Source organism: Benincasa hispida, chromosome 9 (genome assembly GCF_027475165.1).
Source record: "Benincasa hispida cultivar pf3 chromosome 9, pf3_genome.v1.1, whole genome shotgun sequence".
In the NCBI taxonomy this organism is placed as follows: Eukaryota; Viridiplantae; Streptophyta; class Magnoliopsida; order Cucurbitales; family Cucurbitaceae; genus Benincasa; species Benincasa hispida.
This window is the reverse complement of record NC_143486.1, coordinates 74,450,821-74,522,909: the sequence shown is the minus strand read 5'-3', so window position 1 is coordinate 74,522,909 and position 72,089 is coordinate 74,450,821. Positions and strand designations below refer to the sequence as shown.

Below are 72,089 nucleotides of genomic sequence, written 5' to 3'. Positions count from 1 at the left end.
GTTGAGATAGACCCAAGATCACGATTCTAATATGATTAGCAACCTTAGGCTTTAATCTTTTAATTAGTTTAATAGGATTAAATTGACTAATAAAAGGTTACAATGTAGTAAATCTATCTATAAGGGACATTTTGTCTGAGGCGGGTTCTGTCTAGGTTGTGGTATTTAAGGTGACGGAAACGGAACATTCCTACCTGGGAAGGTGAATTAGATAGATTTGATGCATGCATGCAAATTTGAGGACAGTCCATTAAATAGTTTAATGTGACTACTTGAACTTGCTTAATTTCAAAGACAAAAGTTGTTTTTGGGCAAATTAAATTGACTTAGATTAAAACCAAGAGTCGGATTGTCTAAATTAATGAACCCCTAGGTAGAACATTAAGTGGGAGGTACTTGGGGCATCTGATGCTTCATTTAAACCTCTCGAGTTTCTCTCTTTATTGTCCACACAGTGAGAACTATCCTTGGCCTCATGGTAGCTTGGGAGTGTCCTCCTAAAGGATGGTGTTTGGGTAGGTCAATATCAAGATGAATGGAGAGAATTTTCATAGCAAGTGGGAACGGGACGTGCAACAGCATATCCCACGGTCTCTCTTGTTAGGTTGGATAAAGTTTCTGTGCATCGCCTCGAAGCACCCTGGGAGTGTCCCCTATAGGATGACAGTTTTGTACGTTTCTTTATATGATATCTTGTATAGGATAAGGTTACTTATCTCTTGTCCTAATCTACTTTTTCTCTATAGTGGGCACATTAGGGCTGAACTCTGGGGTCGAAAATGAGGGGTTACACTTACGTGGAATTGTTAAGGGTTAACAATTCTGAACTGAACAAATGGTGACTGTTAGCTACAGTTCCAAGAGTTGGTTCTGCCTAATGGTTGAGAGTGTCTCATCCTAGTGAAGAGGCATCTGATCAACCCACCAGTGACGTTTGTCCTGCCTTGTTAGGGCATCATTGTGAAACAGAAGTCTTTATCACTTAGGGTACTTACCCTAGTCAGGTAGGAGTGAATTCCGTTTTGCACCCTATGTCCCCAAAATGATAAGCTTATTGAGTAGAGGTAGTTGGTCTACTCTCACCATTTGCATATCAAAGGATAATCTCGAACAAATAAGAGTTCATAATTAGCTCAGAATTAAGGTCAAGTTACCTAGGTCATCATTTTGAAATAGTCACTCTTAAACAGTAAACAACATTATAAAGTAAGAGTGACTGGTTTCGTGGTCTAATCTTGTACAAAACTTATTTGCACAGAACACCCCCACTTCTCATGTCCCAACATGAACGAATTAGGATCACTTCATTTGTAGCCCTTTACAACTTTTTGTAAAACCTACAAAGTAGGCCGCATCCAATAGTGTTACCAGAATAAGGCACCCAACCTCATTCATATACTATAGATTATTTTGACTATTTACTCAAACCTGATCCACTTTTATGTCTCCACATAAAGTTCAAGTACTCATGTAATAGTAAAGGGACTTTGGTTTATTAGATTTCTAAAAAAACCAATATATTCAATAACAACTTGATACCTCAGTATAGTAGACTACTGTGATCTTCATAACATCCTCATCATTTTCAAACTTCAACTCCTTGTATTTTTCTTCAAGTCGATGAAGATGTAAGGTGTCCTTCATCACTCGATTACCAAAATACTTGATTGCAAGTTCATACGAGGACTGTTGGTTCTGATCAACTCGTGTTAGGGATTACCACAAACCAGTCATCAACAAAAAATCATCCTTCGAAAAAGTGATAACCTTTCCACAAACAGAGAAAGATATTGAGTCTGATCTTGTCCTGTTCACTTCTCTCAGCAACATGTAATGGATAATTGGGTTGTTAAACACCATGTCAACATCTACAAATCGTCCAAAAACGGTTCTCTTGAACATGTCTAACTGCCTTGGCGTAAGCTTCTCCCTCACAATCTTGTTTGCATTAGCAATGTGGGCCAAGCTCGTTACTTGACTGGAAAATCGATCGCTAATGGGTATTCTAAAACGTGTTGCCATCTTAAATCACTCCTGCATGAAATAAAGATTCAATTAGTAAACTCCTTAAAAAAAAAAAAATTGTAAAACAACATTCTGTTTAAATCTTGCTGGATTCGATTTCGCCAGTATCACTCTCTCTGGTGTCGCTCTCTTTGGTATCACTCTCTCCAGTATCGCTCTCTCCGGTATCACTCTCTCTGGTGTTTCTCTCTCCATTATCCCTCTCTCCGGTGTCGCTTTCTTCGGTATCGCTCTCTCTGTGTCGCTCTCTTCGGTATCGCTTTCTCCAGTGTTGCTCTTTCTAGTAACTCTCACTTATCTCGCTCACATTCTCTCTTTTTACTCATCTTCAACAACATAACACATCGAAAAATAGAAAAACAAACAAAAAACCCATAGGTTCACAGTATTTCTAAACCCCAGAACAACCCACCCTTTCTGGTGTCGCTCTTTCTATTATCGCTCTACCGATTTCACTCTCACTTATCTCACTCACAAAATCTTTCTACTCGTCTTCAACCACAGAACACATCAAAAACAAAAAAAAAAAACCATATGTTCACAGTATTTCTAAACCCAGAACGACCCACAAAGCCCCATTACCGATCAGTGTAAGACATTTTTAGGCACAGATTGAAAGATTTACCGATCATATTCGATTTGTCAGCGGCAGTAGAATCGTTTGCAAGCCAAAATGATGGATTCTAAAGAGTTTTTAGTTTATGAACAATACAAAGCTGTTAGCCTTGGGAAATTTGAATGAAGAATTTTTAGTTTTGGTGGGTTTTCAATAAAAAGGTAAGAAAACGAAGAAGTAAGGGAAATTTACATAATTTGGTATGGCGATGATGTCAATAGAGGGTCAGTTGACATAATTTTTAAAAAATGGGTCATTTGACATTTTGGACCTAAAAATTGGGTCATCCGTATAAATTTCCCCAGAATAAGGCACCCAACTTTATTCATATACTATAGATCATTTTGACTATTTACTCGAACCTGATCCACTTGTATATCTCCACATAAAGTTCAAATACTCATGTAATAGTCAAGGGACTTCGGTTTGTTAGATTTATAAAAAAAACAATATATTCAATAACAACTTTATTTAATTTTCAGAATAAGTTCTACTGTTTAAAAACCACGAGTTTTAGGACATAAAACCCAACACAGAGCGTCGACTCAAACCTACCATTTTGGGGATTCGTCTTATTTGGGAGCTGGGAGCTCAACTTCACAAGATGGAATTCACTTCTTCCTCGAAGCAAGGGTAAGTAGATAGATTGCTCCCTTAAGAGCTGATCCCAGGGTTTGAATGATGTGGCGCCACACACCTTCTCATGGCCCGAGAGGTGTTCAGACATAGTAGGACTATGTTGTATTGTTCATTAGAGGGATTAGTGGTACTTAAAGAGTAAGATGTAACTATAGGGGGAAAACGGTAAATTGGCCCAGCTGTACTTACGAGTATCTGTTAAGGGTCATCGTACTGATGATTGGTTATATCCAATGGACATAGAAATATATCTATGGTAAGAAGAATTCAGCTGTCGGTCTTTAGTGGAATGCTGGCAGTTAACGGATGGTGGATATCGTGGCTAAAGAGTTTAGTTAGTTATTCATGTACCGTTGGAGCTTCGAGCCATAGGTCCATAAGGTCCCCTTGGTAGCTTGGATACAAGTTGAGAATAAGTTTTGGGTCAGTTTGAAATGTTCAAATTGACAAAAGCGAGTTCGATTATATATGATATAACTGAACTAGTTAATTATATATGATATAATTAACTTTATGTATGAGATACATTATTATAGAGGAAATTGGATATAAATATGATTTTTATCTAGTGGAGGAAGAATACTATGGTTAATATATGATACTAATCCATAGGTTATGAATATAATGTGATTATATTTATTATCTGTTAATTGGGCGACATCTCTTCTGTTTTCATAACGGATGAGTAAGATGAAGAATCACTTTGAGACGCTTAAATAGCTCACGGTGTGTTAATCATTTGATTGGCAGAGTGTGTTATCGCTTAAGTGTGTCATCGCTTAGTAAAATCAGAGCCCATACGATAGTGTTGAACGATTGCTTACTTATACGATAGTACTGAACGATTGCTTAACGCTTACACCCACGTCCGCTATTTATTATACGATCGCTTACCTTTTACTAAATGATCGTTTTGTTAGAGTTGATGCCCTAAAGTCTCGTGTCCTGTAGTTTGTAAATAATATGTATGAACACACCTTCTCTTAGCCCGAGAGGTGTTCACACAGGACTATGTTGTATTGTTCATTAGAGGAATCAGTGGTACTTAAAGAGTGAGATATAACTTCAGGGGTAAAACGGTAAATTGGCCCAACTATACTTACGAGTATCTGTGAAGCGTCATCGTACTCATGATTGGTTATATCTAATGGACATAGAAATATATTTGTGGTAAGAATAGTTCAGCTATTGGTCTTTAGTGAAATCACTGACAGTTAACAGATGGTGGATCTCGTGGCTAAAGAGTTTAGTCAGCTATTCACGTACCATTAGAGCTTCGAGTCACAGGTCCATTAGGTCCCCTGGGTAGCTCAGATAAAGTCGAGAACCAGTGTTTGGGTTAATTTGAAATGTTCAAATTGACAAGAAGAAGTTCAATTATATATGATATAATTGGACTAGTTAATTATATATGATATAATTGGCTAAATATATGAGATACACTATTTTGGAGGAAATCAGATATAAATATGATTTATATCAAGTAGAGGAAAAAAATACTATAGTAGATATGTAATATCAAACTATAAGATATAAATATAATATGATTATATTTATTAATTAATTGATTGATTGATTATATAATAATTAATCCATTTTTTCCACGTTGGGACGTGGGTAGTGGGCAACGTTGGTTATGGTAACTGACGGGTTAAAAATGAAAAGATTTTTTCATTTTGGATAGCGCATTCAATATTTCTTCGACCGCTCAAAATAATTCGTGAAACGATCGCCCGAGAGCCTATACGATAGTTGATTCTCTGTCTAAATGATTGTCCACCTCACAATTTATCTAAACGATCATATACGTTTTTTCTAAACGATCGTTCAGCTTTTCCTATACGATCATGTAGGTCCTCTATGCGATAAGCATTCCTGCTATACGATAGCACCGTTATATCTCCCACTTACTTATCGTCTACACGAATCGTTGTTCTCCGTCCTCTACCAAATTCACCAAAGCCCATCCTTTAGGTTTTCACTCTGAGAATACCTGGGGTTCATTAGTGGTGGTGTCGTCCCCGATGCATTATTCGAATTCGCGTTGATCGTGTTGTTACAGTCGACGTTCCCGCAGGGTGTTGGTAGATCTGTTGGAGGGATCCGCTGCGTTGGGGTTCAGAAGTTCGAAGAGAGTCTTCAACTGGTATGGAACCCTTTCTCTGTTATTTATCATGTTCTGAGCATGCCAATAATTAGATTTATGTGTATAACTGTATGTGTTGAATGTATATCATTTGTATTTTGGTCACTGTGAAATTGGAGTGATCTGAACACGCTCATGGAACTCTCGGTATGAGATCCTTCAATTGGTATCAGAGACAGGTTCTAATACTTCGATTTCATCTGTTGCAACGAAATGAAATATACATTCATGGTGGGTGCATTTCTACGCTGTTTTAATTGTTAAATCTGTCGTGGATGTGTCGGATTAATGGATCTTTTCGGCATGATTAGCCTCGGTTTGTTTAAATCCTTTTACATTTGCGGTTGTTTGTAAAGGCCCCTGCATTTTTTGGCATTAATGATCGTTATCGAGTCTGTATTCAAAGTTTGTTTGAAGTTTTGAGCCGTTCGTCGAAGTTCTGGGCAAGCGTTGCGGCTCTTCGAGGAAGGAGGCGATCTAGGGTTGATCGCATCGTGCAAAAGAAGTTCTACTTGATCGTTGTCCATCGCATTGTAAAGATGAAGAAGTAGGCGATCACGGTTGAACGCATCGATTAAACGATGAGGAATGCGATCAAGTGTTAGTCGCATCGGGTTGACGATTGGGTACGCGATCACTGAGTATCGTTTAATGCGTGGGCGAGCTAGACGATCGTTTAGGTCAGCAAGCTTCATTGCTTAGTAACTGACTAAACGATTACTTAGCATCGCAAGGTAAATTGTTTGCCAATTTGCATGATTCGGTTAGACGATGAGACACTCGTGTATCGTTTAAAACACGTGCGCTAGACAATCATTTAAGTCAACAAGCTTCATCGCTTAGTAACTGACTAAATGATCGCTTAGTAACTCAAGGTAAATCGTTTACCTGTCGTCGCGCTACACGATCGCATGGACGGTCAGGCTTCGCAGCCTTGTCGTCGTCTACGCGATCGTTTTCTTATGCTCTTATCATCTAGTGTGTGTTGAACGATCGTCTACCTGCTGGAGTTTGCTACACGATGAAGATCTCCTGGCGGTTCAAGACCTGGTTCGCCTGTGAACCGGTTTGTTCGATGAAAAATGTAATAGATAAGGTTTTTCATTCCCTTTTTTTGTGTATAAAAGCTCATCCCGGTCCATTAATCCTTTTGTTTATTACATGCGATGTGTATTTATTATATGTCATATGGTATGCACATATAGTAAATGCCACCTTAGGTTATGCAATGATCATGCATCATCTCTTTATTGTAATTGTTATAATTTAGAGAAGCATGATTTTAATTATGTAAGAGCATGCTCGTGCATCATATAATATAAGAGTTATATTTATGCATGCATAAAAAGCATTGACATACATCATCTTTATATTATAATTATTATAGTATAAGAGTGAATGATAGCATGTTTGCTTGGTTATTATGCATTATATAAAAGTTATATATATAGTAATGACCAGACACTACATGAAGCATGACACATAGGTTATTTTATGAATGTTATAAATGCCTCGTTGTGCACGATGGTTTTAGTTGTTTCTTTTTAAAAGTTAAAGAGAAATTAGAACCAAAAGAAATAAGAAAGACATGCATGCTCACTTAGGTTTAATTCATGGTCTTAAAGTGTTTAAAACTTGGATCACATAGACCTAAGATCACGGTTCTAATATGATTAGAAACCCTAAGGCTTTAATCTTTTAATCAGTTTAATAGGATTAAATTGACTAATAAAAGGTTAAAGTGTAGCAAATCTATCTATAAGGGACCCTTTGTCTAAGGCGGGTTCTGTCTAGGCTAGGGTATTTAAGTTGACGGAAACATAACACCCCTACCTGGGAACTTACCTGGAAAAGTGAATTAGATAGATTTTATGCATGCATGCAAGTTAAGGACAGTCCATTAAAGTGTTTAAATGTGACTACTTGAACTTGCTCATATTTCATAGACAAACGTTGTTTATGAGTAGAGTTTAAGAAGACGACTTAGACTAAAATCAGTAGCCGGATTGTCTAGGTTAATGAATCCCTAGGTAGAACATTCAGTGGGAGGTACTTGGGGCATAAGATGCTTCACTTAAACCTTTCACTTTTCTCCTAAATAGTCCACACTGTGAGATCTATCCTCGGCCTTGTGGCACCTTTGGCGTGTCCCCCCAATGGATGGTGTTTGGGTAGGTCAATATCAAGATGGATGGAGAGAATATTCATAGTAAGTGGGAGCGAGAAGTGCAACAGCATATCCCTCGGTCTCCCTCGTTATGTTGAATAAAGTTACTGTGCATCGCCTCGAGGCACCTTGGGAGTGTCCCCCCTAAAGGATGGCAGTTTTGCTTGTTTCTTTATTTGATCTCCTGTAAGAGGATAAGGTAACTTAGTCTCTTGTCTTAATCTATTTTTTCCCTATGCTAAGCGCATTAGGGCGGGACTCTGGCACCGAAAGCAAGCGGTTACACTTACGCGGAATAGTTAAAGGTTAACGATTTTGGACCAAAAAAATGGTGGTTGTTAGGTTCAGTTTCAAGAGTTGATTCTGCCTAATGGTTGAGAATGTCTCATCCCAGCGAAGGGGCAACTGATCACCCCACCAGTGGCATTTATCCTGACTCATTGGGGCATCATTGCAAAATAGAAGTCTATACCTTAGGGTACTTGAAACTGTTTTGCAGAACTGAATGGTTTAAAAGTGGTTTAGCAAAATCTAATAAAGTTTTGTTCGTATTTTCAGCAACATTTTCAAATAGCAACAACCACCTTATCGTTGTTAAGCGTCAAAAAACTAACTGGCGATAATTTTTCAACATGGAAACACATGATCACGACGATCCTAATAATCGAGGATCTCATGTTCGCTCTCATGGAGGCTTGTCCTCTTATTCCAGCTCCAAATGTCACTTGAAATGTTTGGGAGGCATACGAGCGATGGATAAGGGTAATGAGAAGGCCCGAGCCTACATCTTGGCAAGTCTTTCTGAAGTCTTGGCCAAGAAACATGAGCCTATGGTCTCAGTGCGTGAAATCATGAAGTCTCTGCGGGGGATGTTTGGACAACCGTCTGAACAACTTATGCATGAGGCTCTTAAATACATTTTCAACTCCAAAATGCAAGAAGGCACCTCTATTCATGAACATGTGCTAAACATGATGGTCCACTTCAATGTGGCGGAGTTGAATGGATCTACCATCGATTAGGGCAACCAGGTTAGCATAATCCTGCATTCTTTGCTGGAGAGCTTCATGCACTTTGTTAGTAATGTAATTCTTAACAAAGTGAAGTATAACCTTATAACTCTCCCCAACGAGTTGCAGACATACCAATCTTTACTGAAAAGTAAAGAGAGGGGGAAGGGTGAGGAAAATGTTGCTTCATCCTTTAGGACGTTCCATAGAGGTTCGACCTCAGGAACGAAGTCTGCACCTTCCACTTCTAACTCTGCAAAGAGAAAAAAGAAAAAGGGTGGTAAAGAAAAAGGGAAGACACCTGCTAACCCACCGCTTGTCGCCCCGATGAGGCGTCCACAAGTTGCTAAGGGAAAGTGTTTCCATTATAACCAAGTTAGACATTAGAAGAGGAACTGTCCTCGATATCTGAAAGAGAAGAAAGCAGCCAAGGCCGATAAAGGTTAATGTGATTTACTTGTGCTTGAAACTTGTTTAGTGGAGAATGATGATTTTGCCTGGATAATTGATTCAGGCGCCACTAACTATGTTTGTTCTTTTTTTCAGGGGATTAGATCTTGGCGACTACTGGAGGCTGGTGAGATGACGATGTGAGTAGGCACCAGGCACGTCGTCTCAGCTGTGGCAGTGGGAGGACTTCAGTTAGCTTTACAGAATAGGTTTCTTATCTTGAATGATGTATATATTGTTTCTTAACTAAAAAGGAACCTTATTTCTGTAAAGTATTTATTGCAATGTAAATACACTATTTCTTTTGATTTGAATAAAGCGTTTATTCATAAAGATGGTGTTTTTATTTGCACAACAAATCTGGAATCGAATTTATATGTGCTAAGGCCGTTAGCCATTAATTCCCTCCATATTACTGAAATGTTCAGAACAACTCAATCAAAACGTCGATGAATTTCTCCAAAAGAAAATGCCCATCTTTGGCATCTACATTTAGGATACATTAATCTCAATAGGATTGAGAGATTGGTGAAAAATGGACTTTTAAGTGAGTTAGAAGAAAATTATTTACCTGTGTGCGAATCTTGCCTTGAGGGTAAGATGACTAAATGACCTTTTACTGGAAAAGGTTCTAGAGCCAAGGAGCCTCTTGAGTTAGTACATTATGACCTTTGTGGTTCTATGAATGTGCGAGCCCAAGGTGGCTATGAGTATTTTATCAGTTTTATTGATGATTACTCTAGGTACGGGTATGTTTATCTTATGCAACGGAAGTCTGAATCCTTTGAAAATTTCAAAGAGTTCAAGCCTGAAGTTGAAAACGTATTAGATAGACGGATTAAAACACTTTGATCGGATCGAGGTGGAAAGTTTTTGGACTCGGAATTCCAGGACTATTTAATAGAACATGGAATCGTTTCTCAACTCTCAGCGTCGGGTACACCTCAGTAGAATGGTGTAGCGGAGAGGAGAAATAGGACCCTGTTAGACATGGTTCGCTCGATGATGAGTTATGCTTCCTTACCGGACTCGTTTTGGCTTTCGCAGTGGAGACTGCGGTGTATATAATCAACTGTGTTCCCTCCAAGAGTGTTGCAAGAACACCTCTGGAGTTGTGGAACGGGTGTAAAGCTAGTTTACGTCACTTCTGCATTTGGGGTTGCCCTGCACATGTGCTTGAGGCTAATCCCAAGAAGTTAGAACCACGGTCGAGATTGTGCCTCTTTGTAGGCTACCCTAAAGGTACAAGAGGGGGTTATTTTTATGATCCGACGAAAAATAGGGTGTTTGTTTCAAAAAATGCTACTTTCCTAGAGGAGGATCATATAAGGGAGCACAGTCCACGAAGTAAAGTCATGTTGCGTGAGCTTTCAAATGAAACTACTGAAACTTCAACGAGAGTTGTTAAAGAGTCTACTACATCAACAAGAGTTGTTGATGGGAGTTCATCCAGTAGTCGGTTCCACCTCAAAAGTTGAGGTAACCTAGACGTAGTGGGAGGGTTGTGAACCCACCCGTTCGCTATTTGGGTTTCACGAAAATCTTGCTATGGTAGTAGATGGCGACGTTGAGGATTCGTTGTCTTATAAGAAGGCAATGGAGGATGTTGACCGGGATGAATGGGTCAAGGCCATGGATCTTGAGATAGAGTCGATGTACTTCAACTTAGTATGAGATCTTGTAGATCAGACTGATGGGGTTCACCCTATAGGTTGTAAATGGATCTACAAGCGCAAACGGGGTGTTGATGGGAAGGTACAGACCTTCAAGGCTCGACTTGTGGCAAAGGGTTATACCCAGGTAGAGGGAGTCGACTATGAGGAGACTTTCTCGCCTGTTGCCATGTTAAAGTCGATCCGCATCCTCCTGTCCATTGCAGCATATTATAATTATGAGCTTTGGCAAATGGACGTCAAAACGGCCTTTCTAAATGGAAATCTTGAGGAGACCATTTATATCGTACAGCCCGTGGGATTCATAGCCCAAGGTCACGAGCAAAAGGTTTACAAACTGAATCAGTCCATTTATTGTTTGAAATAGGCATCTCGATCTTGGAACATACGGTTTGATACTGTGATTAAGTCGTATGGCTTTGACCAAAATGTTGATGAACCTTTTGTCTACAAGAAGATCATCAATGCTTTAGTAGTCTTCTTAGTGTTGTATGTAAACGATATCCTACTAATTGGGAATGATGTAGGTCTACTGACTACAGTTAAGAACTGGCTAGCGACCCAATTCCAAATGAAAGATTTTGGAGAGGCTCGGTTTATTCTAGGTATACAGATCTTTCGGGATTGTAAGAACAAGTGCTAACACTGTCTTAGGCATCGTACATTGACAAGATGTTGCTCAAGTACTCGATGCAGCACTCAAAGAGGGGCCTACTGCCGTTCAGGCATAGAGTCACTTTGTCTAAGGAAATGTCTCCTAAGACGCCTCAAGAGGTTGAGGAGATGAGACGGGTTCTATATGCGTCTGTCGTTGGCAGTTTGATGTGTGTGATGCTCTATACTCGTCCAGACATCTGCTACGTTGTGGGCATAGTCAGTAGGTATCAATCTAACCTAGGCCAGGGTCACTAGACCACAGTGTCCTCAAGTATCTTCGAAGAATAAGGGACTACATGCTCGTGTATGGTTCAAGGGATTTGATCCTTACAGGATACACAGATTCTGACTTTCAGACTGATAAGGACTCTCACAAGTCCACATTAAGGCCAGTCTTTACTCTTAACGGAGGAGCTATAGTGTGGCGAAGCACTAAGTAGGGGTGCATCACCGACTCCACTATGGAGGCAAAGTACGTAGCGGCTTGCGAAGCTGCTAAGAAGGTTGTCTGACTCAGGACGTTCTTGACAGACCTGGAAGTTGTTCCAGATATGTCTAGGCCATTACCCTCTATTGTGATAATAGTGGGGCAATGATCGACGCGACAAACACATAGAGCGGAAGTATCATCTGATCCGCGAGATAGTGCATCGAAGGGACGTGATCGTCACGCAGATCGTTTTGAAGCACAATGTTGCTGACCCGTTTACAAAGGCTCTCACGGCTACAGTGTTTGAGGGTCACCTACGAAGCATGGGTCTACAGGATCGCTTGCGGCTGGACTAGGGAAAATGGGAGATTTTCTTGTACTGGGCTTTTATGTGCTATTTTATTGTATTGTACTAAATTTTTTGTACACCCCACTTCGCTTTAGGACAAGTGGGAGATTGTTGGGGTTGATGCCCTAAAGTCTCGTGTCATGTAGTTTGTAAACAGTATGTACAAACACTTGTGTTGTTTATATATGATATTTACTTCACATCTTGTATTTTGCTCGGTTTATTGTTTTATTTGCTTTACCACAAACCAATAAACATAAAATCTCTGGTTATCTATATGTGACTCAAGCATATATGTGGTGACATATAAGTGGATCATGTATTGAGTGATAACCAAAATGGTCTGTAGTAAATGGATATATGAGGGAAACATTATCCTGGTAACGCTACGGACGCGACCCGCTTTGTGGAATGGTCATAAATGTTGTGACTTGTCAAAGATGGTCTGATTCTGATCATTCGTGTTGGGGACATACGAGCGGGGGCGTCCTATACAAAGAGTTTGTATAAGACCTGACCACGAAGCGTTAACGTCTCGTTATATAATACCGTTCATGACAAAGACTTCACTTTACTAGGATGACCATAGGTAACATGACCTCAATCCTGAGTGAGTTAGGAACTTCTGTGATTGAGGGCGGTCCTTTGATTTGTATAGGTGCAAGTGGCCAGGTCACCGATTCAAACCTACCATTTTGGGGATTCGTCTGATTTGGGAGCTGGAAACTCAGCTACACAAAATGGAATTCACTCCTTCCCCGAGGTAGGGGTAAGTAGATAGATGGCTCCCTTAAGGGCTGATTCTGGGGCTCGAACAATGTGGCACCACACACCTTCTTTTTTCCCGAGAGGGATTCACACATAGTTGGACTATGTGTATTGTTCATTAGAGGAATCAGTTGTACTTAAGGAATGAGATGTAACTACAGGAACAAAATGGTAAATTGGCCCAACTGTACTTACGAGCATCTGTGAAGGGTCATCGTACTCATGATTGGTTATATCCAATGGACACAGAAATATATCTGTGGTAAGAAGAGTTTAGTTGTTGGTCTTTAGTGGAATCACTAACAGTTAACGGATGGTGGATCTCGTGGCTAAAAAGTTTAGTCAGCTATTCACGTACCGTTGGAGCTTCGAGCGACAAGTCCATTAGGTCCCCTGGGTAGCTTAGATAAAGTCGAGAACCAGTGTTTGGGTTAATTTTAAATGTTCAAATTGACAAGAAGAAGTTCAATTATATATGATATAATTGGACTGGTTAATTATATGTGATATAATTGACTAAATGTATGAGATACATTATTTTGGAGGAAATCATATATAAATATGATTTATATCAAGTAGAGGGAAAAAACTATAGTAGATATGTAATATCAAACTATAAGATATAAATATAATATGATTATATTTATTAAATAATTGATTGATTGATTATATGATAATTAATCCATTTTTCCACGTTCGGACGTGGATACTGGGCAGCGTTGGTTATGGTAACCGACGGGTTAAAAATGAAAAGAGTTTTTCATTTTGGATAGCGCATTCAATATTTCTACGACCGCAAAATTCGTGAAACGATCGCTCGAGAGCCTATACGATAGTTGCTTCTCCATCTAAATGACCGTATACCTCACGATTTATCTAAACGATCATTCAGCTTTTCCTACACGATCGTGTAAGTCCTCTATGCGATAAGCATTCCTGCTATACGATAGCACTGTTATATCTTTCACTTGCTTATCGTCTACACGAATCGTTGTCCTCCGTCATCTACCAAATTCACCAAAGCTCACCCTTTAGGTTTTCACTCCGAGAATACCTGGGGTTCATTAATGGTGGTGTCATCCTCGCTACATCGTTCGAGTTCGCGTGATCGTGTTGTTGCAATCGACGTTCCCATCAAGTGTTGGTAGATCTGTTGGAGGGATCTGCTGCGTTGGGGTTCAGAAGTTCGAATAGAGTCTTGAAGTGGTATGAAACCCTTTCCCTGTTATTTATCATGTTATGAGCATGCCGATAATTAGATTTATGTGCATAACTGTATGTGTTGAATGTATATCATTTGTATTTCGGTCACTGTGAAATCGGAGCGATTTGAACATGCTCATGGAACTCTCGGTATAAGATCCTTCACGTTTAGTGCCCGAGTTTTTCTAAACGATCGTATAGACGACCGCTTAGCTTTTCCTACACGATCATATGGACGATCGTTTACCTTTTCCTACACAATTGTATACTTCACCTAAACGATCAAGCATTTTTGTCTATATGATAGACGAGCCTTTCTCCTATTTTCTTGATCGTTGTATACGATCTATCTTCCTTCTTCCCTCTATCAAATCCAAACAAAGCCCACCCTTTGGATTCTCACTTCGAGAATACTGAGGGCTCTTAGTGGTGATGTCGTCCCCATTTTCTTCTATTCGTGTGGAGACTGTTCAAGGTAGACGAATGAGAGTTGCTAAACGACAGCTTGTCGTTCTAACGAAAGCGAGATTTGCTGTGAAGAAAAGTCTTCAACTGGTATGATCTCTCGATCTTTTATTTATTGATCCTTTAAGCATGCTAGTAATTTAGTGTTGTGAATACATATTTATATGTTTGAATGTATATGTGGAAATTTTGTCACAATGAATTGGAAAGATTCACTTACGCTCATAGGTACTCTTGTATAAGAGTTCCTTCAGTCGGTAATTTTTTGTATAATGCATATCTAGTCTGTTTGATTGTGAATGCGTTAATTCTGTCACAATGAGTTTTGGAACGATCTTGCTTCTGCTCAAAGGTATTATTTAATAAGAGTTCCTTCAATAGCGAGATTAGTGAGATTAGCGAGAGCGAGACGTTTCCAGAATGATTCATGAATAGACAACCACTTAATTAAACTTATAAAAGGGAGAGCGAGATAAGCAAGACATTTGAATAGATTCATGAATAGACAAATTTTAGTAATTAAACTTATAAGCGAGACATTTTAAAAGGGATTACAAGTGATAGCGAGATTAGTGAGAGCGAGACGTTTCCAAAATGATTCATGAATAGACAACCACTTAATTAAACCTATAAAAGGGAGAGCGAGATAAGCGAGACATTTGAAGAGATTCATCAATAGACAAACTTTAGTAATTAAACTCATAAGTGAGACATTTTAAAAGGGATTACAAGTGATAGCGAGATTAGCGAGAGCGAGACGTCTCCAGAATGATTCATGAATAGAAAACCACTTAATTAAACTTATAAAAGGGAGAGCGAGATAAGCGATACATTTGAAGAGATTCGTGAATAGATAAGTGACACATAGAAAATTACAGTTTTGAGGATTAAAATGGCACATAGAAAGTTATAGTTTTGAGGATTACAAGTGGCACATAGAAAATTACAATCGACCGACATTTGAATCATTTGGATTAGAATCAGTAGGTCGCCCAAATGTGAGTGATTCACTATAGTTTTGTTGATTATACCCGGAGTTCCAACACCTACCACATTTTATTTGTCTGCATTATTCTCCTCTTAATGGTATTCTTTGTACTCTTCGTCGCTCGACCTGTACCACTCTTCTAGGAGGTGCAATATGCTTTTTCACATATCCCAGAGGTTTCTTCCATTCAAATATGTGACCGAGTGGATTTACAGGCTCTACACAAGTAGCCACAAGGGAGTTAAAGTTATAGAATGGACTGCACAAACCTTGGATGGGGACATTTCGTTCTCGTGCAGCCACAATTGCATGCAAACATGAGATACCGAGTGAGTCAAATTCCTTGCATATGCATTCCTTCGTATGAAGGTTCACAATACCGTCCAATCGATTGTCCCGCACATGGATCTTATAACAATCAATCGGCTCAACTCGATATCGTCTGCCTTTGTCACACTCAGTTGCTAATCGTTTTTCACAGTAGTCCAAGTGTGACATCGTTCGAGATGCCCACTAATTTTTCCGTTCATAAAATCATGACTGGATGAGGCCTCGAACATGTTCCAATAAGCACATTATAGGCAACTGTCGATATTCTTTGGTCAATGAATTGAAACACTCTGCACTATTGAACGTCATGTTATCGTATCTTCGTTCTGTTTGGTAAACACGTGCCCACCTTTCAAGACCAATATCCTCCAAATATTTCGATACAACACCATTTCAAAAAGTACGTAGTTGGTCCCAGTGTGCTTGGAACTCTGACATGCGAAATGCTCTAGCTGCATTCTTGAACATCCCAACAATCATACTGTCCTTAAAGTTGGAAAGAATATTATTTTCTAGGTAGTATGTGTACAATCCATGAAATGTCATTGGAAAAACTGCACGAATGGCATTGCTAATAGATACCACTCGATTGGACATGAACACCAAGTTAGAGGGTTCTCCAATGGCACACTTCAAGTTTGACATAAACCACTTTCAAGCTCGATCAGTTTCATTGTCCACTATGGCATATGCTAGTGGGTAAACTTGGTTATTGTCATCCATGGAAACGCCGACCAACATGGTCCCTTTGTATTTTCCTTTCAGATGCGATCCATCAATAATTATCACAGGCTGACAACTTGAAAAACCTCTAATATAAGGCCCTAATGCCATAAACATGTACTTGAAATGGATATCATTTTCAAGTTCGATTTCAAATCTTGTACCTGGATTCTTCATTTTTAACGCTTCACCATATGCATGTAAAACAACGTACGAATCTTCTAGAGTACCCCAAGTGAGAGCATAAGCGGTTTCCCTTGCACACCACGCCTTATCGTAACTTATATTTACGCCGTACTATTTCCTCATATCCTCAACGATGTGACGAGGTTTATAAACATGTCCTATGCTTGTAAACTTTTCTAGGATTAGTTCACCAACTACCGCAGTTATTGCTTGTCTATGATCATGATTTAAAATTCCAATAGAACATATGTGCGACCGCATATACTTCGTGATCTTAAATATGTCACACCTGGAATTTTTACTGCATGAATACTGCACTTACAATTATCCTCCATAAATTTGACAGTAAACAAAGACTTAGTTGACTTCCTTACCTTATATTCAAAATCATTATTTATGGATAAAATAGACAGTCTCATTTTTAAATCACTCTTACTACAAAAAAAAAAAAAAAAAAAAAAAGACCAACTTCAACATCTGTCTCAGATGAAGAGGTACCATGCATAATCAATTCCTCTCTACGACATGAAGACATCTTCAATCTTGTCGATCTCTCAATAACAACCACTGCAGGTTTTTGCACCTTTGAATGACCACAGTCCATAGAAATCAATCCTACTGATCTTTTATTATCAACCACGAAAGGATCACACTCTTCTGAAGGACCACAATCCATAAAATTCAAGCCTGTCGATCTCTCATTACCAACAACGAAAGGATCACGCTCTTCTGGAGGACCATAATCCATTGAAGTAAGTCTTCCTGATCTCTCATTACCAAGCACAAGTCCGTTACATTGAGTTTCTCTCTCCAAGTCCACTGCATGAATATTGTCATTGTCTATTGATAATGTTGATAGTTGAGTGTTCATAGACAATGGAATATCACCCACTTCTCGATTAAGGTCATATGATACCTCGTATTGTCTGTCTACACCTGTACCATCATGACTCATATTCACATTTTTGTCGTGGTATGATTTTAGCATTACATATAGCTGAACTCTATAAAGGTTGTCCCGGAAAAGAAGGAAGCAAACATCACCGTCATTCCGTATGTACTGTGGAGGGGCTTTAAAGTCAAGCTTATATTTAACTCTCGTAACAACATCAAACTCTGAGAAACTTACATTTGCAACCCTGTAAATGTGAGCTTTAAGTTCTTCATACTTCAAGGTAATAGATACAATGATTCCTGTTGGCTCGCCTCTAACATACAAATTTTGGTTCTCATCCCAATGACCTTCGTATTGAATTAGTACACACTCTTCTGTCATCCTACAGAGCAAAAGAATATTTTTTTTTATTAAGCAGATAGTAATACACATGGATCTCTCTCATTGTCGCTCCCAATTGCTCTCGCTCTCGATGTATCTCGCTCTCACGTTGTCGCTCAATCTCGCTCTCGCGCTGTCGTTCAATCTCACTCTTTCCACCTTTCTCACTATCGCTCTCTCTCTCCAACTTTCTTGTTGTCGCTCTTTCTCACACCCCTTTCGTTATGCTATTTACATTGTCTATTTACATAACTTTTTTTAGACCACGTTTCTACAAACACCAATGAAACCAAGTTCAAGAAAAATTTGTTCTATTCTGAAAAACACGTTTTGAAAACTTGTTTGGTTCCAAAAAACTCTGTTCTGGAAAACCTCGTTTAATAAATATCCGTTCAAAAAAATGATAGTTCAAATAAAGTTTAGATTTTAAAGAATTCACCATTACATATTTGCTGTATGTTAACGATTTTAAGTTATAGACAGATTTCGTGAAAATTGTCAAATCAATCGTACAGTGACAAACAATCACATCACAATAGAATATAGATAGACAGTGAGAGCGAGATCCAAGTAGCGAGAGCGAGACAGTTATCAGGGGGCAATTCTTGTAATCTCATATCGTGATAACATCAGCAGAAGGTAAATTGACAGTTTTTTTAAAAAATGAGGTCATTTGACATTATATTGGGTCTAGATATTAGGTCGTTGACCCAAATTTTCCTAAATACAAAGTATCCCAATACAAATAAGTAGTTCCCTAGCGATTCATACGAAATTTATATGGAGATAACCATCAGGAAAAAGAATAGGTGAAACGCATCCTCCTTAGAGACGGATCAGAATCTGTTGCAAAGAGAAGCAGATTTCCGACCAAGAAATATATAAGGTAACTGTTGCAACAAGCCTAGGTGTAAATCCCCAAGTGAAGTACACAACATAGAACACAATCTCAAGTATCCTAATTAGTAATTAACATAGTATTAAATTTCTGTTAAAATATTGATATTTCTATGTTTTTATGGGTTCGATATCGACATGATGGGTGAATGGATATTTCCTTTGTGCCGTAGAAAAATTTACTAAACACAATAATTAAGCAACAAAATATCACTAGTGTAAATTTAATATAAATAATAAATATGTTAACCTATTTAATAATAATAAAAATAATTATTTGCTAATTTAAATTTATTGTATGAAATTTTGTTTTTATATTTTTTCTTGAAATATTCATCAAAATCGAAATTTTATCGATATTTTTATCAAAATTTCCATAAAATTAAGACTTTGATATTTTCATCCATATGGATAATGGATATTTTAAACATAGTTAATTACTACCCTTAGCCGATGGACCCCACACCATAGTAGAGTCGAGATGTTTCTAAATAAGCATATGTTCTTTCCGCTCTTGGGAGAAAGCTGGAGAGAGTTGCTATTATGAGGAGAGAAACAAGCTATGATTCCGTTATGTTGTTCACTGGTTAAGTATTTACAATTTAAAAAAAAATTAAAAATAGTATTTAGATAACAAAATTGTAACTAAATTTGGAAATAAAAATTATATTGGATTTTTTTTTTTTTTAAAAAAAAGAAGATATAAAAATAAGAAAAGTTTGTATCGAGAGAAAAATGATATGTAGTTTAAATTTACAGATGGTATAGTTAATATCTTATTTTCGAAGACATTTTTCGAATTGAGGGTGTCCGATTAAAAGAAAATGGGAATACCTGCAAGAGGAGATACTTACTATAAATATATATATTTTTTATCATCCTTCCAAACATAACATTAAAAATTGCTATATGATTAATTTTCTCTCTTTTTTAATCATAGATGCTTGGCAAAAAAAACGTCATTTTTTTTTTCCATTTTCATTCTTTAATTTGGCTTGTTTTGAAAATCGCATTAAAAAAAAAAAAAAAAAGTTGAGCTCTCAACAACGAAACATATATGAACGAGTAGTTTTTTTTGTTCTTCCCCAAATATTTTTAACTTAAATACTTTCAACTAAATTTCTTAATTAACACCGTCAAAATAGCTCGTAGAATTAAACCCAATAAAAAAAATACAAGATGAAAATTACTAAATACTGATTTATGAATATATTGATTGATACATTAAGAATAATATTTTTTTAGAAATACATTAAGAATGATACTATAACATAATAAAAATACCATGCCATGAATGTGAGAAAATAGTTACCAACCTAAGGTTCAATGAACCTTAGAATTAAGGCATATACCATATATATTTATATTTTGACATGTTGACTAATTGAGATAAAATAGTATTGTTATTAGATGGACTGGTTTCACGTGATGATTTATTTTTTTAGATCTATTTATTCGTGAGTTAACTATAAATATCTGATCATTATGAATGGATCGTCGGAGTTTGAAAATTTGAGGACAAAAATATCATTGAGTTCAAACCTCATAAATCAAAAGTGTATTTTTTTAAAGATAAAACGAGAAATAGTTTCGATAAGAACCTTCACATATTCCTTTTGAAGTCTAAGGGAATGAAAAATTAAATATGGGATGAGATAGAGATAGAAGACTATCTTTTGTCTTGTCCTCAATTTGGGAAGCTCCTTTAATAAGATAGGTCTTATGACATATTCGCTTAAAAAATCAACTCATCTATTAAATATAAAAGTGAAAATCTATGTACCATGAACTTGAAATTTTGTAATGAATAGTTTCGTAAAATAAAATTAAAAAATGTCGAATAAGTTAAAAACCGTTCAAGGATATATCACACTTTTAAAAATTTATTATGGACTCAATGACACTTTTTAAAATGTAGATTTAAATTTACCTATTATTTTTGTTCACTTTTACCTCTAAACATTGTTTAAAAAAACCAGTAAGAGTTTTCGATCAAAAGGAGATGAAAATTGATGCAATGTTTAATATGTAAAAATTGAAATACATACATATAAATGTTAACAGTATTTCCACAAAATTGATATGTAAAAATTGATAATGTGAATGATATTAATGATGTATTTTAGGGATAATTTGTTTTGTGAGTATTCTAAATTCCCATGAAGCGGGCATCTATATTACCGTATTTATTTTGCAGTATTGTAAGATGCCTTGACATAAGGAAATTTTCGAGCATCCTAGGATGTCCAGGTGGAGGGCATCTCAAGAGTTTCGGTACCCTCAATCAGACATGAGTTTTTTATATTCCCGAGTTGAGAGCATTTCCATTTTACATATTTGTCCTTGTTTTTATTATATATATACTTCTCTTCATTTGTATTATATAATTAAAATAAATATTGTCATTCATATATATCATTTTTTTTGTTATACCATAATTCTTATTTTTTTTAGCAAAATATTCAAATTTAAACTTAAATTAGTCAATATTTCATAGAAAATCTTGAATTAATACTATTTGTTGAGGGAAAAAAATAACATATAAAAACAATATAAATTTTATTAATTTAAAATGAAATCCAAATAGATAGAAATAAATATGTTACGTAAATTTAAATTATACAAATTTAATTATAAATTAATAAATAGTCATAAGGACATTATTAAAACATTATGTAAATTTAATATATTTGCTACTAGAAATCCTACGAAACAAAATATAGTTATCAAAATATTCTCAGATATCTTCAAAAATATTTTTACGAAACAAACACGACTAGAAATCCTATAAAACAAACACAATTATCAAAATATTCCCATATGTCTGCACAAATATTTTTACAAAACAAACATAGTAATGTAAAGATGCCGACATCTATAATTCTATTTATCTCTAATTTTGGACATCCAAAGTTTCAATTTTCTATAATTCCAAAAGACAAAAGACCCCTCAGGGGTCATTTGTTTTTTTAGGGGTCTTTTGTTTTTTTGGAATGTAGATAACCAGAATCTTAGATGCTCGAAATTATATATATTAGAAACTATAGATGTCCGGCATCTTTAGACTATTACTTTTGTTTGGTAGGATTTTTACTCGGGAATGTCTTAAATTTATATAAAGTTTCAATAATGCCCTTATGACTATTTATTACTTTACAATTAATTTGATGTAGTTTGAATTTATATAACATATTTGTTTTTATCAATTTGAATTTCTTTTAAAATTAATACAATTTCTACTATTTTTATATACTATCTCTCTCAACAAAATAATATATCATAATTTACGATTTTTTTATAAAATAAATATTAATTTAAATTTAAATTTAAACATATTGCTACAAAATAATAAGAATTATGATATAACTAAAAATATATGATATAATAGTTGATAATATTTATTTTAAATTATATAATGCAAATGAAGATTAATATGTATGTAAAATAAAGTAAAATGTGGATGCTTTCAACTCAAAAATCTGAAAAACCCATGTTTCAAGAGACTCTAATCCAAAACAAACATGATAATCTAAATGCCAACCCCATGAAAATCTAGGATACTCGCGAAACAAACGATCTCGGTGAAGTAACTAACATCAAGTATGTTTTATGTTTTTTATTTTTCTTTCCAAACTTTAATTTTCTTTTCGCAACTTATTTAAGTATAAGAATGAAGATGTTGGAAGTAGAAAGGCATAATTTATTTGTTTATTTATTTATTTTTCAAATGCATTACGAGAGTCTGTTTGGATTGATTAAAAAAAACATTTTGTTTAGAAAATTCCTTATTTAAACTATTCCTATAAAATATGCTTAAAATATAATTTGAAGGTGTTTCAAAAACTATTTTGAATAATTACAAATTTTATTAATGAATGAATCGTAATAGATTTGAATGCTTTTAATCGTATCTATCTAAAATTATACTTTTATATATTAATTTTCAATCCGTATAAATATGGCCTCAATTTTTTTTTTTTAAATGTAAACCCACCCAATTTCGAGAGAATTTTTATACTCTAACCTAAGATTATAAATAAATAAATAAATAAAAATCAGCAAATTTTATTGGCCTCTTGATTAATTAATTGTCACACGACCTTCATCTAATTCGCCCGTAGAGCTCTCTATTTATTTATTTGGACAGACCTCAGAGACGGTTCTCAGCTCGGAGCGTGAAAATTGTAGAATGATCGGAATCCTTCACTGCTGCAACTACAGATTATCGGTCGGAGTTTGATTCCCGTTAGGGTTTCTCTGAGTTCTCTATCATCTCATGGAGGACTTCGCCTTTCACGATGGCAACGTCTGTGGTTTGCTCGAGAGCAGGCACATCAGCTTTCGTCAAGTATGTCTAATTGATGCCTTTTTTCTTCTCCTACCTTCTCATAGGGGTTGCATTCGTTCAACTTCAAGTATCGAGTTACTTGAATTGTTTTCTTGGATTGGATGTGAATTGTAGGCGTCTTTGGTTTTTGTAGCGTGAACGTACTTTCACGAGGTGGAGATTGTTAGCGTGAATTTTAGATATATCATTCTTGTTATTGGATTTAGTTGAATTGTGTTGTTGGAGGCGAAGTGAGAAGTGAGAAGTGTATTGATATCAGATGAACATAGGAGATTTTGGATTCTTGAAGGCTATTTGTGGACGATAAGCAATGCAATTTTGGTTTGGTTGATTTGGAAGTTTCTGAAATTGCTAAAATGAACTCTCATTCGAGTTCGTCTGTTTTACTTCGTTGAACCTTTTCCTTGATGTGTCATGAGTCGAAGCAAGATATAATAATAGCAAGGCCTTTGATTGTGATCATTATTGTTTTCATTCGTACTATTGAAATCGGAATCGTCTCGTTCTTTGCCTATGGATTCCCTTTATTTTTGTTTTCTAAAATTTGTAAAGGAGGATGCAGCATTATTTTCTAAAAAAGAAACAAGGACAAATTTAAAGTTGAAAAACATAGATCCTTAGGCATGAGCTATATTGCAGTTTGGCTGTCCTGCAAGAATCTTCCGGATTAACTCTATTGACATGTTCTCACTCTTTCATTCTCTCTTCTATAGAACACGACATAACATAGTTTTGAAGATTACTATGTTATTAATTGATCGGTAAATATATAAGAAAGGATCTATCTGTATAAAAACCAGACTACATGTATATATAATAAGTAAGAGGTCTAGGTTCCAAAAGAAAAGAAGATCAGCATGCTATTTTCTAACTTTAAAGTTTATGTTCATGTTCAGCTTTACCTTCTTGGTGACTCGTTTTACATGTTTTATGTTATTTTTTCAATGTTTATAATGTAGTATTGCATTCTGAAGGAATGATTTTTTTTTTATATGCTTTACTTAATATGGAAACGTAAGGGTCCGCTTTATGAAATTTGCTTTTGTGAAGCTTTTAATTCTCTCTTATGAATTTGTTTCATTTTTCCAAGTCATTTATGTATGCAGGATCCCACATATGGTTTGCAGATGCACTCATCATTCATCCAAAGACTCTCCCAGGAAAAGGAACTGGAGGTCTGTATGGATTTAAGTTTCTTCCGCTGTGATTTTTAACATTGTTCTATTTGTTGTTGCTTATGTTCTGCTCAGAATCGGATCTGTAATTAGGGTTGGACTCCTTGTTTTTGTATGCCCTAGTATGTTCTTTCAATTTTTTCAATAAATGTGCAATTACTTAAAGAAACAACGTTTTTTTTTGTTTCTTTAAAAAAATGAAGAACCAGCTTCAGATAAAATGAAAGAAAAAGAAAACAATGTTCTTATAACACATTCTTTGTTGAAATTACATGTGAAGCTTCATTAGAAGCTTTATGTTTTACATCATGTCGGGTACATGGGTACCTGGTAATGGTGATAGAATAATTATCCATGTCATTTAACATTGTATTTTATACTGTTTCATGTCATTTAAAATGCCTCCCTAAGCATTTGATATACCGCTGGTTTTCTCTCCCATATATGGAGATGAAACTCTAAATATGTCAAAAGATTGAGGTGGGGTCTCTTGTGAGATTTAATGCTTTCCTTTAGACATCAGTTATTAAAGCTTTTTGTGAAAATCCTTTAGGTTTGGTTGTTTAAGATTGGACCCCTTTCTTCTATAGCTAATTTGGGGTTTGAGCACCCCTTTTGGTGGCTGATTTTGTTTTCCCTTTCAGTCTTGTTTCACATATTTTCCATGACAGAAGGTTTTCTCATTAAAAAACGTATTGACGGAAGGTAAATGGGCCCATTGCTTTTAATTGGACTTTGTTTCTTATTTTTTGTATTAAGCTGTATGAACGCAAGTTATTGACTATCATATTAACATGGTAAGGAAATGGAACTCTAAAAGGGGCTTCATACTGCTATTTATGCTCCTATATTTACGAATCAGCCACTTTTGTACTCTTTCCTACTTGTATCTAATGGATATTATGAACTGCATCTGATGTTGATTTCTCTGCTATGTTCATGTGCAAGCTGGAAGCCTATAAGATTTAGCCATCATTTTCAACTAATACTTGTCATTTTTGGTTCTGAAAGTTATGATATTGGTGTTTAGTGGTTATATTCTCTTAAGATGACATTTTTCCAGGTGACCCTGTAGCCTAGTCACTATAATGGGACGAGGATTGAAATAGTTTCTTTTTTCACAAAAATAAAAAAATAAAAAAGGGATGAGGACAGTTCATATTGTCTTTTGAAGTAGGAGAGAATGATAAAGTCTTTCCTCATTATGTTGGATGCATGATTTAGTTTTTGCGTCTCTTTTTCCAAAATCTGTGCAAATGTTGTTTTTACTCCCTTTCCTTACAATTCCATCTTTCTTTGCTCTCTCTATCCTGTCAATTTTTAAATTAACAACCCCCCAACTCTCTCTCTTCAGGGGCATCAGGGGTGTGTTAATGCAGTGGCCTGGAATTCTCGTGGTTCGCTGTTGATATCTGGATCAGATGACACTCGGGTAAGACAGTCTCCCTTCAGTTCTTTGACTTAATTTACCTAAGATCTACAGTAGCCAGTGGATGACTCAATGTTTTGGTTTTGATGGTGGCCATGTTTTATTGTTGGACTATGTGTAGTGGTAATTGGGTAGTTATTCTTGAAGATTGAATCAACAAACCTGTTTCTTTTTCTTTGAATTGGTGGCCCTTTATGAAAATGTGTGAGTATCTATTGAGCATATCAGCATGTATTACTGAATGTTCTTTCCTGCTGACATTTGGACCAAAAGAATTTAAGAGAATGATTCCTGTTGTAAAGCAGAATTAAATTCACGCCAGTATGAATCTGACTCTATTTTGATGGAGAAAGGTATCCTATGTTGTTAAGTTTGCTCATATAGCAACTGCCGATCATTGCAGGTGGTGGTGCATGCAGATTGAGTTAGAAAATGCCTAAAATTTGAATCCCAAGTTAGTCAATTTGTGCTGCATGTCGGATAAGTCTTCAAATGCCTAAAATTTTAGTTGAGAGTGTGGTGATATATTTTCTTACGGTTATTGAGACAGAAAATGTTATTTCTATAAAATTTATGGATATTATTAGTTTCTAAACTCTTCAAATTTGACTTATCAATTTTTATTCTCAAGAAATTTTCTTTGGATGGACTATCAAAAATGGAAAAATGGAGTTTCAGGACTTGATAATGAAGATTACACCAAAGAGATAACCCTGGATATATCATCCCACTTCTGTTGGAATTGAATGTAGTGAAAGCAGTAATGATTAATTGATATTGAAGGATTAGCATGTTTCTACCTCATCTTTTAGATGGTAATTGATTTATCTGTAGTTGTATTGCATAATGCCTTATTGTTACTCCTTTTATGTGTGTGTGTGTGTGTGTATTATATATATAATGTTATTTTATTTTATTTTTATTTTTATTTTTTAAAATCTCCATCCTCTGAAGAAAAATTATGTTTTCTGGAAGATATTTGTTAATTGTGTTTTTTGCAGATAAACATCTGGAGCTATTCTGGTCGAAAGCTATTGGACTCTGTGGATACTGGGCATTCTGCAAACATATTTTGTACAAAATTTGTTCCTGAAACGTCTGATGAGCTTGTGGTCTCTGGAGCTGGGGATGCAGAGGTTTAATATACTATACTGTAAAATTTCTCATGTATGTTATGCTTGAAGTTGGATTTGCTCACTATTTTTTCTGGGGGGTGGGGGTGGGGGGTTGTTTTCTTAACAGGTGCGGTTGTTTAATTTATCTCGCTTAAGAGGGAGAGGACAAGATGATAATCCAATAGCTTCATCGGCTTTGTATCGCTGTCACGCCAGAAGAGTAAAAAAATTAGCTGTAAGAGTCAAGAACTCAATGGGAAATATATTTTCAAAATTTCTTCTACCAGGCGACAGGCGTAATGAAATAATTAATTTTTTTTTGAATGATCAGGTTATGTTGTAGTAAATATAGGTTTAATCACATGTACATAGTTTTGATAATTTCTTTCTTCAATTCGTTGAAGGTTGAAATAGGAAATCCAAATGTAGTATGGAGTGCTAGTGAGGATGGGACTCTTAGACAGCATGACTTTCGAGAGGGCATGTCTTGTCCTCCTGATGGAGCTTCTCACCAAGAATGCCACAATGTTCTTGTAAGTACTGTTTTCTCCAGAATTTTCTTTTTTTTTTTTTTTCCTGTGAAATCACCTGTCAATCGAAAAAATTAGGTAAATGTGTTGTGATAAATTTAATCTTATATCAATACTTTGACACGTTCATAGTAGTTATATATTTTGATCCCTGGCTGTGTATTTCTGTGTGATTGAAAGAAAATTATTACCAGTGTAGTCTTGAAACCTGGACTTTTTCATCCCCCCAAAAAAAAAAGAAACTACACTCTCCCTCGCTTGTGGTGGGCTCATAAATTTATTTAAGGCCAAATAAGTAGTTATCAATATTAATTGAAGAGACAATGTCTTTACTAGGGTTCAAACCCAATGCTTCTTGCTTTGGTACCATGATAAATCACCCATCATTTGACACCCCCTTTAACACTTCCATTTGATGAACTAGTTATTTGGGAAGCTTCTTCTTCTTCTTCTTCTTCTTCTTCTTCTTCTTCTTCTTCTTCTTCTTTTGTTTTCCCTCGTATTCTTGCTAGTTTGTAACCCCTTGGTTCCTTGTGGATATCTCATCTCCGATTTTTTGCCTAATACATTCTGTGTTGCTTATATAAAAAAAAAACAATTGCGTAATATGAATCAGCCTTCTGTGTATTGACAAAATGGTTTTATCTACCATTGGTGTTTCTTTTCCTTGCTGTTTCACTGGAAGGATTTCCTGGTGCTTATTTAACAAGGAGCTGCTAATGGCCCACGATCAAAGTATATCACCAGTCATCTAAAGTTAGAACGATATCGTGGCAACGTAGACTTATCTTGACCAAGTTATCGTCAATTTTCTCCTCTGAATTATGTATTTATTATTTCAAATGGCATGTCAGTCTGGTTGTTATCCTAACATTCCTTGCCTTTCGTCAATATTCAAGCTAAATGGACACTGCAAAATTACCCTTCACTTTTTTGGGTGGGGGTATGGGAGGGATTAGCTGTGATGCTTGATTCTGTATATGACAGCAGCATTTATTTTATTGTATGTATTCTTAAAAATGACCATTTTGAACACAATGGATCACATTAATAAATGTGATAGCATGTGTTAACAACAAACCTTGCTGACACCTGGCATGAGCTTAGCTCAATGTTTTAGATTTTTTTTTTTTCAATTTTCTAAGAGATCGTAGGTTCAAATCCCTCTACTCAATGTTGGGCCATAGCTCAATAGTATATGCTTATGTTTGACCATGAGGCGCTTGACCATTTTGTAATTACGATGTTGATTTTGTTCTTTTGAATTGTAGTCCTTTAAATGGTAAGTGTTTGGCTCCTTTTTTCCTCCTCTTGTACTCTGTTATTTTTTTCAGTAAAAGTTTTGTTTCTTACCAAGAAATAGAACCTAAAAAAACAGCAAGCCTTAGAAGAGGCTCATCCAACATTTTTTTTTCAAAAAAAATTATTGTCTTGTTAATCCCAATAGTTTATCACAACATATTTTTTAAATAAAAAAATGGTATCAGTTATTAGGTTCATTGTTTTCACATTAAGCTCATTGTCAGCTTGATTTGCGGTGTGGAGCAAAGAGGTCATTGGCTGATCCTCCCAGACAAACCCTTGCTTTGAAATCCTGTGACATTAGTTCCACTAGGCCTCATTTACTTCTGGTTGGTGGAAGGTATTCTGCTATTGCTAACCCTTTGCATAGAGGAATTACTTAAAAGGAAGTAAAAGCACTAGAGCCCAAGTGTTCCTGTTCAACTTCAATTAATTTTTATCTGCAGTGATGCATTTGCACGGTTATATGATAGAAGGATGCTGCCACCCTTGTCTTCCAGCCAGAAGAGGATGTCGCCACCTCCTTGTGTTAACTACTTCTGTCCAATGCATCTCTCTGATCGGGTGAGTTCAGAAATTGCTATTAGTTAGTCATCATGCATATCAATCTGGCAACAAGATATTATTATTGCTTGAGTGGAGAAACATGATCGAACATTATATACTCTAGAAAGTCAAATTTAGTGTATACAAAACGTGATATAAAGATGGTTCTTGTGGTCAATCTGTATCTGCATAACCCATGATTTTGATGCAGGTCTCAAATGTCTCTCTACTTGGGCAAAAAAGAAAAAATCTTTCATTCATATAATCTGACGTCATAGTAATTAGTAGTCACGAAATGAGAATTCACTATTTATTCATGCATACTCAGCATTACATTATGATTGTTGCCTTTTTTTTTTCTTCTTGGCATGATACTATCTTAATGGACTATTCTGATTTGAAAAATCTCAAATTGTTGTTTTTCATGTTGATTCTTTTTTGGTGGGTGATGAAATATGATGTTTTAAAAACATATAGTTGCTAATTGCTAATTCTAGTCATCATTGTTTCTACCAATTCGAGCTTCTAATGTCAACTCTCTGTTTTTTAGGTCCGATCGGGTTTGCATTTGACTCATGTTACTTTTAGTCCGAATGGAGAAGAGATCCTGCTTAGCTATAGTGGAGAACATGTATACTTGATGAATGTAAATCATGGTATCTTAATTTGTCTGAAAATTTAAGCTTATGCATTTTATTAGTCCATTTTTTTTAATCAATCGTTCCGATTTATTTTTGATAAACTTTTTTTTATCTGAAATTCTTTTGGAGTTCAACACATACCATATAATGGTATGGTAGTTAAAGTTAATTTAGCATGAATTTAGTTATTAAATAAAATAATCTTAATACACATACCTTAACTTCATACTGTTATTTAATCTATAAATAATGGAATTTATTTTAGTTCAATTATATGCTCATATTGGCTGTAAATAATGTAATTGGATCTTAGATAATAAATAAATCTATAATCAAATCCCATTTCCACATACCATACATGGTTAGTCAATAGGCATCCTATTCCCGACCACCTCATTCTCATTCCTGTATGTGCAAGTATTCAACCTTGGAGAGAGAGTCGGAGAGTTGAAATCTGAGAATTGTTGGATTTTTGTTTTAAATTTACATTAAAATGTCTTTTCATGCTATTAACATGTGCAATGGCTGTTTTGAAACTAAGATATGATGATTTCTTAAGGAGGACCATATTTGTGATTTTTCTGTTTTAGTTTCCAATCAGTGTTTTATCAATTAGTTAGATAATGCCAATTACTGTCTTTGTGAAACAATACTTTGATACTTAATGTGTTTGATTTTGTTCTGCTGAACTGTATATCTATGTTTTTTGCCACAGCTGGTCTGGGTACAATGCAGTATACATCAGGAGATGTTTCTAAGTTAATGAGCTTCACTCCTGTACTCAACGGATTGGAATTGCAGCCTTCCATTTCCAATTTATCTAATGGTTTGCCATTAAATTGTGGTGTCAATGCAAAGGTGTGACTCTCAAACAAATGCTTTAAATGAACAATGTTATTACTTATATGGTTCAAGGTTTAATTTAACATGTATTTTTCAGCTTGATAAATGCAGAAAATTATTACAAATTGCTGAGAAGTGCTTGGACAGTGGGAACTACTTTGGTGGAATTGAGGCATGCAATGAAATTTTGGATGGATATGGTCGTAGTATTGGCGTTATTTTCAAACACGATACATTATGCACACGTGCAGCTTTATTACTCAAGGTTCATTACTAAGGCTCAGATTTATTGCATGAAATTCCTGTTCCATTTCAAATTTATGTATCCAAGTCAATCTCCTGTCGTCATTTTTTACTATATATATAAAGTATATCCTTTGGTTTCTAATTAAAAAAAAACTAAAATCTTTTACAGCGGAAGTGGAAGAATGATGTTCATATGGCCATAAGAGATTGTTACAGTGCCAGGAAAATGGATCATTCCTCTTTCAGAGCACATTACTACATGTGCGAAGCTCTATCACAGGTAATTCTTATGTCATTCTGTGCTATTGCTTGCTGTAGTTTTCTCACTATGTCTCTTACTTCTCGTTTAATATAAAATTGTGAGTCTCAAAGGTTTTACCCAGTGTCTTTTTGTAGTAAAATCGTTTTGTTTGTTTGAAAGTGTATGTATCAACAGTATTTTGATTCTTGCAGCTGGGTAGACATAAAGAAGCCCTAGATTTTGCGTTTGCTGCCCAGTGTTTAGCCCCATCTAATCCTGAAGTGGCAGAGAAGGTGGAAAGTGTAAAGAGGGACCTCGCAGCAGGTACAATTTAGCTTAGAACTTGCAATGTCGCTTGATTCATATTTATCTTGGAGTGGAGATCTGAGAGAGCTGACATACCACGACTCTTCCCAGTGGAGGATTGTGGAATTCAAATAAATGTATTGCTTGTGATAGAAATTAACTGCTCAATACTAACCCTTGGTCCTGTTTTGTTTTAACTACAACACATTTTGGATTTATGCTACTTTAGTCCATTTTGTCGATCCTGTTGGCATTTGGCTAGATTTCTTGTTTCCCCTCTTTTTTGTTTGTTTGTTTGTACCAGCAATATTTACTAGTTTCTTTCTTCTTCTTGATCCATGTTTTATTCTTTATTATATTTAGAAATACTTAGTGAAAGATATTACTCTTGTTCCAACATCTTATGCATATTGCCATTTTCCTGCACATTTTTGGCTTTTGATTTATTTTATTTTGTATTGAAATCAGCTGAATTGGACGAATCAAATAAAGGCAATGATGACCTGTGTTTTATTCTTTATCATATTTAAAAATACTCAAGGTGATCTTTCGTAGTTTTATGTGGTAATGTGTAACTGAAAGATATTAAGCAATGAAATGTTTGTTTCCTATTGGAAAAAAATTGTAACTTAAAGATATTATTCAGCTTGTTTCAGCATTTTTGCATCTTGCCATGTTCCTGCTCATTTTTGGCTTTTGATTTATTTTATTTTATATTGTAACCAGCTGAATTGGAAAAATCAAATAAAGGCAATGATGGAGCTATAAGATCAGCACCGTTAGGTGGTGTATTATCATTAAGTGACTTTCTTTACCGCTCAGATGCAAATAGTGATGTTTCACAAGATGGGCCGAGATCGGAAAGAGAAGATTCTGATTATGATGAGGAGGTGGAGCTGGACTTTGAAACCTTATCGGGTGATGAAGCCCATGATGTTGATTCCAACGTTCTACATGGAAGTTTAAATCTTAGAATACATAGACGAGTTGATCCAGCAAGAGATAGGGTTGGCCCAAATGGCTCCTGTGGGTCTCCTTCATCATCACAAAATGATACAACACTTTATCAGGTTCTATTAATACCTTGATTTTGAGTTTATAAATTTCCTCATTGAAAGAATTACTAATTTCAAAAGTTCCGTTTATGCTGCCACTCAAGTTGCTGCCAAATCTTACTCCACTGAATTTAGAAGTTTGCAAAATGGCAAGTGCTATGCATTATACGGATCTATTTTATCTTGATGTTTAATAGATTTTTCTGCCACTTTTGGTTATTTGGGATGCATTTGACGTTCTGAGAAAAATACTATGACTGTTGCTATTGCAAGCAAAAGTCTCTTCAGAAGTAGCCTCTGTTTTTGTGCATTGGTAGATTTTCACTTGACATAAGTTATTTATAACCCAACTATGACTTTTGCTTCAACTGATAAGTGCCCAGGATTGTTTTGTTTGGATTTGAATATTATGTGCTTCTGTGCATTTAACTTTAGTTATCTTCATTCTGAGTAAGCTTATATTACTTTACATGCAGCCTGAACCCGTCATTGATATGAAACAAAGATATGTTGGTCATTGTAATATCGGAACTGATATTAAACAAGCCAGTTTTCTCGGGCAAAGAGGTATTCACTGAACCATGAGATTGGCAAATTATAAAGTTAATAAAAATTTGGGTTCATGCTACCTTGTTTTATATCTCACTACGAGGAAATTACATCCTTATATTTGCACCCAAAATTCCTCTTGGATTGTGTTCTTCAAGTTATATTTGGTCCTTTATTAGGTTTATTATTTTTTTGAGGGCCTCAATGGCGAAACTTTATCTAGTTTTCTGTTAGGTCTTTTGTGCTTGATTGTAGACTTATCTAACTGTGACCATTCTTTTTTATTTTGTCTTTTCATTTTTTTCTTAATGAAAGTCTGGTTATTCGTTATGTATTATATAAAAGAAAAAAATCCTCTTTTCCCTAAAAAAAATTCTTGAACTTATCTATCTCCGAATCTTCTAAAGCATATCTGTTGTGGCCACCACCAATGGAAATGGTCTTTTGGTGTTCGTATGGTATGTTACATTCCCCCTTTTTTCCCTTTTTTTCCTTCCCTTTTTGGGTGTGTATGTATCAAGTCATATGATAAACGGGAATTGATAGATTGAATTGTCTCGTAAATGATGGTATAGCAATGTTATAATGTCAGTTGAAGTAACACATCATGTTTGTGCTAAATTACTAATTTTTTTTTATGAGGGAAGAACAATGAGGGGTTGTAAAATACAAGTGCCAGTTTCTGTTTTTAGAAATAAGCATATAGGTACTCTAAAAAGTACTTGTGATAAGTCTTATATTGATCTCTGTAAAATGATATTTCCAGGTGAATACGTTGCCAGTGGTAGTGATGATGGTAGATGGTTTATTTGGGAAAAGGGAACTGGTAGACTGATTAAAATACTTGTTGGAGATGGAGCTGGTAAATACCTTCGCTTAATTTTAAAGATGAATTATTATCATTTAATTACAGAAACCAAAACTGAAATAGTAAAAAACCTTTTGATTCACTTTTTCAGTTGTGAATTGCGTGCAAAGTCATCCATTTGATTGTGCCATTGCTACTAGCGGCATCGACAATACCATAAAGGTAAGTATGTATTGAGTTTAGTTCAGATGACCACAGATCTATCTTTCTGAGTTATTGATGTCCTCCTCTGTCACAGCTATGGACTCCAACTGCTTCAGTCCCGTCACTTGTAGCCGGTGGGGCGGTCGGACCGCAGGCAGCCGATGTGTTGGCTGCCATAGAGAACAATCAGCGCAGACTCTGCCGTAATAGAGAAGCAATACTGTGAGCTTCCTGAATTCCTTGGTGTTAACATAATTCTAACTATTTTCTATCTGAATTCCTTGTTCCTTGGTGTTAACATAATTCTAACTATTATCATTTGAATTTCTTGAGGGACTAAGTTTAAAATTGATTGAAAGTATAGGTACTAAAATTGAACAAAATTCGGGATCAAAATAGTACTTAAACTTAATTATTTTTTTATTATTTATTTATTTTTTTTAAAAAAAACAAAACTGAACTTTCGTTGGGACAAATAAAGAATGTGGGAGAGAATGCAAAAACCAAGTCCACCAAAAGAAGATCAATATTTTAAAAGGGTTAAGGTAGCCTTGAGACTTTATCTCATGGTGAGGCAAGGCGTAAGACTAGGTGAGCCCTAAGGCACTTTAAAGGCTGCCTCGCCTCAAGGCTTATGTCTCATACAATTTTGAAAATGTTGCTAATTACAATGAGCCCCAGCGGAACCCCATTAACAAATGCCCATCACGAAGAACCAAATCTAACCAGCTCTCAAAGCTCTTTTCCAGATTTCTCGGACCTAAAATTTTTGTTGAATCTTGATAATAAATAACTAACTAGATGATGTTTACCATACCAATTCCTCCATCATTTTAAACTTACACCTTCATTACTCTTTTTTTTGGTTGATATATTAGTAGGCTGGTAAATTTATACACACACACACACGAGATCTCAATATCCTAAATAGCCACTTTAGAGGATCTGAACCCATTCGCCAAATGTCTCTTACTTTTTTTTCCCAATGATCTCTGCTTATCATTATTTCCCCTTGCTCCATACGTGAGTTTGTTATCTTATTTTGCTTATCATTATTTCTCAATCTTTTTCGCATATAGACACACGTGCACACACACACTGGTTTCTCATTAAAGATAAGATTAAAAATCAAAGGAGGCCTTTCCCTGAACACAATATTTCCTCTGTTCCTTGCTCGGCTGTATACTCCCATTAACTATATGTTTGTACTATTTGATGTTTTATTTTCATATTTTGGTAATTGAGGAATTATGAATTTGTATGTGGTGGTGCAGGCCTTTTGAAATTTTAGAGCGGTTTAGGATGCATGATTTCTCGGAAGGAAGCCTTCATCCATTTGAATGTGCTCAGAGTTGATATTATAGTTTTTGTTTATATGGATTCACGAAGGTAAGTGGTATATTATATAAATAAACGCATTTTCTATGTTTTTTAAATCTATTGATAAGGTTTATTATTAGTAAGTTCATGTGCAATCATTGAAATGAATGAGAGGCTTTCGGAGGATTCCTCCAAGCTTTCACACGTCGCAACGAAGCAATCACAATTAACAATTTTTCCTGTCCTGTTCCCTAGTGCACCACTGTTGGCATCTTATTAGTTGTATTCTGATGCTGATGACATTATATATGTGTATGTATACATATATGTGCTTGTCTCTCTCTATATATATATCAATTTAAAACCTGAACTAGTAATTGTATCTACTTAAACCTTAAACTTTTCCAAGTGTATCAATTTACACCCTTGATTACGTTTTGTTTGAAAAAAACCTCATGTGGAACTTATAATTGTATCAATTAAATCTATAAACTTTCATAAGAATCAATTTAGACTATTCGTCATAATTTTCTTTGAGAATCATCCATGCATTTACTCTAATCGTCCATTTTGTAAATTGAGGATTAATGCATGAATGATTTTTAAAGGTAATCATAAAGAAAGGTTTGAATTGATTAGTTTATGAAATTTTAACAGTTTAATTGACTCAAATTATAAGTTTCACACGATATTAGTCAAACAAAATTTGAAAGAGGGTGTAAATTTTATACAGTTACGAAGGTTCAGGGTTTAAATTGATACAATTATTAGTTTAGAGTTTTAATTGATACAACTCCCAAAATTTAAAGATATAAATTGATATTTGCACCATATATTTCAATACAACATTTGGGGGTAAGGGAATATGAACCTCTGATCTTCTAATCCGCGAATGTATGCATTGACTAGTGGGTTAGCGAATAAAAAGTGGAAGATAATTTCCATATTATTGATGTTTAATGCTTCTCTTTGGATGTTGGTCATTAGACCGTTTTATAATTATATTATTGATCATGTTCTTTTGAACTGAAGTTCTTTTTGTAGTTAGTGTCAAGACTTTTATTTTAGTATGCTCTCTGTTTTTGTATTCTTTCATTTTTTTTGCACCACAATTCGCTTCTGCTTCGTTATTTAGAGTTTAGATAACTTTTTCCTTGTTGACATTTGAAATTTATGTACAATCCAGGTTGAAATTATTATTATTTATTTACTTATTTATTTGAGTTATTTTGACAGAAAATGGAATAGCCATAGTTGGTGAGTAGCGGTTAGCACACCGAACATATAGTTCAACAGACTCCTACAAGTTGAGTTAGGTCATGAGAAGCCTCATTCAAGTTCTCAATATATAACATTTAACAGTCAAGCTACTATTTTTACGGGTGTCATTTGATTTTGTTCTTTTTTTGCCTTGTAAATTGTTGTAAATTTTTCTTTTGTTGCTCTTTTTCTTTTTTCTTTGATAACTTGCTGTTTTTTTCATCACAGTTTCTCTTTTTTTTTCTTCTATATGCGGTGATATGTACAGAATAAGATGAAGCAGAAAATCGAGTTCGAGTATGTATAGCATGTCTTTATTTCCATAGTTGGCTTTCATTGTTTATGTATTTGTTTAAAGTTCTCAGTTTAGAAAGCCTAAAGTATATCAGATTAAAGTTAGTGAATTTCCATTTAAAAAAAAAGTATGCCAGATTAAAGATAAAAACTTAATTACTCATTTCCTAATTACATGCTAAAAATTAGATGGAAAATGTTGATTTTTAATCGCCGATTGATCTAAAAGTTTAAGCTGATCGGTGAAGGTAGATTTAAAATCATATCATCTAACACATCTCTTAATTTGGGATTAACTTATGAGTTTAAAATATGAACAAACAAGTGGAAATCGATATTAGACTCAAACAAGTGGAAATTACTATTAATTGGAGAGGAAATAACATTGTAGGAGTTTGAACACAAGATCTAGATCACCTATTTTGATACTTTCTTAAATCACTTATTGACTCAATTACTCTTTCAAAATTTGAACAATTATTTGAAAGGATTAATTAGGACGTTCTACATTTTTTTTTAAAAAAAACCAGCTTTAAACACTTGCACACTGTGAAATCAAATATCAAATATTTAAAAGTGAAACTAATTTTATCTAAGTTTGATTTAAGGGATAGTTCAACTGGTTCTTGTTGGACTTAAAAAAAGATAGTAAATTAATCAAATTTGATTAAGCAGTGAGAATTAGTTCTTTGTCTGATCTTGAATGGCTAATGAGATTAAGGGTTCGTCTGGGTTGACTCGAGAAAAAAATATTTTTCAAGAAACTCATTTTTATTTGATTATTTTTTATAAAAACTTATTAAAATACACAAACTATTTTGAGTGGTCGTCAAATACTCTAATTTCTTTTAAAATGATTTATTTTTTAAATTAAATATTATTTTATAAATGTATTTCAAATACACCCTAAAAGTAATAATAAAATTGACCTCAACTCGTATTGTAACCAAGTCCATAAATTTGAACGCAGCTAAGGAAGTAACTACAATAATTTGTACCATTTCGGCTCGATGCTTACCTAGGATCTCGGCGTTGTACTGCATAGAGAGCCGCTAATCTATTGCTATATCTTTGATTTCATTACAGTTCTCCCTAAATTATTTTAATTTCGAGTGAAAAAGGGTTGAGATAAGGATATCAGTTTATTATATTTAGATATATTATGACTCATGAGTGCCTAAACTAGTCGTGCTAATTAATAATTAACAGTTTGACATTTTTTTTAATAAATTTAATGTACAAAATGCAATATCAACACAAAGTTAAAGAAAAGAATGTAGATGATTATAAAAATCACATTAAAATAAAAACTAATTTACAGACAACTAGCTTGGTTTAAGAGTATTTCAAGAAAGTAAAACCAATCAAAATAACTATGATCCATTTGGTAATCATTTGAGTTCCGTTTGGTAAGTTGTTTATCACGATCGTACCTTCGTAATGGTCTTAAGACGATTGTACGATACTTGTTCTCGCCCTCGAACAAGTCAGCCAATTCAAATTCGAACAGCCGATGACACAATGGACGTTTCTCACAAACGTCCATTGTGTATACCACACAGGGTATGAGGATATGATGATTAGTCTTACCCTTATATAGTACATTCTGAACAAAAAGACATATGTCACCCTTACATATCGAAATGGGCGAGCGGTCATACACTAAGAAAAGTACATATAAAGTAAACTAACTAGCAAAATGGAATACATAGGATGAAGGTATGGTAAAAAGAGGTGAAGGCGGACATGCAGCCATGGGCAACACGCCCTGGACAAGCATGATCGTGACATTCTCCCCGACTCAATTGATTGACGTCCTCGTCAACCAACTCTACTCGAACTCAACAAATTGTTGAGAAGTTGCCTAGAGGTCTTCTACGTGCTCCTAACGAACTTCTCTATCTTGAAAGCTTTTCCATCTCTCCAATAACTCTTCTAAACCTTGTCTTGGTCTTTTAACTATGTTACTTCTTCCAACAAGTCTCTCATTAGCTTCTTCCTCTGTCGTTCTCTTTGTCGTGGCAGGCGGACATGTCACCACACTACATCGCTCATCGACATGGTTGGGGTGATAGGATTTCAAATACTTACATGGATGATAGGATGAATCTCCATCTACGACGATAATTGCATTCGATAAGAGGTTTTTCCAACCTTTTCGATGACTTCCACCGGTCCTCTATAGCTACTCATGAGGCGATGTTCTTTTTGGCCTTGCAATCGAAACTGTTATGGGAGAAATCTTACCTGAACTTTGTCCCCTGGTAGGAACCCTTGGCATCCAGACTTCCTTTTCCACCTCTTTGGAGGCAAGGACTTGTGTAAACTGTCCGACTCGACAACGTGACACTTTTCCAAGACATATCGAATTTCTTGAAAGGCTTTCTCTTCCACAGTTTCAATTGACTCGTGGGTGAGGTCCCTTTCCAACTAGAGGGCTGAGATCATTTTTATCCCATTCAGCTGTTTGATCTCGGCATGCATAACGGTAGGCGTAGATCTTGTGATCACTAGCATTTGGCGAGCTTATCGGTATTACCTTGTGCTCGGGCAAGAATTCCATACCCAACATTACGTCAAAATCATCCATTTTAACGATCATGAAATCAGCAGGGCCACTCCAATCCCTCCAATTTTACGACTATTCTCTTTACCATTCCTATAATATGCAAGGCCGTAAAGTTCACTACTTTCAATTTTCCCCGCGCCTCCTTCCCAACGGAGATTCAATCTTCTGGCTTCTATTTCAGACATAAAATTATGGGTGGTTACAGAGTCGACCATGGTACTCTTGGCCAACCTATGGTTGACCCAAGCATCTACATACATCAATCTACCATTTTGAGGTTTCTTTGTTTCTCCCATATTCCTCTGGAAGGCAGCTAAGAATCTTAAGGCCTCAACTCGTGGGGTTTAATCTTCCTATGCTTATATGTTCTTGTCCTTTGTCAGAACAATCTTGCCTTTCGAGTCCGAGGCTAATGAGGCTTGGAAGGCGTTAAAGATTGCTCGTTTTGGACACTCGCTTGCCTTGTGTTGTCCCTTGCATATATAATAGTATGGGAGGCCGAAAAAATTTCTGTTGATTTGACCCTTACCACGTATTTCCAATCTTCTGTTGAAGTGGTTTGTCATTCCTACTAGCATATCTATCTCCCCCATTATTTCTCGATGGGCTTGAACAATTTCTCTTATTCCCTCTAGTTGGGGATCTCGAGTGTTGCCTTATCTCTTTAGATTCTTCAATTAAGTCGAATAATCGTTCGACTGCAATATATGCGACTCGGAGATCTTGTACTCTCTATTCATATAATTTGGTTTTGCCCATGGTTTCAGACCTTCGAAAAAACAGAAAACTGTCTTCTTTTGGACATAACTCGTATGTCCAACATCAGCCCGAAAAATTGTTTCACATAGTCCCTAATTTGCGCCAGTTTGTTTCAATTCTTGTAGCTTCTGTATTGCCAAGATTTCAACATTTTTGGGGAAGAATTGAGAACACAACTCCTATTTCAGTCTCTCCCACGTGTCGATGGTGCACCGACCCTTTTAGATATCCAGAAAATGGGACCTTCACCATAACATGATTGTTGAGGTTGATGCCCTGAAGTCCCGTGTCCTGTAGTTTGTAAATAGTTTGTACGAACGCTTTTGTTGTTAATATATGATATTTACTTCACATGTTGTTTATGCTCGGTTAATTTTTTTATTTGCTTTACCACAAACCAATAAACATAAAATCTCTGGTTATCTATATGTGACTCAAGCATAAATGTGGTGACATACAAGTGGATCATGTCTTGAGTGATAACGAAAATGGTCTGTAGTATATGGATATAGGAGGGAAATCTTATCCTGGTAACGCTACGGATGCGACCCGCTTTGTGGAATGGTCATAAGTGTTGTGACTTGTCACAGATGGTCTGATCCTGATCATTCGTGTTGGGGACATGTGAGCGGGGGTGTCCTATACAAAGAGTTTTTATAAGACCTGACCACGAAGTATTAACGTCTTGTTATATAACACCGTTCATGACAGAGACTTCACTTCACTAGGATGGCCATAGGTAACATGACTTCAATCCTAAGTGAGTTGGAAACTCCTACTATTGAGGGCAGTCCTTTGATTGTATGGGTGCGAGTGGCCAGGTCGCCGATTCAAATCTACCATTTTGGGGATTTGTCTGATTTAGGAGTTGGGAACTCAGCTATACAAGATGGAATTCACTTCTTCCCCGAGACAGGGGTAAGTAGATAAATGGCTCCCTTAAGGGCTGATTCTGGGGCTTGAACGATGTGGCGCCACACACCTTCTCTTGGTCCGAGAGGTGTTCACACATAGTTGGACAATGTTGTATTGTTCATTAGAGGAATCAGTTGTACTTAAGAAGTGAGATGTAACTACAGGGAAAAAACGGTAAATTGGCCCAACTGTACTTACGAGCATCTGTGAAGGGTCATCGTACTCATGATTGGTTATATCCGATGGACACAAAAATATATATGTGGTAAGAAGAGTTCAATTGTTGGTATTTAGTGGAATGCCTAACAATTAACTGATGGTGGATCTCGTGGCTAATAGTCAGCTATTCACGTACCGTTGGAGCTTCAAGCCACAGGTCCATTAGGTCCCCTGAATAGCTTGGATAAAGTCGAGAACAAGTATTTGGGTTAATTGGAAATGTTCAAATTGACAAGAGGAAGTTCGATTATATATGATATAATTGGACTGGTTAATTATATATGATATAATTGGTAAATATATAAGATATATTATTATAGAGGAAATTAGATATAAATATGATTTATATCAAGTAGAGGAGAAAATACTATAGTAGATACGTGATATCAAACTATAGGATATAAATATATTATGATTATATTTATTAATTAATTGATTGATTAATTATATGATAATTAATCCTTTTTCCACGTTCGGACGTGGTTAGTGGGCAACGTTGGTTATGGTAACCGATGGGTTAAAAATGAAAAAAGTTTTCATTTTGAATCGTGCAATCGATATTCATTCTTTCGCCCAAAAGATTTCGTGAAATGATCGCCCGAGAGCCTATACGATAGTTGCTTCTCCACCTAAACGATCGTTCACCTCGCGATTTAACTAAACGATCGTATATGTTTTTCCTAAACGATCGTTCAGTATTTCATACACAATCGTGTAGCTTCTCTATGCGATAAGCACTTCAGCTATACGATAGTACTGTTTTCTCTCCCACTTGCTTATCGCCTACACGACTCGTTTGACCTCTGTTCTCTACCAAATTCACCAAAGACCACCCTTTAAGTTTTCACTCCGAGAATACCTGGGGCTTATTAGTGGTGGTGTCGTCCCCGTTACGGTGTTTCTGTTTGCGTTGATCGTGCTGTTACAATTGATGTTCCCGCCGGGCGTTGGTAGATCTCTTGGAGGGTTTCGCTGCATTGGAGTTTCGGAGTGTGAAGATAGTCTTCAACTGATATGGAACTCTATCCTTTATGATTTTGTTTGTTCTTAGCATGCCGATAATTAGATTTATTTGCATAACTGTATATGATGAATGTATATTGTTATATTTCGGTCACGGTGAGATCGGAGCAATCCGAACGCGCTCATGGAACTCTCAGTATGAGATCCTTCAATGACATCCTCTACTAAATGCATCGTTGCCAAAGTGATTTTTTACTCTTCAGTAGCTGTGTTCGTAACTCTGAAATACTACTCCAGATAAAATTCTCTAGCGCTTTCGTGTCACGAGCCCCATAAAAGGGCTTAAGTTCGGGTACTTTTACGCTGTTGAATTGGATTGCACCACTAGTTGCGGTCTAGTTTCCCATCGCTCTCATGGTGAGGCTAACTCTTGCACTTATGTTCGCAATCTCACCCGAACGACATCGAGAATGGCTCGAAAGTCTTCGGATAACTTAGTCACCATCTGAATTATCGCCTTCTACGAGCTGTCTAGTTTTTCGACACGCTCTTCCATAGGGGCAACAGAGCCTAACGGGCATGCGCTCAAAATTAATAGTTCTCATAGCCTTTTCTTTTAGGGTCTCAACCCTTGTTAACAATTCCTTGACGGGCATCCTATCTAAGTGGCCAGCCACTGCATTGATTTCATTGGCCTTGCCAGAGACTTCTTGTAACCGAGTTTCTAGGAACCGAACCTGGTTGGGGACTTCTATTAGATAGAACATTTACTCTTCTATCTCAACTAACCGGTTAACATGGGGCTTGCCCAACTGTTTCTTAGTGGACATGATCATAACTTCTCAACTTCATGAGCCGACTTGGCTCTGATATCAATTGTCACAATCGCACTGTCGTAAGGGTATCAAAGCGATTGTACGGCACTTATTCTCGCCCTTGAATAAGTCAGCCAATCCAAATTCGAATAACCAATGGCACAATGGGCGTTGCTCAAACCCTCCACCCCTGTTCTTGAGAAAATGTGTTTAGAAAACAGGTTTTAGAGAAAAAGATGTTCGCAAATGTTTGAAAGCATGATTTGAGCAAAGAAAGATTGTAGTAGGCTAGAAAGCAATAAGCAATAACAATGGCTTTATAGCATACCACACTGGGTAAGAGGATATGATAATTAGTCTTACCCCCATATAGTGTATTCTGAACAAAAAGAAATCTGCTACCCTTGCATATGGAAATGGGCGAGCGGTCATACACTAAGAAAAGTGTTGGGGTTGATGCTCTAAAGTCTCGTGCCTGTAGTTTGTAAACATTTTTTGTACGAACGCTTGTGATGTATAATATATGATATTTACTTCACTTCTTGACTTTGTACATTTAGATGTTTTATTTGCTTTACCATAAACCAATAAACTTGATATCCCTGATTGTCTTTATGTAACTTAAGCATGTATGTAGTGACATATAAGTGGATCATGTCTTAAGTGATAACCAAAATGGTTTGTAGCATATGGATATAGGAGGGAAACCTTATCCTGGTAACACTATGGATGCGGCCCACTTTGTGGCATAGTTACGACTTATCACTGATGGTCTAATCCTAATCATTAGTGTAAGGGACATGTGAGCGAGGGCATCCTATACAAAGAGTTTATATAAGATTTGACCACGAAGTGTTAACGTCTTGTCATATAACTCCGTTCATGACATAGACTTCACTTCATTAGGATGACCATAGGTAACATGACCTCAATCCTGAGTGAGTTAGGAACTCTTGCCATTGAAAGCGGTCATTTGATTTGCATGGGTGCGAGTGGTCAGAGCGTCGACTCAAACTTACCACTTTGGGGATTTGTCTGATTTGGGAGCTGGGAACTCAACTTTACAAGATGAAGTTTACTCCTTCCCCGAAGTAGGGTTAAGAAGATAGATTATTTCCTTAAGGGTTGATCCCGGGGCTTGAACGATGTGGCGCTACACATCTTCTCATGGCCTGAGAGGTGTTCAGACAAAGTAGGACTATGTTGTATTGTTCATTAGAGGGATCAGTGGTACTTAAGGGGTAAGATGTAACTATAGGGGCAAAGCGGTAAATTGGTCTAGCTGTACTTACGAGCATCTGTGAAGGGTCATCGTACTGATGATTGGTTATATTCAATGGACATAGAAATATATCTATGGTAAGAAGAGTTCAGCTGTCGGACTTTAGTGAAATGCCTGGCAGTTAATGGATGGTGGATATCGTGACTAAAGAGTTTAGTCGGTTATTCACGTACCGTTGGAGCTTCGAGCCATAGGTCCATAAGGTCCACTTGGTAGCTTGGATACAAGTTAAGAATCAGTTTTTGGGTCAGTTTGAAATGTTCAAATTGACAAGAGGGATTTTGATTATATATGATATAATTGAACTAGTTAATTACAAATGATATAATTAACTTTATGTATGAGATATATTAATTTGGAGGAAATTGATATAAATATAATTTATATCTACTGGAGGAAAAATACTATGGTTAATATATGATATTAAACCATAGGTTGTGAATATAATGTGATTATATTTATTATCTATTAATTGGACAATGGGATAATTGGCCCGTGTCTCTTCTGTTTTCATAACGAATGAGTAAGATGAAGAATCACTTTGAGACGCTTAAATAACTCACGGTGTGTTAAGCATTATATGCGCAGACATAGTGTTGAAGTGTATCATCGCTTTGTAAAAATCAGAGCCTATACGATAGTGTTGATCGATCGCTTACCTATACGATAGTGTTGAACGATCGCTTAACGCTTACACCCCCACGTGCTATTTACTAAACGATTGCTTACCTTTTACTAAACGATCGTTTAGCGCCCGAATTTTTCCAAACGATCGTTTAGCTTTTCCTACACGATCGTTTAAACGATCGCTTATCTTTTCCTACAAGATCGTATACTTCAACTAAACGATCAAACATTTTGTCTATACGATAGACGAGCCTTTCTCCTACTTGCTTGATCGTTGTATACGATATCCTTTCCTCCTCCCCTCTACTAAATCCGAACAAAGCCCATCCTTTGGATTATCACTCCGAGAATATTGAGAGCTCCGAGTGGTGGTGTCGTCTCCGTTTCCTTCTGTTTGTGTGGAGACTGTTCGAGGTAGACGATTGGGAGTTACTGAACGAGAGCTTGCTGTTCCAGCGAAAGCGAGATTTCTGTGAAAAAAAGTCTTCAACTGGTATGATCTCTCGATCTCTTATTTATTGATCCTTTAAGCATGACAGTAATTTAGCGTTGTAAATACATATCTATATGTTTGAATGTATATATGAAAATTCTGTCACAATGAATTGGAAAGATCCGCTTCCGCTCATAGGTACTCTTGAATAAGAGTTCCTTCAAAAAGTATATATAAAGTAAACTAACTAGCAAAATGAAATATATAGGGTGAAAACATGGTAAAAAGAGGTGGAGGCGGACATGCGACCATGAGCAACACGCCCTGGACAAGCATGACCGTGACACTGTTCATTTTACATTTTTGGTTTTTAAAAACTAAGCCTAATTATCTTATTTTCTTACCATGGTTTACATTTTTCTCAAGGGTAGAAGAGGAATTTTTAGTCAAATTTTAAAAAACAAACCTGAGTTTTTCAAAGCTATTTTTTTTAGTTTTTAAAATTTGGCTTGGTTACTAAAAACGTTGGTCCAAAGCTGATACTAAAACAAGAGATTTAGAGGTAAAATGAGTGTTTATATACTTAATTTTCAAAAACTAAAAACTAAAATTCAATTGATTACCAAACAAGATTTTGGTTTTTATTTATAGTTTTTTAAAATTAAACTTATTTTCATCTAATTACTTCTAATGGTTTGCACCTTTGTCAAATGAAAGAGTTCATTTCTTAGCCAAATTCAAAAAACAAAAACAAGATTGTTTTTTTGTTTTAAAAAAGTAGCTAATTTTAAAAAACTATAAATAAAAAAAACCAAATTATTACAAACGACCTACATAACTAACTTAGGGTGTGCTTGGATTACATTTTCAAATGTTTAATTTAAAAAATAAGTCATTTTAGAAAAAATTAAACTTTTTGACAATCGCTTAAAATAGTTTTTCAAGTATATTTTAATCAATCAAAAGCGTTTAAATAAAATTGAGTTTTTTTTTATTTTTTTTTTCTTTAAGTCAATTCAAACGGGTCTTTGGATTCTATTGTCTAACATTTATGTTAAAAAAGAGTTTAATTGATTGATTTTATGATTAAAAAATAAAATAAAAAAAAAACCTTAATTTTTTAAGATTATGGAATAATTGAAAAAAATTAGTAATAGTCATAACAAATGCGTGCTTAAAAAAACTTAAATATGTCCGCTTTAAAAATCATAACAAATCTATAGATAGGTACTTTAGAAAGGTTTTATGTTATATTTGACGAAAGATTATCAATATTGTTATATCGAGATTTCAAATTAACAAATATTTCGATAGACATATCGATATTAACAGATATTCATGTAAATAAAAAAAAGTTCACAAAATTTATTTAAAGTAATCATTAAAGTAGTTTTATTTCGATTTTCCCAACCAGATTATAGATCTTTTATTCACTTTTAGATTAATAGATATTCAAATTTGTATATGTTTGTTGTTTTTGACCTTAGTTGTATTCTAATAGGCCCATGAATCTCAAAGGGCTTCATTTTGAAGGCTCAATCAAGGCCCTCTTTCTCATTCCAAATTCCAAGAAAATAATAATAATTTTATAATAATTAAAAGAGGTAACAACACCTAACATCTTAATCAAAGTTATGTATTTCAATTATGTCAACATTTTATAAAGATATTATAATTGAAGTGTAGGGTGGGGGGAATCGAACCTCTGACCTTGAGATCGATAGTACACGCATTATACTAGTTGAGCTACGCTCATGTTGGACATTTTATATCATTTTCACAAATGTCTTGGTTAGTTAACTACACAAAAATTATGGTATAATTACCTTCTAGTCTCCAACCTACAATTAGGTGGACAGCTAGAGAGAGAAAATACATTTATTATATTATATTAATTATTTAATATTTATTCACACTTTCAATTAGAGAGATAAAATGTATTTAATATGATTATATTTTTCATTAAAAACATTTAGACATATCAAACAACTGGTTTTTCTGATGGACCCATAATTATTTTATATATACCTTAAAATATTGTCTTAGATACTTGAGATGTTCTAACCAACATATGAAATTTATACAAATAAAAAATTGGCTCAATGTTCAACATAAATTCCAGTATATATTGTAAATTTCTTTTGTATAATAGTATATATATAATCCCAATAAATCAAAACTTTAACAATGACTCCCTAACAAAAGTGTAATTCAAAATTAATTTAACAATTTCAATATACCACAATATATAAATTACTCAACGTCCAACATAAATCATAATAAATATCATAAATTTCATTTATATTGCGATATATATCATAAATTTCATTTAAGTAGTTAGAAACCTCAATAAATTCCATTTAAGCTTTAAATGTATTTATTACATATTATTAATTAGTTGAGCTTTTTCCCCATTTGATATTAATGTGATTTTTTGTCCCAAGTTTGACTTCAAATATAAAAATATACACATTTTGATATATGTACTAGTATATACCTTTGTTAATTTGAAAATATGAAATGATATATATCGTGATATAAATAGAATTTATGATATATTGTGGTATATTAGTGTTGTTAAATTAATTTTGGATCACACTTTTGTTAGGGAGTTGTTAAGTTTTGAGTTATTGGGATTATATATACTATGATATAAAAGAAATTTATGTTATATACTGGGATTAATGTTGAACATTGAATAAATTTTTGATTTATATACTATGGTATATTTCATATACTGATAAAAGCATTTACAAATATCTAAAACAATGTTATAAGATAAAATAACAATGAATTCCTTAGAATAATTAGTTGCTTGATATGTAAAATGCATTTGAAAAATAAAATTAAATGTATTTTTTCTATCCAATTGAAAATGAGAAGAAATCTCAAATCATCAATAGAATATTGTAAATGCATTTTCTCACTCTAACATTAAAGTTGCTTCGTAAATATGAAAAAATATATAATAAATGTATTTTATCTCTCAAACCGCCTAACACAAGAGGTATTTTTGTCTGAAAATAACATTAGATCAAAATATTCAAATATTGAGACATTTATGAAAATAAATTTTCAAAAGGGAATAAATCTATAATAATTCCTCATTAAAACAAAATACACACAAATACTCCAAGAAGAGTCTACGGCTACGTACCTCGTAAGAGTACGGAAGAATAATGCGTATTATAATATATATATATATATATAATGGAACCTTAAGATTCTCACATCTGATTTGACAGTCAGTAATTTATACATTCACAACATCATTATTCCCTCCAAACTATTCACAATTAAATGCAAATAAAATCATTTCGTATATTCGATTAAATAAATTTTTTATATATAAAAAAGATGTTTGTCAAGTGCAGTAGAGGACAAACGGTATCCGGTGAATTCTTGATGTTTCCATGTGCATTCTGTATTTTACCAATAAACTATACCTTTTTTTTTTTAATAAAAAAAAACATACTCGAAAAATATCAACCCGTTTAAGAATAAAGGGAAGAACAAAAGTTGAAAAGATATCTTTCTAGATCGAGGACGACTGAGAAGAGGAAAAGAAACCGAAGGGGTTGATCTACAAAATTGTGGATACTTTTATTTAGCCTTTAGAGCAATAAAAATGTAGACGAAAATAATAATAATTAGGTTAAAACTCACTTTTAGTCTCTAAACTTTCATAGAAGTAATAATTTAGTTCATGAATTTTGATTTGTAACGATTTAATCTTTGTATTTTTAAGTTCTTAACAATTTAATTGTTGAACATTAATATGTAACAATTTAATCCTTATAATTTCATATTTGTAACAATTTAACCCATCGTTAAAATTAATTTGAAAATTTAATGAGTTTTCTTATATAAATAAACCGATAAATTAATTAGATACTCCATATTTTTATCAAACACAAAGTCTATATAAAAAAATAAAAATTAACATCAAATTTTGATTATTTTTTTACATTAAGAATTTTATTGTTATAAATTTGAAAATATTATATATTAAAGTTTATAAATTAAATTATTATAAAATTAAAAATACATAAATTAAATCGTTAACTTTAAGGCTAAATCGTTATTTTCATAAAAGTGGAGGGTTTTAACCTAATAATAATAATAATACAAGGACAAGATTTTTGAAGGGAAAGCCCCAAATAATAGAGCAGCTGTATGGGAAGAACCATTGGAGAGAAAGAGAGAGAAATGAAGAATCCAAATGCCCAGACAAGAAAAGAGACTACTGTTCACACTCCATTGTCCTTGTGATCTCTTACACTAATCTCTCCAAATACAAGAAAAGAAAAGAAATCCCCTCAAATCTCATCCTATTTTCCCAAACTCCAAGTTCATGATCTGATCAAAAGTTCTTTTTTTTTTTTTCCAGAAGAAATCAGAAAGAGGGGATTTTTAGCTGATAAAGAGTAGAGGAAGTTACTGATTTGTGTTAAAATGAGAGTGGACCAAGCAGAAATGTCTGAAGACGAGGATCGACCCCAATCTCTAGATCTGGGTATTAACGCCGCCGCCGAATCCGCTAACAAAACCCACAATTACAGCGGCGGCGGCGGCGAGGTTGGTGGGTCTGGCTCGGTTGAGAACGTTCTCCATAATGTTCTTGAGAACGTGCTTCACTTCCTTACTTCTCGACGTGACCGGAACGCGGCTTCACTAGTTTGCAAGTCGTGGTATCGCGTTGAAGCCCTAACTCGATCCGAACTCTTCATTGGAAATTGCTATGCGGTTTCTCCTCGTCGAGTTACGTCGCGGTTCAATCGAGTTCGGTCAGTGTCGATTAAAGGGAAGCCTCGGTTTGCTGATTTCAACCTGATGCCGCCCAATTGGGGGGCTCACTTTTCCCCATGGGTGGCGGCCATGGCTAAGTCATACCCTTGGCTCGAGAGAATCTATTTGAAGCGCATGTCTGTGACTGACGACGATCTGGCCTTGCTTGCTGACTCTTTTCCTGGCTTCAAGGAGCTTGTGTTATTTTGCTGTGAAGGATTTGGCACCAGTGGTATTGCTGTTGTTGCTACCAGATGCAAGTACGTCTTTAGATTTATTTCTTCGTTTTTTCCCCCTTTCCCTTTCATTTTCTCAATGTTCTGAGCTTTGTAGTCTAATTCCTTCAGTTTGCACTGTCAAATGTACCTTCTTAGTCTGTTTTAGGGTTGGTTTGTACCTTAGGAGAGGATGTTCGAATCTTTATGCTTTGAAATCCATTTGGGGTCTTTGGGTGGTTGGATTCTTTGAATAATGTGGAGTTTTTATGTTCTAATGGCGAAGTTTTGTTGAAGTTTCTGGAGTGTTGGCTTTTTTTTCATTCAACTTAGAGTGATTGATTTGCTTTTCAGGCACCTTCGAGTACTTGATCTGATCGAATCTGACATACAAGATGATGAAGTGGATTGGATATCTTGTTTCCCTGAGAAGGAAACTTGTCTCGAATCTCTGATCTTTGATTGTGTTGAGTGCCCCATTAATTTTGAGGCACTGGAGAGGTTGGTGAGTAGATCCCCATCGTTGAAGAAACTTGGGGTGAATCGTTACGTTTCCATTGCGCAGTTATATCATTTGATGATTCGGGCTCCTTATTTAACACATTTGGGAACTGGTTCGTTCAGTACTTCAGAGGCTGTGGTTCTTGGGGAGTTAGAGCCTGATTATGCCTCTGCTTTTGCTGCTTGCAAATCCTTAGTTTGTCTCTCTGGATTTAAGGACATTTTGCCTGATTACCTACCTTGTATCTATCCAGTTTGTGCTAATCTCACTACTCTGAACTTGAGCTATGCAAATATAACTCCTGAACAACTCAAACCGGTTATAAGCCACTGCCACAAGCTCCAGACTTTCTGGGTATTGATCTTTATGTAGAGAAGTGTAATTGGGAGGAAATTTGGCCTGCAGAACTTACATTTTTTTTCCTTTTTATTTCAGGCTCTTGATTCGATTTGTGATGAAGGACTTCAGGCTGTTGCTTCAACTTGCAAGGAATTGCGAGAACTTAGGGTTTTTCCTGTTGATGCCCGAGAAGATGGTGAAGGCCCCATTTCTGAAGTGGGCTTCCAAGCAATATCTGAGGGTTGCAGGAAATTGCAATATATTCTCTACTTTTGCCAGAGAATGACCAATGCAGCTGTGGTAGCTATGTCACAGAACTGCCAAGATCTTGTTGTGTTTAGACTCTGTATTATGGGACGACACCAGCCAGACCATAAAACTGGAGAACCCATGGATGAAGGATTTGGTGCCATTGTTATAAACTGTAAGAAGCTAACTAGGCTTGCGATATCTGGATTATTGACAGATCGTGCTTTCAGCTATATCGGAAAGTATGGGAAACTGGTACGCACCCTGTCAGTTGCTTTTGCTGGAAACAGTGATTTGGGATTGAAATATGTGCTCGAGGGCTGTCATAAATTGCAGAAACTTGAGATTAGAGATAGCCCTTTTGGGGATGTAGCCTTACAATCTGGCTTGCATCATTACTACAATATGAGATTCCTCTGGATGTCAGACTGTAAATTATCTCGCGAGGGCTGCCAAGAGGTTGCCAAAGCAATGCCTCACTTGGTGGTTGAAGCGATGAGGAATGATATAGAGGAAGTGGATGAGGTGATGGGGAATGATATAGAGGATGTGGATGAGGTGATGGGGAATGATATAGAGGAAGTGGATGAGGTGATGGGGAATGATATAGAGGAAGTGGATGAGGTGATGGGGAATGATATAGAGGAAGTGGATAATCATCCTCAGTTGGAGGATTTGGAAAACGAGGTACGGGTGTTATACATGTATCGGTCTCTTGAAGGGCCAAGGGATGATGCTCCAGGATTTGTAGACATCCTATAGAATTTCAGGTTCCCTATAACTTGGGCTGGTTGAGCAAGATCATACTGTTGTGTGGGAAGATTTATTATTAATTACTGCAGGAATGTTCTTTACTACCCTAAAGAAGGTTCCTGTCTCCCCCATGAAGAAAGTTGACCATCTGTTTATTAGTCAGGAATACTGCAGCGGCATTGAAGCCAAGTTTCTTGAATGGAACATACTTCTTCTGGGGTATGGAGCTTCCTATGTGATCCATCAAGCTAAACATGTTGTCATATCGGCACGGTACCTTTCTAATTGTTAATGTTTCTCCAAGTCTGCATTGGATAACTTTAACAAGAGAGGTTCAGATAGAGCAGGGGTTGTGGATCTGCATTAAAAGCTTTGATAACAACTGAGGGTCTTGTTATCCATCGAATCGAGATAGAACTCTAAAACGTTGTTGGATGGTTGATCAACTAAGAGGTCCAAGAACATTGTCCTTTCTCTAAGGTCATCAATAGCAAGGGGATCGTTGCAGGTAATCAGTCTTACAAGAAACTTTTGTTTATCTTGATTCATATGGTAGATGGCTTAGGCTATTTATGACAGGACTAGAAACCCAATAAAATTCTTCTCTTTTCTCAAAATGATGATGTTTTTTTTAATTAGAGGAACTGGTGTTTTATTATTGTTATTTATCAGCAATGTGATTGGTAATAAATGTCAAAATATATTCATCGACACAAATTTCCATATGCTAGCTAATGGTACTATCTCTACTTTAATTTCCCCCCTCCTTGATTTTGATATCAATTGAGAGTGATATGCACATTGATGAGTATTGGAAGATGTTGTACAAGTACAACTTGGAGGCCCCTCTCCTCTCCTTTCTCAGAGTGAAGAAAGTTGAATTTTGTGGGGGGTGAGATATATGATAGCTACCGATGTAAATATATCAATCAAGTCCAAAGTACTAGTAGATCTAGCATGCGATAAAATTTAGATAATCCATTAGTGGTAGACTATATCGTTGATAGGAACTATTGGTGATAGATCATATCGTTGGTTATTGATAAGAGTTTATTAACTAATAGATTTTGCTATAATAATTTTTTTTTTTTAAAATGTCGTTATACACAGTTATTAATCCTAAAATTCATTGGGGCTTTTCAAATAGTTCCTTTGTAGGGTCAATCGTTTGATGATTTGTCACATCCCCTGAGTTTGCGTTTTAAAGCAGCCATCCATCAGTGGGCTCTATCTATCTCTCTCTCTCTCATTATTAAGAAAGAAACAACCTCTCCTTGGTAGCAAAGAGGTAAAAGCAATGCTATAATCAAAGTGGGTTCCATCTGTAACATTGAATGTGTGGGGAAAGCAAAGCTGAGGCTTTGCTTTCTTGTCTAACCTTATGTTGTCTAAGCAAGTTGGCAACAGCCTATGTTTTCCTTCTGCCACCACCTCCATTCTTACCCTTTTTACTTGGGGGTGTTGAAATAGTCTCAATCTAAAATATAAATGAGACTGTTAAATTTTTTCTATGTTTGTTGGATTGGTTAAAAAAAAATTTGGGTTGACACAACCCAATCCAAATTACATATATATTATAAAAAAATATACATTTATCTTTATTTAAAGTTTGATTACTTTGAATTGATTAATTTGTGAATTTTTAATATTTTTCTTTTAGAATTGTTATGATGTTTGTCTTTGTTTAAAGTTTGTAATAAATAGTATCAATATTTGGTATTTAACATTTGAATTTTACGAGATCTAGTTATTAGTCATGTGTTGTAGATATATTTACATATTTTTAATTAAAAATGGAAAAAAGTTATAACTCGACAACCCAATCCAACCCGAATGTTAAGGATTGGGTTGGGTTGAAGATTATTCGGTCTTATGGGTTGCCAATCCAACCACTCAGAATTTTTGGATTAGTCTAAAAAATACCCTTCAATTCAACCCATGTATATCCCTATTTTTACTACATACTATCTAGAGTGAATCACGTAATTGGTTGGAATTGTTGGGGGACGTTAGGCACAATTTGTCAATGGGTAGAATGCACTATTATTGCCCACTCAATGTTAAGGTGTCCCATTAAAATAGTTGAAAGTTTCAATTATTATAAACTACATTCAATTACAATAAAATTATTTGAAAACCCTCGTTGTCTACCATATTTATTATTATGTAACCATTTTTTCTCATTTGTAATCCCGATTAAAATATTCTACATGTAACACCTAGACTATTATAATTCACATGCTATAATAATTACAGACTATAATAATTAATTCAGTGTCTCAAATAGCTTCTAAAGGATAAAAACTCAAGTTCCTAAAGTAAAAAATGAAAAACGGCTTTTCCCCCTTCATAGAACATCCTAATTGTTGTAAAGTAAAAGAAGATCAATGTTGTGCACCAATTTTTCAAAGCTTGTATGGATTAGATAAATAACTTGTATCTTCACTACGAAGATCACAATTAGATTTAACGACATAAATCCATGTAAGCTAATTCTCAAATAAAATACAACATATGTTTAACTCTACTCCAATATCTTTCTTTTGAAGAAATATTATATTTATGTAATAAAAATACTAAAAATACTACGTATATAAGCTAGTAAAGATATAAGTGCACTTATTTTTCAAAACTATGATTCTTCAAGACTTAATATTCTTCATCATCTTTCTGAGATGAGATGATATCTTGTTCACATTGAGTGAATGAACCACTATAGGAGTATTTAATGATTTACATAATCCATAAAAGATCTTTTATGTATAAATTAATGCAATTTCATTTGTTTTATGCTTTATTTGCAGGCTAAGGCAAAACTTATCATCTCAATTTCTTTTTTAAGAAATTCGATTGCCTTTAAAATCTCTTCAGAAGTTTATGCTCAAATCATCAATATATAGTAAATCTTAGGGTGGACAAATATGGTCATTTTTGTATCCTCAAATCAACAAATATTGAATAAGATGATATATCACATTTGTTAAGAATATTTTATAAGAATCTCTCTCTATATATATGATTATTTAATATTTGAATTATATGATTACGGTACCTTTAGTCCTTCAGAGATTTTCGTAAATAAATATCATTAAATGTTGTATGACTGCATCCATAAGATGTATATTGAACTTTTCATACACAATTAGATAAATTAGATATCTGATGGTATTGTATATCAACCATAAGAGAATTTGTTTTCTCATAATCAATACCAGTCTATTGCGAGAATTATTATAGGATTTGTCTCGCTTTATATCCTGTGATTTCACTCTATTTGCTTTTCTTATAAATACTCCACTTGTATACCACATGTTTGACATTCTCTAATGTCTTGACTACTAGTCCTCACAATTTGGAAAAAGAGTTGATTTATATTGTATTGTTTCTTTCCACATAAGTCAATCCTTTCTATGTCAATATTTTTCATACTCACTTTCATAAATAATATCGTGAGTAACATTGTATACAAAAATATTGTCAATTTATATGATTCCATCTTTTTCGTATCATGACATAATTTATCGAGATCTCATTATTATCCTCATTTACTTTAATATCCTTATGAGCAAGGATTTCTTTTGGAACATCCATTTTTTTAACTGGGTCATTTTGATTATTGACTACTTTTTCGAGGATTTTTATCTTTGGAACCAAATGGTCTATCACGATTCTAGCATGTTCCATACTCATTAGTGACAAATTGCTGCATTTAATAAAGTGTTTGCAGTTGGAATATATGACTTAGCCACTTTCTTAGCTTCTATAAATGCATTTGGTAACTGATTTGTTATATTTTGTAAAAGAATTGTTTTCTGAACTTTATGTCCACATTGATTTGTACGAGGATCTAAATAAGATAATGAAGATGCATTCCATATAATTCTTTTTCCAACTTCTTAATTCCTCACCTAGTGTTGGAAAATTTGTCTCATTAAAATGACAATCAGTAAATCGTGCAGTAAATACATCACCATTTAGGGGTTCGAGATATTTAATAATTGATGGAAAACTAAATCTAACATATATATCTAACTTCCTTTTAGGACACATCTTGGTATGTTGTGCTCATCCAAAAATTCTTAGATGGTTGGCTCATGACCGTAAGCTAATTGTAATGACAAATACTTATTATAAATTATCCAATCGAGAAAGGAGCTAGCATAAGGATAATAGGAGGTCAGTCTAGACACGATTGCACACTTTTGACTTAATAAAATAGGCTAAGAGTATTCAAAGAGAGCAAAGTGGCAACGAACAACCAATTAATGGTATTTATAGGTGAGTCGCGAGGCGAACTGACGTGACTCTTTATGTCAATAAATGTAAAAATTGCTTATAATAAGGTTATATTACATCATACTTATAATGTGTTTAAAATAAATTTTGCTAAAAAAAAGAAAATCTAGATTAAAAGAGAAAAAAAAACCCTCTTTTGTAATTTGATTTGAAAAATTAAAGATATAACTTATTGAATGATTTTATATGATAAAAAATACTTTTCTTAAAATATAACTTAGAGATGAACGGCCTCAAGAATGACTCTAAAACTATTACGTAAAAAAACAAAATAGATTTATAATTAATGAAATCATTTTATAATATAGTGTACATTAGTTGGGAGTCTTTAAGAAGGCAACATAGTTCCATTTAATAAATATAGTACCAATCTTTCTAGGAAACCTTCTAAACCAGGTTTAAATTCTAAAGCTTCACAGAGCTAAAATAGAAAACTTGAGACAAACAATACCCACTTCAATAGTCCGGTTCTTAAATGGAAAAAAATATGTTTTGATACTTAGGTTTTGGGTCTAATTTTTATTTAGTTTCTAGTTTCAAATGTTACACATTTAGTTCAAGTTTTGTGTTTTATTTCAATTTAGTATTTAGATTTAAAACGTTACAATTTTACTCTTAACATTTGAGTTTTGTTTCAATTTGGTCTTTAGATTTCAAGATTTACACTTTTAACCTGGATTTTCACGAAATATCCATTTTCTGTCCTTAGTGTTAATGTATGTTATTAAATTTAAATAATTAATATAATTATAATGAATTAAATTTCACTATTTTTCATCCCATTTAAAATTAAATTTAAAATCTCACATCATAATTCTTTTAAATAATTAAGAGAAATTTACATTAATGATTGAAGGAAAAGCTATGTAACGGATTGAGACAAGATGCGACAACAAGTCGGGAAAAAAAAATAGGAAAGAGATGTCACTTAGCAAGCTATGACAAAAAAAAAAAAAAAAGCCAAGAAGCCAGAATTTGTCTGGGTGGTATTTCAGGCCGACTCCTAATCTAGGAAAAACCTACAAATAGTTGAGCAATAACCTGTTGTCGAGGCCTATCCAAGAGGCGGGCTCGATACGATTTGGTGCATAACTTCGTCATGAGATGGAGAAATGCATTGGGAAATCAGTTGACCTCAAAAGGGTTTGGCTTGATAGGCCCAACAACCCCTAGCAGGTCAGACTCGAGTTTCGAGATGGGTAGCATGAAGTTCGAAGGGGAGATTGTACTCTTAAGGTAGGTTTTGAGAGTTAAAATCTGCGATAAAAGTCTAGAAAACCACGAACACTAACATTTGAGTGGGGGCTAATGTTGTGGGTGGATTATGGAACCAAAGGTAGAATGGCAAACAAACAACAATGGGAGAGGAAGAGAATGAAACCTAAAGGGGAATGAGCTTGGTCGGCCTCGGCCAAGCCGAACCCATCAAAAGTAGCCCAAAGTTGTTCAACCTAGCATAAGCTTAGCCGGGAGGGGATGAAATCTTAAAAGTGCTAAGTAAGGATGTTGGGCTGGTCAACCTTAGCCCAAAAAGAATTTCTAAACGGGTAGCCTAGTCAGAAGCCCCCAATCAAATAAGGAATAGGAGAAGGGTCAAAATGTAACACCCAAACCTCACAGAATTTCTTGGGTGGAGAGAAGAGCTCAGACTTTTGGAAGGGAAAAGTATAACTAAGTACCTAAAACTATGCTTTAGAGGAAGAAAAATTTCTAAGTGCTGGAAGCATAGTAATTTGGAGTAAAAAATTTGGCTAAGTGTCCAAACTATGCTATAAAGAGAAGAGTTTGATTCATAGCATAGGAGAGGATGGAGAATCTTGGATGAGTTCAATGCATGGTGTAGTAGAAGAAGTAGGTCATAGCATAGTAAATCATAGCATGGTATGTTGGACGCATAGTAGGTGCATCAAAGGGGGGATTTTGGACAAACTTTGGATGTTTAAGGGATGTTGGAAGCTATGCTATGGGATTATGCTTTGAGTCTTGGGAGTTGTGCTATAAAGGAGACTATGCAGTGAAAGCATGATGGGTGCATAGGGTATCCAAGCGAGAGATTTTGGTGAGTGTTGGATAACATAAGACGCTACAAGTGGAGAAGACCCTAAAGAATGGGGTGTTGGACACATAGATGGAGGGTTAAACACATAAATGGAGTGTTGGACGCATAGATAGCCATGTGGGCACATGCTTGGAGAAAAAGTAAGACAAATAGGACACATGACTATGCCGATGAGTGTGAAGAAGAAAGCTATGCTTTGAGAAGAAGATAGAAACCAAGGAAGAAGGAAGAAAAGGAAGGTTGGATGAATAAGGCTAGGATTGGGCGCATAGGGGACCTTGTGGATTCCATTTTGGGGTCTATGAGGAGCAAGATAGAAGAACAAGACAACCCCTTGGGAAAGAGTTATACCAAGGAAGCCCAAGTACCCTAGTTGAATGCATACTTAGGAGGGAAAGAATAGGATGGGCGCATGCTCTAGTTATGAGTCAAAGAGAGAAGTTATGCTATGAGATGGGAGGCAAGTTGGGAGCATAGTTAGGGAACCGTACATTCAAACCTAAGGAACCATGCGTTAATCACTATATGGGCACATAGGGGGAGATGCTCGACGTATATAGGGTGGGTGGTGAAGCAACCATGTGCCCAACATATATTATGATGCGTTGATTTGAGTAAACTTGGGGAACAAGGTCGGATTGACAACAAAATGGGGTATGTGACTCAATCAAGTGAAGTTTGGCTGAGCCAAGGATGAGGTGGGCACATATTAGGATATGCAAAAGGCCAGAATGACATCTTATAGGTAGCATGCGTTGGATTATGCCCGGTGAAGACACTTCAAGCTCGCATGGAAGTAGGTGGTGGCATGGAAGTAGGTGGTGACTCAACGTGGTGAAGACACTCAAAAGGGAAGGTGTCATGTGTCAATGACATAAGAGTGACGAGGACACTCTTGAGGGCCTATAAATACCCTTGGAGAGCTTCATTTAAGTTCACAACTCAAATTCCCTCAAAGGAGACTCAAAAGGAGAGAGTGGAGAGAATTAGGGTTTCGGGGAGAGGCTATGCGTTGATGAGGGTGTGCCATGCATTGGCCATGATTCCATGCACCAACTAAGTTTGAAGTTAAATTGAGAAGACATGCCATGCATCCAAGAGGGTGGACCATGCACCCAACTGGTTTGATGATGCAACCATGCGTCCAACAGGTGCTGAGGAAGGCTATCATGTGTCCATAGCTGTCTTGAGGCAAAACAAGATCTATTTTCATGTTATTTGGAGTTAGTAAGCTAGGTTTAGGGCCAATAAGGTATGCTAAGGTTATTCTAGCCCTAAACATGAGTTTCTAAGCTAACATTGAGCTAGTATAGGCTCGGGATTCCAGAAGGAACCAGGAGAAACTGAGGAATTTGGAGAAGAAGGGCAATCCCTACTAACAAATTGTGAGTTGTATTCTTTAAAGGATTCTTATGAATTAGTTGTGGATGTATGTATGGCTCATTATGATAATGCGAATACGCGACACGGGATGGTTAGGGGGTCAGAAGACCTAGTTCTTGAGCCTATGACAGAAACACACGGGAAGGTCAGGAGGTCGTTGGACTTAGTTCCTGAGCTTGTGAAAAGAACCTCATATGGGATGGTGGAGAACTGTCGGGTCTAGTTTCTAAGCCCATAAGAGGGGAATTTATGTGCACATAGTAATAAAGAAATAAGTTTAATTGACTACCGTGTGTAGGTAAAATAGGAAACAGACTCATCCAAGTTGAGGCTGAGTAGTAACCTCGTTATGTGGATATGTTGTTTGAGCTATTTGTCTCTTAAGGTTGAAAGAGACCCTGTAAGTTGTTACCACTCACTGGGCTTCGTGAAGCACAATCTTTTCGTTTTTGTTTTCTTTCTCAGGTAGCAAAAGAGAGAAGTTCCAAGGTGCTACTAAGGTTAAAGTCCGCCACACTACAACCGCACTTTTGGACTTAAGTCTGTTATCATGAGTCTCTATAGTTAAGGGTCTCTGTAATTAAGTTTGACTTTTGAAGGCTTTGTAAACTTTATATTGGTTGTAATAAATTAAGTTAAGCCAAAGAATTGTGGTTATTATTTCCTTGGCTGTAAGTTTACTAAGAAAAATAGGTAAGAGATAGGCAGTAGTTATCACAAAAAGGTGGTATATGCCGTCCTTACGCCTCATTCCAGGGGAAAGAGATGAGTTCAAGAGGGGGTGAGATAAAACCTATAAATAAGGAAGAGAGGGAAACCATTATCAAATTCTCTATCCTTCCTCTAACCTTCTGACTTAAGCCTCAGAGTGGTCATGACTTACAGCACACTGGTGCTCTCTTTCCCTAAAATAACAAATTTACTGTTGTTGCCTCGTGGAGATCACGATCATTTGGTCAAATTTTGGCATTAACAATTTCGATTGACCATTGAAATGCAAGCTTTTTATTTAAATATTTTGTTTATTTTAAGCCAAAAGTTCAAATTAACACAACCATTTAAAATTTTAAAAAAACAACAATATTAAACTATTAAATGAAAGATCACATTAAAATTAAAGAGTTAGAAGACAATAGAAAAGAGAACACTATATTTCAAAAGAAATTTTAATGTTATTTATGGAATAGAAAGCAATATATTTCCAAATAGAAAACAATATATTTCAAAACTATTAGCCTAAAAAAAGTGTCCTAACTATTGAACTCTGCCAGGCGACAATTGATATGTGAGATATGCTCAAAATAAAGAAAAAGAAGTTTTAGTATTTATAAAGAAAAAAAAAAATGAAAGACAAACTTTTACTTACCACCCAATATGGATTACATGACATGAAATAAAGATCTTGAACGAACGGAACTCCCAAAAAATGAGGAGCTGCAAAAAATGGAGTGAAGTTATTTAAAAGCAACCAGAAAAAAAAAAGAAAATAATAAAGAAAGATAGTTACCAGAAGAATAGTTAGAAGGATGGGGTGTCAAAGAAATGGGAACAATACATTATCCAATACACAAGATATAATAACAGAAATAAAAAGAAAAAAAAAAACCAAAGAAAAGAACAAATAAAGATAGTTACCAGAAGATGGGGAAGATATATGTGTAGTTTTAGTATGTAGTGTCCATTTTTTTTTAAAATTTTCAATTAAACATATGCTATTAGATGTTTTTTTTTTTTTTTTTTGAAAAATAAACAATTTAGATTTATCCAATTGGTAAATGAACTAAGACAGAGATAATAGGAGGCCAGTCTAGACACAACTTCCAAGTCTACATTTAACTTAATAAGATAGGAGTACTCATGGGTGAACAAAAATAGGAGAATGGTGGACATGAGAACGACAGTGGTTCTAAAACCATATCAAATTCCCCCTTTCTCCTTCCAACCGACTTAAGCATCAGAATGGTTGTGGCTTATACCGCATTGGTGTTCAGGTTTCTGTTTGTTTGCACGTGAATAACAAATTTACCATTATTGTCCCGTGAACTTGGTCAAAATTTGGCATCAATAATCTTGATTGGCTATTAAAATGCAAGCTTTTGATTTAAATATTTTGTTTATTTGAAGTGAATAGTTCAAATTAACACGAGTAATTAAAATAAAAAGATAAAAATGTCACGGAAGATTACATTAAAATTGAAGAGTTAGAAGACAATAGAATAGAAAGCAAAATGTTTCAAAAGAAATTTGATTGTTATTTATTGAATAGAAAGCAATATATTTTCAAATAGAAAGCAATAGATTTTAAAAGTATTAGCCTAAAAAAAATGTTTCCAAATATTGAACTCTGCCGCCAATCACGCGATAGTTGATATGTGAGATGTGCTCAAAATATTTTTTTTAGTATTTATAAAAAAAATAAATAAAAAACAAAATGAAAGACAAACTTTTACTTACCACCCAATGGATGATGACAAGCGAAAATCTTGAACGAACGGAACTCCCGAAAAGACGACGAGCCGCAAAAAATGGAGTGAAATTATTTAAAAGCAAACAGGAAAAAAAGAAGAGAAAACAACAAAGAAAGATAGTTACCAGAAGATGGGTAGAAAAACAGGGTGTCGGAAAAATGAGAACTGTACAATCTCTATTACACAAAATATAACGAAAGAGAGAAAAAAAAAAACCGAAGACAAGAACACATAAAAGATTGTTACTAGAACATCCGAAGATGTATCCGTAGTTTTAGTTTTCAGTGTCCCAATTTTTACGCCAAACATGTGGTTTCGTCTCCAGGGTTTTAGTCCAAACATGTGTTTTAGTGTCTAGTGTCCATTTTCAATTTTTTTTTTTTAATTAAAAAAGTCAATCTTTTAACAATTTTCGATTAAACTGCTACTTGATTTTTTTTTTTTGGAGACAAACAATTTAGACTCATCCAATCAGGAAATGAGCTATCACAGGAATAATAGGAGGCCAATCTAGACACAACTTCTAAGCTCACTTTTGTTTAATAAGATAGAGGAGAAAAGTAGCCCGTCAGAAGCCCCAATCATATAAGAAATAGGAGAAGGGTCAAAACCTATAAATAAGACTGAGAGGGATATGAACCACAAGTAAGTTCTAAAACTATCATATTCTCTCTTCCCCTTCCAACCTTCTGACTTGAGCATCGGAGTGATTGTTACTTAAACCAAGTTGGTGTCTGGGTTTCTTTTTGTTTGCAGGCGAGCTATTTTTTCCTAAAATAACAAATTTACCATTTATTGTCTCGTGGGGGTTCGCTCACTTGCTAAAAATTTGGCACAACAATCTCGATTGGCCATTGAAAGATAAGCTTTTGATTTAAATATTTTGTTTATTTGAAGTCAAAAGTTCAAATTAACACAAACATTTAAACTAATAAAAAAAAATAATAATATTAAACTATTAAACGGAAAATTACATTAAAATTGAGGAGTTAGAATACAATAGAATAGAAAGCAATATGTTTCCAAAGAAATTTTATTATTATTTATTGAATAGAAAGCAATATATTTCCAAATAGAAAGTAATATATTTCGAAACTATTAGCCAATTTTTTTTTCCAAACTATCGAGCTCTGTGGCTAATCAGGCAACAACTGATATGTGAGATGTGCTCAAAATAAAGAAAAAGAAATTTTAGTGTTTATAAAGAAAAATAAAAAATAAAAAATAAACAAAATGAAAGACAAACTTTTACTTAACATCCAATATGGATGACATGACACGAAACGAAGATCTTGAACGAACAGAACTCCCAAAGAGATGATGAGCTACAAAAAAAAAAAAAAAAAAAAAGGAGTAAAATTATTTAAAAGCAAAAAAAAAAAAAAAAAAAAAAATGAAAATAACAAAGAAAGATAGTTACTAGAAGAATTGGTAGAAGGACGAGGTGTCAGAGACTGGGACTAGATCATAGTTCAATTATGGTATGTTTGTAATCAATCAAATTAAACATCACATTGGGTCCACAGCTCTGAAATTGCCTATTTGTTTTCCTCACCTTATCTGTGGTATCTTATTTGTTGGGGTTGACGCCTTAAAGTCTTGTATCCTGTAGTTTGTACGAACGCTTGTGATGTATAATATATGATATTTACTTTACTTTTTGATTTTACTCATATAGATGTTTTATTTGTTTTACCACAAACCAATAAACTAAAATCCCTGATTGTCTTTATGTAATTTAAGCCTGTATGTGATGACATACAAGTGGATCATGTCGTTAAGTGATAACCAAAATGGTCTGTAGTATATGGATATAGGAGGAAAACCTTATCCTGGTAACGCTACGGATGCGGCCCGCTTTGTGGAATAGTTACAAGTGTTGTGACTTGTCACAGATGGTCTGATCCTGATCATTCGTGTAGGGGACATGCGAGCGGGATCGTCCTATACAAAGAGTTTGTATAAGACCTGACCACGAAGTGTTAACGTCTCGTTATATAACATCGTTCATGACAGAGACTTCACTTAACTAGGATGACCATAGGTACATGACATCAATCCTGAGTGAGTTGGGAACTTCTTCCATTGAGGGCGGTCATTTGATTTGCATCGGTGTGAGTGGCCAGGCCGCCGACTCAAACATACCACTTTGGGGATTCGTCTAATTTAGGAGCTGGGAACTCAACTACACAAGATGCAATTCACTCCTTCCCCGAGGGGTAAGTAGATAGATAGCTCCTTTAAGGGCTGATTCCAAGGTTTGAACGATGTGGCGCCACACACTTTCTCATGGCCCGAAAGGTGTTCACACATAGTTAGGCTATGTTGTATTGTTCATTAGAGGGATCAATGCTACTTAAGGAGTGAGATGTAACTATAAGAGCAAAACGGTAAATTGGCCCAGCTGTACTTACGAGCATCTGTGAAGGGTTATCGTACTCATGATTTGTTATATCCGATGGATACAGAAATATATCTGTGGTAAGAAGAGTTCAGCTGTCGGTCTTTAGTGGAATACTTGACAGTTAACGGATGGTGGATCTCGTGGCTAAAGAGTTTATTCAGCTATTCACATGCCGTTGGAACTTCGAGCCATAGGTCCATAAGGTCCCCTTGGTAGCTTGGATATAAGTTGAGAATCAGTTTTGGGTCAGTTTGAAATGTTCAAATTAACAAAAGGGAGTTCGATTATATATGATATGATTGAACTGATTAATTATATATGATATGATTGACTAAATCTATGAGATACATTATTTTGGAGGAAATTGGATATAAATATGATTTATATCAAGTAGATGAGAAAACACTATAGTTGATATATTATATCAAACTATTGGTTATGAATATAATATGATTATATTTATTAATTTATTATTGGATGGTTATGAGATAATTGGCCACCGTTTTCTCCAAACTAGTGCGTTAGTGGGAAGTTGAATTCAGTTATAGTAACTGAAGAATAAAATGAAAATAGTTTTCATTTTGCACGAGAGACGGATAATCGCTCACGTTGTGAAAATCCTTCTATCGCTTAGTGTTGAGAGCCTATACGATAGCGCCCGCTTACTAAACAATCACACACTCGCGCTTTCCTAAACGCTCGCATGCCCGTGATTTTTGAAACGATCGCTTACCTTTTTATAGACGATCGCTTAGCTTTTGTTACATGATCATGTACCCCACACTAAATGATCAAGCATCCGACTATACGAAAGTCTTGCCTTTCTCTCTTGATCTTTGTACACGATAGCTTTTCCTCCTCCCCTCTACCAATTCCATCAAAGATCACCCTTTGGATTCTCACTCTAAGAATACTGAGGGCTCTGAGTGGTGGTGTCGTCCCTGTTTCCTATTGTTCGTGCGCTGTTCGTGTAGACGACCGTGGTGTTGCTGGACGATTGCTTGTTGGACGAGAAAGAGCGAGAGGAGTTCGTTCATGGTTAGACCGAGTCTTGTGAAGAAGAGTCTTCAACTGGTATGTCTTCTCGGTCTTTTGTTTTTTTTTAAAGCATGCTAGTAATTTAGTATTTTTCAATATATATTTATGTGTGGAAATTCTGTCACCATGTTCCTGATATGGATAATATCACGACCACTTATCATCTTGATGGTTCAAGTTGAGATTTAATAGCTTCTTCATTCAGTGGTCGTATTCTTCAACCGATTTACACTAAATCTCATGATCTTAAGTCTTTGGTATGCCAGGTTCAGGAGAGAGAAGTTGAAGTGGATGAGGTGTTACTGATCATGTGGTCTATTTTATCTAGATATGCGAGTGCTTCCTCTTCTCAATCCTGGAGTTGATGTTTCTGTTATTTTTTTTTCCAGCCCGAAAGGGGGGGAGTGCTTTTGTAACGACCCGACCCCCTAGAACTTAAGTTAGGTCGTTACTAAATACATGTTTGCATGGAACTCAAAAAGACACTCGGTTATGGCGAAATAAATGCTAATTAAATAAGGTAAGTTCAAAAGACTTTCATTAAATTCAAATACTAAAACAATAGTAGGGTACCCATAAATCATAAAGGACAATAAATAAGTTTGAACAACGATTCTTAAAAGTAAGTTTTAAACATCAAAACTAAAAGTTAAGAGAAACATGGAAAGAACTCTAAATCTCATGAGCGGAAGCGTAAAAACTAGTCCTAGTGGCTCGATCACGAATTCCGCTTGTCCATCGCTGGTGCATCTCTACCCTTACCTGAAACAACAAAATGAGAAAGAATGAGTATAAAATACTCAGTAAGTAACCCCACTACTGGGGTCAGGCTAGGCATCTATGTCCTCTAGATACCCATCTCTGGTGAAACATTGCTCTAGTTCTCATGGGACACATATACACATGAAACAAGAAGGAGACTGAGTCCTATCCTACTGTAGTTAAGTTTACCCACTACCTCTGGTGAATCCTGAAGAAGACACAAACTGGTGAATTTCGAAGGAAACACAAATTGGTGAATCCCGAAGGAAACACAAACTGGTGAGTCCCGAAGGAAACACAAAATCTAATGGGCACCTAACTAATCAGTAAAGACATTTGCACAGTCTCAACATCATAATCATCACTGTACGAATCTATGACATACATATAAACCTCAACATCTTGGCTCTACAACATAGACATATACCTCAACATCATGGTTCTACAACATACATGTATATCTCAACATCATCAGATCAAATATAACCATATGGAAGCACATACCATCTCATACTAGCATTCAAGTGTCTATGTGCATAAATAAATAATTCAGATCTCGTAACCAAAACATACTTTTATCATATTATACTATCCGTCTATCATGCTGTCATTCTACCATAACATTCATTTATCATGCTAGCATACATCTAATGTCTGGCCCGTGGGCAGTTCCAGTAGTAAGATTACTTAACTCAAAGTTAAATCCAAAGAAATCCAAGCAAGCTTATCCTTTTCAAAACAAGCAACACCTAAGATAAATCCAATATTTAAATCAATATTTTGGGTCTAACTCTAATTAACCAAATTATAAAAAGACCTCCAATTTTTCTTTATCTAAACTATAGCTCGGTCTAAACTTAATTCCAAAACCCAATTCTGTTGACTACCTGAACATACACAAAGTTCAAAATGAATAACTTAATTCTTCACAATTAATTTTAATTCAAAATAATCACCCAACAACTTACTCCAAACTTACTTTGACGAGCAACACTCTAAACGTCTCAATTCTTGAATCTAAAATCCAAACCCAAGAGATATTAACAATTTTAACCTAAAACCAAACATATAAAATTTAATTTAACAATCCCTAAACCAAACCACAATAGGGGTTACCAAGCCTTGGAACTTACCAAATCGCCACGAAGAAGGAACCTCAACACCTGCTGGACAACGCACAAATTCTCCTCCAAAACCCTCAATTAACCTTTAAATGCAAGGAGGGACACTATTATAAACCCAAGACATAACAAGTGATCCAAAAAACAACCAAGAACAACAACAACACCCAAAAACTTACATAAAAAATCTTACTCCAACCAAGATTCGATCAGAACCAAGTGGCGAAGGAGATTTGTGGTGGAAGCTGGTTCGACGAAAAGGTCGAGCTAACGGCGAGGGAAAGGCACGACTGGCTGAGAGTACGTATGTCTAGGTGGCGCGGACCTAGGCGACTGGGCATCGACGGCGCGACTTCAGTTGACGGGAGCAAATCTGGGCAGTGGCTTCGGTGGGAGACCGAAATCAGATCTGGGCGGCGCGAACGCGGGCGGCTTGGCGTGGGAGACCAGAATCAGATTTGGGTGGTGCGAACAGTTGAGGCGTGAAGAAGGCAAAGTCGAAGCTAGGTTGCTCGCAGCTCGGATCTGGGTTAGCGGTTAAGGTCAATGGCGAGGAGATGCTGGTCGAGGTCAGCGGCGGGAGATGTTGGGTTTGCGTGAGGAAGAAGATGGAAGGGTGGAAGAAAAAGAGGAAAAAGAAAAAGAAAAGAAATGAAATAAAATTTCCTTCCTATTCCCCTTTATTATTATTATTATTTTCCATTCTCTTCCTTTCCATTTTTAAAACAACAAATCTTACCCTTGATTTCCAACACTAAACTCCGGAATTAATTTCCACTTAAATGATTTAAATTCCAACAATTGCACTTGAATGTCCAAAAATTCCAAAAATGTCCTTAATTAGTAAAAATTTACTGAAATTACATTATTACTAAAAAAATATACCGGGTGTTACAGCTTTTGTGAGCGGTTTTGTGGTTGGTTTTGGTTCTAAGATGGTGGTTGTCTGGATTCTATATGTTTTAGCTTATTTTGTGTTGTAATGTTATTGTTAGTATTTTTATCAAGATTTTCTTATAGACATCTGTGCTTCTTGTTGAATGGTAGTTTTGTTGGGCTTTATGCCCTAAAATTCGTAGACAGTAAACGTTGTTAATTAATCGTAATCTATAAAAAGTTATGGATGTTAAATCAATAAATGTTATTGTTTGTATGGTTGTCTATTTTCTCTTAATAACCTTAAATCCAATAAACTAACATCCAAGGTTGTTTTATGAGTCTGAACTGTATGTGGAGACATACAGGGATCAATGTTCAAGATACAACCTAAAGGGTCTATAGTATAAGGATAAGGCTGGGTACATTATCCTGGTAACACTATGGATACGACCCACTTTGTATTTGATACATATGTAATGATCCAACGCGTTCGTGTAGGTGATACGCGAGTGAGAGTATCTATGCAATGAGTTTACATAAGACTGGACTGCAAAATGGTAACCAATAGATGTAACACTGTGGATTAGTTAGGTACTTATTTCATTAGGATGACCTAGGCGACTCAGTCTTAATCTTGAGTATATTATGAACTCTTATTATTGAGAGATTGTCTTTTGATTTGTATGGGTGAAGGTGGCCAGATCGACGACCCAATAAGCCTACCATTTTGGGGACAAGATCGAGCGGGGAGCTGGGAACATAATAATACAAGATGGAATTCACTCATTCTCGCTTTAGGGGTAAGTAGATAAGTGTTCCCTTAATTGGTGTCTTCGGGACTTGAATAAAGAGCCTTACCCTCTCGTTGGTCTGAGAGGGGGTTTTGTTTATTGGTTGGACCATAAACAGGTTGCTCATTAGAGGAGCACTGGTATTTAAGAATTCAAGGGTAAAATGGTAATTTGACTAAGTTGGAGTTACGAACACTCGTGAAGGACTAACTTGCTAGTATTGGTCTATATCCGTTGACATAAAAATATATCCGTAGTGAGAATAGTGTAGTTGTGGGTCTTTAGTGGAGTGTATCCATAGTTAACGAATATTGATTAATTTGGTTAATGAGTTTAGTTAATTAATCTCATATCGTTGGAGTTTCAGATCTACAGGTCCACCAGATCCCCTTGTTAGCTCACTAGAGGATACTTAAGATGGATAATTTGAATTGTTCAAATTAATGTGAGGAAACTATATATTAATGTGATTAATATATAATTAATTATGGATATGATCTATAATTAAATTGGAAAGTAATATTTGAATAAGATTCAAATTAATTAATTCAAGTGAGTTAGATTCACAAAGAATTAATTAATGGGGAGGTTGTGCACATATATGTGGGATGTATATCATAATTAAATATATACATTAAATTGGGTTTAATATATAAATAGTTATTTAATTGTACAACTTAAAAATAATTAAGTGTTATTTAATTAAATGGGCTAATTAATTACTCATTAATTAAATAAGTGTTATTTAATTAATTATAGAAAAGAAAAATATTAGGAAAAGGATTTGGTCATTCTCTATATAAAGACCTCCTTATGGCCCTTTGGGAATAAACTGAAACACACAAAATACAATATACAACACCATAGTATTATTGTGCAGAATTTTCTCTAAGTCATAAAGAGAATCATCTTTCCTCTCTAAAATCTTTTTCTTCTCTCCCTCTCCCAATAGTTGGATACCACATATCCCTTTATTGGAATCCCAGAGAATAACGAGATTACTCTTGTGTTAATGTTCGAGATTGTTCAAGAAATTGTTCATGATCAAGATCGTTGGAGATCCGTTTATTGAAAATAGGAGAGAATTGTTCGTGACACTTGAGAATCTAAAAAGGTAAGAATCGTTCTAATATTTCTCTAATGCATGCTAATTTACATGTTTTTGGTATGTTTTAATTCAATGATTATGTTTATGTAAAAATTGGATTGTGGGATGTAAGGCATTTTAACAAAACGTTTCTGCTGCGGGATTTGATCCCTTTACAATTAGTATCAGAGTCAATTCCTTGCATCTTCAATCTTTGTATTTGAAACAAAATCGTTTAAAGTTGGGTTTCATATTCTGCATTATGGAATGTTTGAATGTTAGTTTGCAAAATTGGGTGTTTTCAATTTTGACACTCTATTACTTTTTAATTTGCTTAAATTGTAAGGGCCCGTTGTATTTTTTGGGCAATTTATTTCTTGCTTTGAGTCTGTAAGTCCATGTCGATCGATAGAGCAACGATTGCTGAAGAGATCAAGAAGAAACGAAGGTGTTTGAGGCAAGTTCAGAGCTAAAAACTTGTAGAACGAGAGTGTTCTGCCGATCAACGTCACAACGCTGCTATTGCAACTTTGTAACGTTGAAAGGCAGTGGCAAAATGCAGTAGTCACAATGTTGCAATGCTCCTAGTTTGGATGGAACATTGGTAGTGCGCGGGGACGTCTTCAACAACTGTTTTAACCTAATTTCTTTTTGTAATTAATTATTTATTCATGAATTAATTAAATTAATATAATAGTTATATTAATTTAATCAATTAATTTTTCATTAGGGTGCAAAAAATTGATCCAATTTTTACTGTTTAATTTAATTATGCATTGGATGTATGGTTTAAATTATTTTTTGAATTCAAATTACATATTGTATGACATATAGATTCAAAAATACCCACCTTATAATAAACATGTACATGCATCATAATTAAATATAAAATGGTTATATTTTATAGATGCATGATTGAATTAGCATGCTCATGCATTATAATATAAGTGTTATGTTAGTGATGTATGATTAACCTAAGCATGTCCATGCATCATACTGTATATTAAAATTGTTCTAATAAATAGTGGAATGATTAATTTATAAAGAGTTAGAGTATTAATGAAATTGATTACTAGATTGCATGCAAATATATGTCCAAATTATTTTAAATTGTTTAAAATTGACTTATGTTATTTCTAATGGAATTAGGAATAGGTTAATTT

General features: G+C 35.1%; 2 protein-coding genes across 10 annotated transcripts; both read left to right on the top strand.

The window, feature by feature from the left end:
- Positions 1 to 23,044: 23,044 nt before the first annotated feature.
- ASG2 (transducin family protein / WD-40 repeat family protein) lies at positions 23,045 to 37,241 on the top strand. Of its 9 annotated transcripts, none has more exons than XM_090317982.1 (21): positions 23,045 to 23,346; positions 24,453 to 24,521; positions 25,876 to 25,953; positions 26,952 to 27,086; positions 27,193 to 27,300; positions 27,470 to 27,598; positions 29,122 to 29,237; positions 29,344 to 29,461; positions 29,994 to 30,099; positions 30,800 to 30,942; positions 31,025 to 31,192; positions 31,343 to 31,453; positions 31,627 to 31,738; positions 32,543 to 32,790; positions 32,880 to 32,924; positions 33,252 to 33,342; positions 34,091 to 34,186; positions 34,284 to 34,354; positions 34,431 to 34,558; positions 35,611 to 35,725; positions 36,893 to 37,241. In XM_090317982.1, exons 1-20 carry the CDS (start codon positions 23,275 to 23,277, stop codon positions 35,690 to 35,692), a joined length of 2,226 nt encoding a protein of 741 aa, XP_090174108.1. In that variant the 5' UTR covers positions 23,045 to 23,274; the 3' UTR covers positions 35,693 to 35,725; positions 36,893 to 37,241. The 9 variants fall into 9 exon arrangements, with proteins under 9 accessions (XP_090174108.1, XP_090174105.1, XP_038899404.1 ...); XM_090317979.1 differs by having other exon boundaries at positions 32,447 to 32,790; XM_090317980.1 differs by having other exon boundaries at positions 23,149 to 23,346; positions 24,437 to 24,521; positions 32,447 to 32,790.
- Positions 37,242 to 49,929: 12,688 nt separating this feature from the next.
- LOC120085865 (transport inhibitor response 1-like protein) lies at positions 49,930 to 54,239 on the top strand. The gene is made up of 5 exons (XM_090318349.1): positions 49,930 to 50,060; positions 50,183 to 50,840; positions 51,150 to 51,651; positions 51,733 to 53,146; positions 53,786 to 54,239. The coding sequence occupies exons 2-4, from the start codon at positions 50,248 to 50,250 to the stop codon at positions 52,645 to 52,647; spliced, it is 2,010 nt and encodes a 669-aa protein (XP_090174475.1). The 5' UTR covers positions 49,930 to 50,060; positions 50,183 to 50,247; the 3' UTR covers positions 52,648 to 53,146; positions 53,786 to 54,239.
- Positions 54,240 to 72,089: the final 17,850 nt, after the last annotated feature.

What these genes read in the sequence shown, in the direction of transcription:
- ASG2 (XM_090317979.1), top strand. Translation starts at nt 23,275, where the DNA reads ATGGAGGACTTCGCCTTTCACGATGGCAACGTCTGTGGTTTGCTCGAG. An exon ending in AAGAATGCCACAATGTTCTT is followed by an intron (nt 27,599 to 29,121) that starts GTAAGTACTGTT and finishes GCTCATTGTCAG; the next exon opens with CTTGATTTGCGGTGTGGAGC. An exon ending in GTGCAGCTTTATTACTCAAG is followed by an intron (nt 31,193 to 31,342) that starts GTTCATTACTAA and finishes AATCTTTTACAG; the next exon opens with CGGAAGTGGAAGAATGATGT.
- LOC120085865 (XM_090318349.1), top strand. Translation starts at nt 50,248, where the DNA reads ATGAGAGTGGACCAAGCAGAAATGTCTGAAGACGAGGATCGACCCCAA. An exon ending in GTTGTTGCTACCAGATGCAA is followed by an intron (nt 50,841 to 51,149) that starts GTACGTCTTTAG and finishes TTTGCTTTTCAG; the next exon opens with GCACCTTCGAGTACTTGATC. An exon ending in ACAAGCTCCAGACTTTCTGG is followed by an intron (nt 51,652 to 51,732) that starts GTATTGATCTTT and finishes TTTTTATTTCAG; the next exon opens with GCTCTTGATTCGATTTGTGA.